Raw genomic sequence first — 72,089 nt, forward strand, 5'->3', positions numbered from 1 at the left:
AGTGGCAGCAGCAATGAAAGTCTCCATGAAGTCTTGAAAGTTGTGCTTCCTGGTATTGGCAACTTGGATGGCGGCCAACTTGGACGCGGACCAGAGACAGAGCGACGTCAGCGCCACATCTAGCAGAAGATTTCTTCCATTCAGCCACTCGACCTGGGACTTCATTCAGTCGAGTCATCAGGGACTCGAGGTCATTCTAAAGCGTCGTCCTAGGCCAGAGCGACGTGTTGATCCATGACATCGCAACCTTCAACCGAGCAAGATAGTCAACAACGCCGGCAACGCGAGATTCCAGTCGGAGCACGTTCATAGCAGCCTCGTCCTTCACTGGAGACTTGATGGGGTCTAAGTCTGTCTCCACTCGACTGGTCTCCTCTTCGAAGTTCTGGCAGAATTCTGTAAACACAATTCAAGGATAAGTCAGTGGCTCTATGCAGATTTGGTAACTGCAAGTCAGTCGGGTCGAAGTAATTACCCTCGAGCATGACGAGCAGCTTCTTGGCGAGTCCACCGAGATAAGCCTCCAGATCGTTCCTCTTCCCCGCCAGTTCACTTGCCTTGTCATTCAGAGCTATATTGCCATTCTTCAGACGGCTGACCTCTCGATTAGCCGCATCGAGAGCAGTTTTCAGCCTGGAGTTTTCCTTTTCAAGAGTACCGACTGAAGCCAATTTTTCTTCAGCAAGCTTCGTTTTGTTTAGGGCCTCCTTCTGCGCTTCGGCAAGGTCTTGATCCTTCTTCTTCAGAGCCTCCTCCATTTTGTCCGCGAAACAGCAAGTGAGATCAACATCGAGGACGGCCAAAAAGAAAGGACAGTCGACAAAAGCTCACCAGCCATACCTTTTACTTCGTCCCTCGCCTTCTGCAAGTTCTCCTGAGCAAGCTTCAAGTCAAGGTTCAGCTGGATCTGCTTGTTCTCCAACTCAGTGTAGCGAGCCACAAGTTCGCAAGATTTCTGCAAAAAATCAGTCGACAGACATCCAAGATAAGTTGCTTCCGAGTAACCAAGAGACAATGATGGCATTTCTAAGACTACAATCGAATTAAAAACATTCGACAGTAGTCTCGGGGACTACACCCAGTGGGTGCACTCAGCGTGCCCCCACTGGTTCGACCAAAAAAAATCGACTGCCCGTAGCCGACCGTGTATAGTTCCATTCGACATGGCCTGACCAGACCGAGTGAAGAAGTTCAGCTAAAGCAACACAATATAAAGACCACATCGACTGCCAGCAGTCCACCGTAGTCTCGGGGACTACACCCAGTGGGTGCACTTAGCGTGCCCCCACTCGTCAAAAAGATTAATAGACACACCCAGTGGGCGTACAGATATAAAGATCTTCGGAAAAGAGATTCTTCAGATAGCATATCCTAACAGAACAAGCGGTGAATCGTCTGACCTGGACGTTGCTCTGAAGAGCTGAGCTCGCGTCATAAGCTGCTTGGCTGGCTTCCCGAACCACCTTCACTTGCTCCATCATGATCCCCGCCTGGCGTATAGCCTCTTTAGCGGCACCCACTTGGTCCTCAGGGACGTGGTGTGTGGCAAAAAGCGAAGGCGGATTTGCAGTCGACGTCGAAGGCCGGACACTTGTCAGAGGTTCAGCGAAGGTCACAGAAACCTGAGTGGTATCACCACCCTCCCGGACTGCAGCCTCAGGCGCCGGAGTAGTTTGTGGGGTCTTGCCAGCCGGCGCCCTCCTGTTCCTTCGCGCCCTCAGCGGCACTTCGTCGTCATCATCAGGGAGGTCAATGACATGAGGAGGAGCTACAAGAAAAATCCAATCGACCAGAATTATAAGAAATCTTCAGTCGACTAAAAGCAGAGCATCAGTAATCGTACCGGGGTTGGAGGTAACAGCGTCTTCCATCTCTTGATCATCGTCCTTGGCGGAGATCTCCGAGGTGGCAGCACTGCAAATTTCGAAAGTCAGTCAGCTTATTCAATGAGTCGGCCAAGAGTCCGTCACGTTCGACAAAGGAAAACAAATTCTACTATTACCCAGAAATGGTGGGGACAGTTATCTTCATCTTGGGCAGAGCCTTGGGCGGCTTGGACGGCGTCGCGCGTGGGTGCTTGGGAGATTTTTCTGTCGGCGCTGGAGATGAGGTCCGAGGGCGCTTCGACGACTACCCAACAGGGACAGTCGCCTTACCACGATCCCGCGTAGGGTCGTGTGTAAGCTTGGATCGCCGTTCCGAGCGGGGAGGTTCGACTTCTTCCTCCTCCTCTTCACTGGAGTCGTTGTCGTCATCCCCCTCTCCTTCGTCTCCACTTTCGCCTCCGCTCGCCTCTCCTTCCTCGCACCGCTCCTGTGCTCCATTGGGTGTCGAGTACATCTCAGTAGTGGCCTAGAGGACAACAAACGAGACAAAAGTCAATCGACTGATCCAAAAAGAACAAATAAAGAAAGCAAGATCACAGTCGGAAACGCAAGGTCAGACCTTGTCCACTTTGTATGTTTGGTCGAGTGGAGGAATCCTCCTAGCTCCTCGGGGGTTGTCCTTGTTCCCTGTGATACTCGACAGCCACCCTTCCAACATCTCGTCAATGACCTCCTCTGGGTGAATCCGAGTCGTGTCTTCGAGACCCGAGTACAGCCACATCGGGTGGTCACGATCCTGAAGCAGTTGGATGCGCCTCCGAAGGAAGACTTCCAACAAGTCCATGCCAGTCACACCCTCGCGGACAAGCTGAACCACTCGACCGGCCAGCACCTTGACTTGCGCCTTTTCCTCCAGCGTCACTTTCAGAGAGGCGGGTTTTTATGCTCGATTCGGAGAAAAAGGGGGAAGCCCAGTCGACTGTCCTGGGGTCACCTGGTCTTTACAGTAAAACCAAGTCGACTGCCACCCACGGACTGACTCGGGAAAAGTGATAGACGGAAAGGAACTTTTTCCCCTCATCTGGATCGCCAAGCCCCAGCACAGCTGGATCACCTGCGTCCGTTTGTCACTCGACTTGGCCTTCTTGACCGACTGAGAGCGGCAAGTGAAGATGTGCTTGAAGAGTCCCCAATGGGGCGGCAACCCAAGAAGTTTTCACACAAGGAAACGAAAGCAGCAAGATACACAATAGAATTGGGAGTAAAGTGATGGAGCTGCGCTCCGAAGAAGTTCAAGAAGCTCCGGAAAAAAGGATGAGGAGGCAGAGAGAATCCACGATCGATATGGGTGGCGAGGAGGACACACTCACCATCAAGAGGCTGGGGTTCGACTTCTTACCCCGGGAGGCGCGTAGATTCATGGGGAATGAATCCCCCCTCGACCAGATCATCGAGATCATCCTGCCGAATCACCGACGGCATCCAGTCGCCCTGGATCCAATCCTTGGGCAGAGCAGTCCTCGAGGAAGATCCGCCACGAGCGGACTTCTTCCCCTTCCCCTGCACCGCCGCCTTCTTCGCGCGCTCCAGAGCCGACGTCTTCTCCTTCACCATCGTCGCCGGCGAAGCTCGAACAGACCTACGGCACCAAGGTGGGAGCGGAGGTGGCGGAGGATCTTGTGAAGGAAGGGGGAAAAGTGAAGGCGCACTGTTCGGGGGTCCCGAGCCGGCAGCTTATAAGAGGTCGCTTCCGAGTGGCTGACTGGTAGGCCCAGGCAATCCCGTCAAATCCCGCAACAGGCGCGTGCGCGGTACGTGGCGAAAAAGGTGGTGCGGGGATCGAGGAGCTTCCGTCCTATCCCATCCGATTACTGCAGTCGCCCCCGTCCCGCGCGCTTCCCGAAATTCAAATCCCGCAAAATCCGCGGGCCGCAGAACAACTCGTCAAACAGAAGATCCCTTTCACACCGTCACTCGGAACTTCACAAGTAAAGAAATTCACTCGACAAGAGGCCAAGAATGGATCAAGGCGACTGAAAGAAGTTGACGACGTCATCCGTGACAATTGATCCAAAACAAGACGTTCATATAACATGAAGAACCAGTCGGAAAGATCCCCAACTCCTTCCCCACTCGAACCTCGATCCATTCGGGGCTAATGATGAAGCTATGTACCTAGGATAGGGGCATGGACCTGTCCTAAGTACCCTACCCAAGGACATCCCTAGAAGAAGTCACCTTTCAATCGACTTGGAGGTATCCCACTCGACAGATTCAAGACACTCGACCACGAAGCAATCACTCGACCAAATTCCAACCACTCGACTGCCAAGAGATCTAAAGTCACCCTGCACGCAAACGGTCGGTCATTAAGTAGCTTTTATGGTCATCATAGCACTTTATTGGGGGCGTTACCAGTAACCCCCAGTCTTAATGTACTTTAAACCTTGCATTACTGAGGGCTGGAGGGGCCTGGCGAACTCTATATAAGCCACCCCTCTCCTCAGTATCAAGGGTTGGCACCCCTGTTATTCATACACACATAATTCAGTCGACCGCCTCCGGGCACCGAGACGTAGGGCTGTTACTTCCTCCGAGAAGGGCCTGAACTCGTAATCCTCGTGTGCTTACAACTCCTCTATAGCTAAGATCTAGCCTCTTCATACATACCCCCTACATCACTGTCAGAGTTAGAACCAGTCGGAAGGCTAAAACCCCTCTAAAGATCAAAGTCTTTCTATGGCAACTCTGCCAAGATCGCCTTCCTACCTCGATCAACCTTGCCAAGTGCAACGGCCCCGCCTCTGGCCCTTGTGCTTTGTGTGGGGTGCCGGAAGATGCGGACCACGCCTTCTTCCGGTGCTCTCTGTCGCGTTTCGCTTGGAGCGCGGTTTGCGAGGCCGCGGGGGTGCATTGGGATACCAGCTCCCGTGCCGCGCTTGTGTCTTCCTTGTCTTTGGTTCAAGGCCCGACATGCCCGGTCATGTGGACGTGTGCGGCGGCCATGTTATGGGCTATCTGGCATATTCGTAACAAGTTTATTATTGAGGGTGTGTTTCCCTCGCACCCTGTTGATGTTATCTTCAAATGCATCGTGTTCTTGCAGCAATGGGCACCACTGGGAAGGCAACAGGACTCTGATCTCCATCGTCATGCTATTAGCCGCCTTCGCTCTGTCTACGCCGAGTCCCGCGCCCCATCGTCTGCGCCGTCTGCATAGTTTCAGCCGAGCCTGCGTGCTCGTTTCGCTAGGCCGGTCGCGCCTTGTAATGTACTTATTTCCGTCTCCGGTTTGTTGCTCCCCAAAACTTGCTCATCTTTAGTATGTTGTCGCGTGTTGTGGTTGTGCTACGCTGCCTATGTTGTGGGCTTTATTAATTTAAAGCCGGACGCCCCTGACGTCTTTGTTCTAAAAAAATGTATGCTCCCTGTCGCAGCTCATCGCTGGTGAGGAGCTTCCAACAAAAACCTTCCGATGTTGGGTCCCAGCATGGCGCATCGTCCCCTCGAAGCCAGCGTGGGCACGTCCAAGTTCTAGCGTAGTGGTTTGGAGCCTGCAAACGATAGCCCGCCGGGTCCGCACCCGCATGGCCCGAGTCAATAGCAGGGGTCTCGATTTTTTCGGCGCGCTGGGAAGGGGCTCGCCACAGTGGTGGCGGAGCTGTCGACGACGGCGAGCTCAGTGGTGCAGCCGTGAATGGAAGGGCAGATGCAAGAGATACAGAGAGGGAACCAGAGGGTTTAGGATGGAAGGAAAACGATGGGGAAGAAGATAAGGTTGGAGGGGCCCTGTGCGCGTGCGTGGCGGTGCAATGTCCTCTCATCTGATGGCTTGCGCGCGTCCGGTCGAAGACTCAGGCGGCCAGCCGGTGGCAAACGTTCCCCCCTTTATATTGAGTAAATAGCATAAAACTACTACTTTACAGGCTAGGGTTTCAAAAAACTACCTGTTTTTAATTTTTCTCAGATACCTACTAAACGAGTGGTCGGCTGTTTCAAAAAACTCAAATCTTCGAGTGATTTAAATTTGATCGCGATTATGACAAGTCGGGCCCGCACCTAAACGAGCTGCCTATTTGACCGTTAGGTTGATCGTTAACTTACAAGTGGGGCCCACATGTCAGTGTCTCTACCTCATATTCAAACAAAAAAATCTTCAATCCCCCGGTTCATTTCCAAATTTACAAATATGTCCCCACCTTTTACAAAACAACCCCTATAAACATTGCTAAAAAAGCAATCGGGTCCCTGCTATTTTTCTGAAAAAGCAATCGGGTCCCTATAGTTTTTCTAAAAAAGCGATCGGGTCCTTGTACATGGCCGCCGCCGCGCCATGCCGTGCTCCATGCCGCCGCCACGCACCTGCAGGACGCCCTCTCCTGCTCCTTGGTCGGAGAGACGGCCACTTCTGCTGCTCCTTGGCAGCCGCCGAGCTGTGGCGGCCTATACTGTTGCTCCTTGGCAGCCCCCGAGCCGTGGCGGCCTCTGCTGCTGCTCCTTGCAGCCGCCGAGCCAGGACCAGGACGACCTCTATTGCTGCTCCTTGCAGCCGCCAAGCCCCGCCTCGCGAGTTGGTGCGGCGCGTGTCCGCCGTTGCCGGTGCCACAACCAAGTTGGTGCGGCATGTGGTGGCTTCCGGCGGCGCCCTGGTCGATCTGGCGCATCCGCCTGGCCGTTGGACCTAGTCGCTTCCGGTGGCGGCTAGCTGGTGGCGTTTGGCGGCGCCGAGTTGGTGGCTTCCGGCGGCGGAGGAGAGAGGGAGGCCGGGGAGGGGTGGTGCCGGCTTGGGAGAGGACAGAGTCGCCAACTCGGGAGGGGGTGCGTATCCTGCTCGTGCTCGAGAGAGAGAGACAGAGGGGAGGGAGAGAAAGAAAAGAGAAGGAAGAGACAGTGACATTTGGGCCCCACTTGTAAGATAACGGTCAACCTAACGGTCAAACAGACAGATCGTTTAGGTGCAGGCCCAACGTGTCATGATCGCGATCAACTTTAAATCACTCGATAATTTGGGTTTTTTGAAACAGCCGACCATTCATTTGGTAGTTATCTGAGAAAAATTAAAAACAGATAGTTTTTTGGAACCCTAGCCTGTAAAGTAGTAGTTTTATGCTATTTACTCCTTTATATTGGCAGAAAAGAGAGAGTTTAACTTCCTCACTACCTTGTGTTAAAAAAAATACCACACTACCTCAGGTGCACAACTGAAGAACATCAGCTAGCCCAGATCATGAGTGAGTATTGTCCTCGCAATTTGACAAGCATCTTAAATAGAGAATCTTGATTTACACTCATTTAAATCTGGGTTCTAGATTCTTCAGAAAATACACATTCAGTTTCTACATCTGATACTTCAGCCCTGTTCGGAACTTCCCCGCTCCGCGGAGTTGGGGAGCTAGGTTTTGGCAGCTCCGTCTAATTAAGCTAAAGTATGGTCCGCTTCGGGAGCCGAGTTAAATTAAAGGAGCCAAGAGAAACCGAACGCAGCCTTCACTTCAGGCTCGTGCTGCTCAGCTATTGGCTGCCTCCTCCAGCGTGTTGTGCTCAATCGAACATTGAACTGCAGGCCACGTCGCGCCCCAGGCTATGTGTTGGTAACCCTTCAGTAGGTTCATGCCTTCTTAACAAGGAAGAATGGTTCTTAGCTCGTGATGTTTGCGCAAGAGAAATTTCTGTTTGACCTGAGGGTGAGTTCGCCAATAAAAAAAGAGATTGAAGGTACTCCCTCCGTTTCATATTACTTGTCGCTGATTTAGTACAACTTTGTACTAAATCAACGACAAGTAATATGGAACGGAGGGAGTAGTATAGTGCTAAGGAAAGTTGTTCTTTTATCTTCGATATGGAATGTGATTTAGAATGTTTTGGATGACTGGTGATGTTTATAGACTGTTGCTAGATTAATAAAGAACCAAAAAAAAATCCTGCACCCATGCAAAACTCAATTTTCGGCAAGATAATTGTAATTCTTTTGTTGAACAGACATGTTTGTGCTCAAATGAAATGTATATGTTTGGTGCCATCTCTCGCTGCACATGAAGCTCATTTTTAATACCAATGCATGTTGTGCAGTGATCATTTTGTATTTAATAGTCAGTCTTAAAAATGATCATCTCAGGTTGTGTATCACCTGATATGCATGCATGTATGTTGACATCAACATTGTGCAGATTTGGAAACGGATGTGATTTAGAGGTCGTTACCGCAAAAGTCATGTATTATATCCATCTGTTAATAGGGTTGTGTTTCGTGAAGTGGGAGCAGATCCCTCTACCAGAATCTGTGCTGCCACTCATCTCCCATCCGACGGCCCAAGTTCATTTATTCTATTTTTTCGCACCTGAAGCTCAGATTCCATACTGGCCGCGCTATTCCGCGAGCTTGGTGCTACCTCTCCAACTGCATATAGACTCTCGAGCTTATCCCTGGTCAGTGCTAACTAGAAGGAGCTGCCCCACGTTCTGGCTTATTAAGGTCGCCCTCTTCGTCTCTTCGTGCATCGAGTATGGCTAAGAAATCATCTGTTTGAACCAAGCCACCGGCAGCCCCTACCAAAGCCCGGTTTGCGGGGCTGCGCTTCGCGTACTGTTCGAGGAAAGGTTCAGCTTCAGTAAGATATGTCGAGGATGACGGTTGCGCGTCCCCACACTCCTGTCTGATGTAGACAGCCCTGCCAACAGGTAAACCGATTGAATTAACAAAACCATTTGTAAGGATACAAATGCTTTGAAAAGAGAGGGAGGGAAATTAGCAATGTACCATTCGTCCAACATTTTGGCAAGCTCTTTTTGCTTACTAGGTGATGTTCCCCAGATCTCCATTTGCCTATAAACCATTTGTATTGATATCAGGGGAAGCGCTTTTTGTGCATTCAATACAAAAGCAGCAACGATCGTGTATGTATAGTAGTCACAATTGACAACTCAGCTACATCAACTGCATACGTCTAGAGTCTTCAAGCATGAAACCATGACTTACCCAAGGGAAATTCCTTGCATTTCAAAGACATTTGTGTGGCCATGTATAGTAGAGAAGCAGTGGAAGAAAACTGAAGCTTGAAAGTTAGGTAAGATTGGCCTACACAACATACCTCAGGTAGTAAGTTCTGTAAGCAGATGGGCCATCTTTGAAGAGGGTGGACAGGCCATTTCGAATTAAAAACGTCCTTATCTCTCAGGTAGAAATATAAGAAGGTAGTTACAAGATACATATTCATCTTCCATGCACAAGAACAGAAAATCTAGTTAAGAAAAGGAAGTCCAAAGAGAAAGTAACCAATCCAGGGTAAAGAGCATAGTATTCATATTTCAAAAAGTGACCACCGAGCAAAGTGCCAAAATAAGCTGAAAACAATGGCAAAGTACCTTATAGGTCAGGAATTTTAGTTTAACCATCAAATTTGAATCTTCATCAACCAGACCATCCTTAGTTGACGATCTTGAATTCGAAACACCATTGACATTTTCTGGTAAAGCGTTAAAACTGTCTTTGGGAAGTTCAGCAGCCTTGAACAAGTTTACATCAACAAAGAAACCTAGCCATGAAACATAGGTCAGTCAAAGGTGCATCAGTACAGGTATTAATTGCAAGAGCTGAGAATTAGTTGTCAAAAGAGGTGAGAGTTTTATGAAACAAAAGGTTCATCTTACCTCTGTACAGTGGCCACAACTCTTGATTTTTCCTAGAAAGAAAAATGCAGGATTCATGAGAATTAATAAATAAATATCAAAAAGAGAAAGCTAATGAGACACTTTCTCTATTTCATATTACAAGGCGGGCGTGGGAACTAAGAAGCCATTAATAGTATAAGAAAATGACCATGGTAGACAGGAACTCGTTGTATAGGGAAACAGAGCAAATAGTTAGTATGCGTATGTAACCATAAATGGCGAAGGGAGATGAGAGATAAACTATGGCAAAATCTTACCTTATCTCTTGCTGATAACGTCTAAAAGCAGAATCCTTGTGCACATGGATAACCATCTTGTAATGGAAAGATGTGGTGGCTCCCGGAAGTCCCGGCACCCTCTTATCTGGCCGTCCAGTCCAGCTGAGATTCGTGTTGGGCCTGACTAGTACGAGACCATTTGCAGCTTTGTCAGCTTATTTAATTCTTGTGATGCGGTAGCTGTAGGCACCTGTTTCCACAGTGGTTCCTGACAAAGGTTGCAGGTCACTGTAGCGCTGACAGGCCCGATGTAGGATCCTGTTCTCACTGCTAGTACATGATAAAACAACGGCACAGATAACTAAATGTACAGCACCTTTTTCCTTTCTCTCTCTTGTATCTCTGACAGAATACCTCTCTCCCTTCTCTCTCATAGCACCTCTCTAATTAAAAAGCGTCCTCTCACAACGTGAAAGAGACTGCTTATGGCAGTGGAAAAAGAAATGCTCTCTCTCTCCTCTCTTTTCTTCATATCTCAAGACTGCTTGTGACGTGAGAAAAAGCTTCACACATCACGGGAGATGGCAATGATGGGATGGGTCCATGTGCAGGCATACAGTGGCACTGCCCCATGCACGTCAGTTGGCAAACACAAGGAATCGCAGCACTGCAAATAAACAATGCCATGGCAGACCGGGGCACCAGATCACGAGGCAAGACAACCATAGAGAACGGGGAAGATAAGAGGGAGCTAAAAAGCCAGTCTCATCTTATAATGCAAGTTATCATTTGAAAAAGAATCAATTTTTTGGTAATTCCAGTAACATTTGAAAGCTGCAGGGAGATTTTTCTTCTTCATCAGACGGATCATCTCCTGTAACAGTCCAGAACAACAAGCTATTGACTTGCTGACGTTGCAGTCAAGAAGAATCTATTGTTGGACAAGAACCAATAACATCTGCTAACCTGCAATTTCTTAGTTGCATAGTCCGTGGGATGTGCTTGCAAAAAATGAGTGACAACTGATCTATCAGCATTTCGAGATTGAGCGTCAAGACCACTGTTTCCAAACCGATCGCAGTGGTCTGAACACAATGATGACCCAGCATTTTCAAGAAGTGCTTTAATTTGCTGTCATGTAAAAATATATGTTACAGCAAGATAGAACCAATACAAAAGTTAAGATAAGTCATGAAGGAGATGGGAATACCACTTCACAACATTAAATAATACCTGCTTCTCATCTGACCTATTAGCAGCGCATATTTCTCGTAAACTTGGTCCTAAATCAGAGTCGCCTGCATATAATAGAAACTTTCTGAATCAGTAGAACATATAAAGTGTTCACAAATTCACAGCTCAGAAGCATCAAACAATCTCGGAACATGTTTAAATGCATCAGAAAATCTTTGTTAGGATAGAATAATAGTGTACTGACATTAAGGTTCCCAGATCTGTGACACCCATTTCCAGGAGTCAATGTTTCCTCTTTTTTGTTAGTTTGAGCTTGAACCACATATGTTAGGCTGAGCTTAATACCACCCGCTGAACATAAGTTCATACTCCATACTTTCATGTTTGCTGGAATCACTTCTTTTGTATTCACTTATGCAGAATTGGTCAAATGTGATCAACCGCTGTGATCTAAAGTTCCAACCATGATATATCAATTGCTATTGATTAAAAATAGTTCCAATACATATAGTTGTGTGGGCACTTTTTTGGAAAATGGTGAATCTCCGTATATGCATCGGACTATCAGGTCAACAATATGTATTGACTATATGCATCAGTGTTTGAAAGTTTACCATGCTCAGAGTCAGAAGCAGACTAAGTGACTAACAGGAAAAGCACTACCATGCGGTATAATATTAAAACAACAAAGGTTGCCTGGTTTTCCTCAGATGAGAGGAAGTTTTACTAGGTGACTTCAAAAAATTAAAGAAAATTAAATTAGAGATGAAAGCTTGGCCAAGGTCATTTATAAATAAACTGAAATCTTCTTAAACAACTCATATATTCACTCAAACAACAAGACAACTTCATTATAGCGGCCTACCTCCGTCTAATGAAGGTTGTCGAAAGTCCCTCAGAACTCCCATTTGAACCGAACTTTCGCAACTGACAATACGGGCAACCAGACCTTCAAGTATCTCACCTTGCACAATTACATGATCCTTTGATCCTAGAACAAATAGTCAGTACTTCAATGATGGGGAGAGATGAAAATATACAGTCTAGTTTAGAGCAGCAGTAAAAGATAAAGAGTGCCAGGCAAAAACAAAAACTTTTTGAGATAGTCATACCTGGCACAGATATATCAGCTATTTTACCAAGGACTTTGCAAACGGGTGTGGCTGTCCCCTCTTCACACAATGTGTCGTAGGCAGTAAAGAATGAAGTGGCAGATTTCCTAATGGAGATGTAAACAGAAAGCATAATAATGTTATGAGCGGACCCAGTGCCAAATGCATATGTACGTTCATCTGAGAGTTATACTTGCATGCCATCAAACAGATGAATGACATGAAAATAGCTGCAAAGTGACATAGACACAAAAAAGAACCTAGCTGTTGAACAATTTCTAGCAATAATACAATACAGACAGTGCATTGAAGAGCTCCAATAGGCTATAATTCAAAGGATACACATCAATGTAAAGAATTCAGTAACATTGGTTGATCATCGTATTCAAGCAACACTTACTGCGGAAACATAATAACACTGCATTTGTTTTCGAAACACTGGTGTTGACACCTGATTTTGGCAAGATACAGATTGCAATGAAGATGGTCTCGAGTGAATGATTTTTCAGCATAAAAATATTCACGTCACCGAGTGGAACCACTTTGATGTTTCGGTTATATTCATTCGACTTTATCTTACGGACCGAAACTATACTCCGAGTGGCATAGTTCAATGTTCCGAGTGGTTTTTGGCCAATCACGTCTTCAAGATGACCTCGGATGAAGGAGCACTCTTAAGGAATTGTCTTCGTCTCGTCGAAGCAATCGATTTTGATATATAAATCATCTCAATCCGAGTTCATATGCAAAAGTTAGAGGCAATATACTGCAGACTGAATCTCAACGGAAATATGGCGCGAGGTGCCAGACACTTGTCTGATAGGTTGCGCGAGTAATTTGGCCATCAATACGGCCTTGAATCGAAAAACCTTCAACATGGAAAAGTTTCGTCTCGTCGAGTCGATCGATTTTCATATATAATTCGTCTCAATCCGATATCATATGAGGCCTGGAGAGACAAATCAAGATCGGGCTATGTTTTCAGTCGGAAATCCGAGTGAAAAGTTTACCATCCGAGTGAAAGTTTACGGTCGAGTGAAAGTTTACGGTCGAGTGAAATTGTACGGTCGAGTGGAAGTTTGCTGGCCGGATGAACTTATTATTATCCGAGTGGAAATATAGTCATCCGAGTGAAAATATGATCATCCAAGTGAAATTGTCGTCCAGGTGAAAATATTCCGAGTGAAAAGATTACCATCGGGACGAAAACTTGCCGGTTGAATAAGATAGTGCCTTCCGAGTGGAAATATAGTCATCCGAGTGGAAATATAGTCATCCGAGTAGAAATATAGTCATCCGAGTGAAAGATTGTCTTCCGAGTGAAAAAGTCCAATCGGACGATCCGTGTGAAAGTATCTAATATCCGAGTGGATGAGCTCAAGTCCGAGTGAAATTGAACATGTGCTCGAAAGTTTATCAAAATGACCTTGGATGAAGAAGTGTTCAATACAGAAGTTGTGCGTATCATCAAGACGGTAAATTTTGATTTTGGAGTCATCATCATCAGAGATAATATATAGCCTATAAATTCACCACGAGACTCGGATAATCCAGTCTACTGCAAAACCGAGTCCGACTGGAAGATAAAGATGACCATGAAAAGTATTCAAGATGGCCTTATTTGAAAAAATGATCAACATGAGAGTTGTTCGTATCGTCGAGGCGCACAAGTTTGATATTTGGGCCGTCTCGGTCGGAGATCATATGCAAGCCCGGCGGCCCGCGCAAGAAGGAAGACAGAGTTTGGGCCAGATTCAGACTGAATCCGAGTTGGAATAGAATTAGGATTTTAGGACGTGAATTGATGTAATTTTTCTTGTAAGGAAAGCCTAGATGAATCCTTTACTTGTACGCGAAGTCCAGCCGCCTCTTATATATGTTGGGGGTGACGGCCGATTGAACAACACACAATCGAACAAATCAATATACTACTTTTTCATCTACGTTTTATCTCTCCGCCGTTTTTCTATCTCGTTCTTCGTTGTTCTTCGTGTTTGGGAGCTGCGAATCCCGAGGCTCTAGGGGCGAGCAAATCGACCTAGGGCAGCCCATAGCCGCCGCACTCCCTGACGGGGTCCCTCCGGGGGTGTGGGGGTTTCAGGTCTGCAAAAGCGCCCGTCGACTGTCTTGCGTATCGCGCTGTCGGTCGGGTCTCCTTCGACGTGAACTACGGTGCATCACCCCGGCGTCGAGGGTACACGTGACGTGTTCGTGTGTCAACACACTTTTTGGCGACTCCGTTGGGAACCGAAGATCAATCGTCATCATCCATCATGTCTGATCTTCCCAAGCCATCTGAGGTAAACGCTGATAACATCATTAAGCCTAGTCTTGATGAGATATCGGCCGATCATCGCCAAGTCTATGAGGAGTGTTCGACGAGATTTTGTCACGCGAAGTATCTATGAGCGCGGAAAGTTTTTTTATAATGTTTTTCCTAACTTTTCTCTTAGAATCACAGGAGAAACAAATACGATAGTGTTTTGTATGTGCACGTGAATGGGAAAGCTTCTCCATGCCTATGTGTATCTAGCTAAAGCTCACAAGATGGCCATTGCTGTTTCACTAACTTTTTTTTCTAGTGTGGACTAAAGAATCAGAAACGGATGCATGCATACATTGCATGTTAACTAGCAGGCTTAATCATGGATATATAATTAAATATTACGGCCAGTGTTTCAACCTGACACGATACTAGTTCAAAAGCCACGCTCTAGCTCACCGCATAGATATAATTTGTACGTGTCTCAGCAGGTCCACCGTATAGTCATAGGCTGATTAGGCACAGATTAGTGGGCTGGTCAATGGTTGGGATAAGCATGCACGAGCAGCCACCGTGGGAAGAGATAAGCACCGCTCCACGCTTCTCGCTAACGAGGCGCTCGCCCAACTGAAAATCGGCGGCGTGCTACCTTGCCGCAGGGATCGCACGCAACCCTAGCCGCCTGCCTATATAAAGGCACAGATCCTTCACGCAGGGAGACCACGGAGAGACGCCACAAGGCCGCCGCCCTTCACAACGCACACACCCATCCATTAGGAGATCCATCCATTCATCACGCACATCCATTCGTCGCCGGTGCTACATCCATCCGTCGCCGGCGCACTCACCAGCCACCAAGCACGCATCCATCCAACTCATCAGCCAGCCATCACGCCCATCCATCCAACACACGGCAAACCCCTCACAAAACACCAGAGGCAAAACGCATCTTGCAGGAACCGCAGCCGCAACGGAGACCGACGGCCATTCGTACAAGGGCGGCAAGGACTTCAGCGACATGAACACCAAGCTCACGTTCCCGAAGGGCGAGATTTTGATCTAATACATCTATTTCCTTCTGTCTCCTCTCTAGCATGCATGCGCTACGCGGAAAATATGTGCCAGTCACCGGAGATGACCCTCGTGTGATCCCATCGCCGCCGTCGGAGATGACGGCTCCGAAACAGCAAACTGCACCGACACCGCCGGAGATCGTCTACGCCAAGCCTTTTATTTTCAGGTGTCATGTTCTTAGCTGGAGATGACTCAGGAGCTGCCGGAGCTCGCCAACTACGCGGCGCAACCGCTAGCTCCGGCGCTCTACCATGGCGGCCTTCATGGCGCTCGGCGAATAGCCCACGGTGTACAGGTCGCGACGCATGGATTGCGACGAACAGGACCACTGTGAACAGGTTCACGGCAAAGGATACACAGGCGTACAAGTTTTGCATCACGTTCTTGGAGGAGACGGCATGGCGGAACCGGAGCTCGCTGACGACGCAGCCCGAGTCTCGCTTTTCCCTTCATGACGCATAGATTGCGATGAACAAGGCCACGGTGGACAGGTTTTGTGTCACACTCTTGCAGGGGACGGTGCGGCGGAACCGGAGCTCGCCGACAACGCAGCCCCCCGCCTTTCCCATCACGACATACAGATACTTGGTGGAACCAATATCCGCAACGACGGGTCTAAGACCGGTTCTTCCTTTAGGGGGCCCGCGTCCCCGACGAACAGGTCAATGGCGTACAGATCCATCACTGAACCAAAGATTGCAACGACGCTGTCCAAGACCGGTCCCTCCTTCGAGAGGCGCACCCACTATGGCGGACAGGTCCTTAGTGTACAGGTCCATGGCATCGCCGGCGCACAGGTCACTCTTTCGCGTAGTACCAGCCCAAGGCGACGCGGCCTTTGCGACACCACTTTCCACGGCCCTGTGAGGCGGTGCCTTTGCCTTGGCAGACCGCCAAATACTTGGCGTCTAGCCAAGATGAGGCGCCAACCACCCCGGCCACGCCAATGTGAGCGCGTGTCAGTTTATTTTTACACTGACGCCGGTCTCCCCAAACCGTTACTCCCGCAAGGCGTAGCCCCTTGAACACCCCGATGAAGCAACAGGTCATCAAGAAGTCTGAGCTGACCGCGACCCATGCTACCCCAACACCAACTACTCCAACGCCGCCAAGACCGACGAGGCACGACGGCGAGGGCGGGCGCGGCCACCGCTAAGGCCACGCCACTTGCGGCGCGTGTACCGACGAGGACGAGAAGCGAAGACGACGAAGACGACCACACAGCTTAATCGGAGGTATCTCGCGAAGCAACCCGCAAGAGTAATTAACCGGGAGCCTTCCGAGGCCCCGGGAACCAGGAGACATCAATCGCCATAGTCAGGCTGGCCGCGCTAGTAGGCCACAGAGCACACTTTTTCTTTACGGGATCTTGTACTTTTGTTTCTCCAATGAGATTAATGAAATCCTTGTTTCCCGCATCCTTTTCATTGTGTACTCAGTACACTGGCACGCCCGCAATTTTTCATTTCCCCTGGCGCATAGAGAGATAATTGTTGGAAATATGCCCTAGAGGCAATAATAAATTGATTATTATTATATTTCCTTGTTCATGATAATCATTTATTATCCATGCTAGAATTGTATTGATAGGAAACTCAGATACATGTGTGGATACATAGACAACACAATGTCCCTAGTAAGCCTCTATTTGACTAGCTCGTTGATCAATAGATGGTTACGGTTTCCTGACCATGGACATTGCATGTCGTTGATAACGGGATCACATCATTAGGAGAATGATGTGATGGACAAGACCCAATCCTAAGCATAGCACTAGATCGTGTAGTTCGTATGCTAAAGCTTTTCTAATGTCAAGTATCATTTCCTTAGACCATGAGATTGTGCAACTCCCGGATACCGTAGGAGTGCTTTGGGTGTGCCAAACGTCACAACGTAACTGGGTGGCTATAAAGGTACACTACGGGTATCTCCGAAAGTGTCTGTTGGGTTGGCACGAATCGAGACTGGGATTTGTCACTCCGTGTAAACGGAGAGGTATCTCTGGGCCCACTCGGTAGGACATCATCATAATGTGCACAATGTGATCAAGGAGTTTATCACGGGATGATGTGTTACAGAACGAGTAAAGAGACTTGCCGGTAACGAGATTGAACAAGGTATCGGGATACCGACGATCGAATCTCGGGCAAGTATCGTACCGCTAGACAAAGGGAATTGTATACGGGATTGATTAAGTCCTTGACATCGTGATTCATCCGATGATATCATCGTGGAACATGTGGGAGCCAACATGGGTATCCAGATCCCGCTGTTGGTTATTGACCGGAGAACGTCTCGGTCATGTCTACATGGTTCCCGAACCCGTAGGGTCTACACACTTAAGGTTCGGTGACGCTAGGGTTATAGAGATATTAGTATGCGGTAACCCGAAAGTTGTTCGGAGTCCCGGATGAGATCCCGGACGTCACGAGGAGTTCCGGAATGGTCCGGAGGTAAAGAATTATATATAGGAAGTGCTATTTCAGCCATCGGGACAAGTTTCGGGATCACCGGTATTGTACCGGGACCACCGAAAGGGTCCCGGGAGTCCACCGGGTGGGGCCACCTGCCCCGGGGCCACATGGGCTGTAGGGGGTGCGCCTTGGCCTATATGGGCCAAGGGCACCAGCCCCTAGAGGCCCATGCGCCAAAGGAACAAGAGGAGGGGAGAGTCCTAAAGGGGGAAGGCACCTCCGAGGTGCCTTGGGGAGGAGGGACTCCTCCCTTGGCCGCACCCTTCCTTGGAGGAAGGGGCAAGGCTGCGCCCTCCCCCTCTCCCTTGGCCCTATATATAGTGGGGGGAAGGGAGGGCAACCATACCTAAGCCCTGGCGCCTCCCTCTCCCTCCCATGACACATCTCCCTCCTCCCACAGCGCTTGGCGAAGCCCTGTTGGATTCCCGCTACTTCCACCACCACGCCGTCGTGCTGCTGGATCTCCATCAACCTCTCCTTCCCCCTTGCTGGATCAAGAAGGAGGAGACGTCGCTGCTCCGTACGTGTGTTGAACGCGGAGGTGCCGTCCGTTCGGCGCTAGGATCATCGGTGATTTGGATCATGACGAGTACGACTCCATCAACCCCGTTCTCTTGAACGCTTCCGCGCGCGATCTACAAGGGTATGTAGATCCAATCCTCCCTCGTTGCTAGATGACTCCATAGATAGATCTTGGTGACACGTAGGAAAATTTTGAATTTATGCTACGTTCCCCAACAGTGGCATCATGAGCTAGGTCTATGCGTAGTTTCTATGCACGAGTAGAACACAAAGTAGTTGTGGGCGTTGATTTTGTTCAATATGCTTACCGTTACTAGTCCAATCTTGATTCGGTGGCATTGTGGGATGAAGCGGCCCGGACCGACCTTACACGTACTCTTACGTGAGACTGGTTCCACCGACTGACATGCACTAGTTGCATAAAGGTGGCTAGCGGGTGTCTGTCTCCCACTTTAGTCGGATCGGATTCGATGAAAAGGGTATGCTATGTGATGTGATATGGCCAAAAGGATGTGATGAATGATATATGTGATGTATGAGATGATCATGTTCTTGTAATAGGAATCACGACTTGCATGTCGATGAGTATGACAACCGGCAGGAGCCATAGGAGTTGTCTTAATTTATTTATGACCTGCGTGTCAACATAAACGTCATGTAATTACTTTACTTTATTGCTAACCGTTAGCTATAGTAGTAGAAGTAATAGTTGACGAGACAACTTCATGAAGACACGATGATAGAGATCATGATGATGGAGATCATGGTGTCATGCCGGTGACAAGATGATCATGGAGCCCCAAGATGGAGATCAAAGGAGCTATATGATATTGGCCATATCATGTCACTATTATTTGATTGCATGTGATGTTTATCATGTTTTTGCATCTTGTTTACTTAGAATGACGGTAGTAAATAAGATGATCCCTCACTAAAATTTCAAGAAGGTGTTCCCCCCTAACTGTGCACCGTTGCGAAAGTTCGTCGTTTCGAAGCACCACGTGATGATCGGGTGTGATAGATTCTTACGTTCACATACAACGGGTGTAAGACAGATTTACACACGCGAAACACTTAGGTTGACTTGACGAGCCTAGCATGTGTACAGACATGGCCTCGGAACACAAGAGACCGAAAGGTCGAGCATGAGTCGTATGGTAGATACGATCAACATGAAGATGTTCACCGATGTTGACTAGTCCGTCTCACGTGATGATCGGACACGGCCTAGTTGACTCGGGTCATGTAATCACTTAGATGACTAGAGGGATGTCTATCTGAGTGGGAGTTCAGAAGATGAACTTAATTATCCTGAACATAGTCAAAAGGTCTTCGCAAATTATGTCGTAGCTCGCGCTTTAGTTCTACTGTTTAGTTATGTTCCTAGAGAAAATTTAGTTGAAAGTTGATAGTAGCAATTATGCGGACTAGGTCCGTAAACTGAGGATTGTCCTCATTGTTTCATAGAAGGCTTATGTCCTTAATGCACCGCTCAGTGTGCTGAACCTCGAACGTCGTCTGTGGATGTTGCGAACATCTGACATACACATTTTGATGACTACATGATAGTTCAGTGCGTAATGCTAAATGGTTTAGAATTGAGGCACCAAAGACGTTTTTGAAACATTGCAGAACATATGAGATGTTCCAAGGACTGAAATTGGGATTTCAGGCTCGTGCCCACGTCAAGAGGTATAAGACCTCCGACGACTTTCTTAGCCTGCAAACTAAGGGAGAAAAGCTCAATTGTTGAACTTGTGCTCAGATTGTCTGAGTACAACAATCGCTTGAATCGAGTGGGAGTTGATCTTCCAGATGAGATAGTGATGTTTCTCCAAAGTCATTACCACCAAGCTGCTTGAGCTTCGTGATGAACTATAATATATCAGGGACATATATGATGATCCTTGAGATATTCGCGATGTTTGACACCACGAAAGTGGAAATCAAGAAGGAGCATCAATTGTTGATGGTTGGTGAAACCACTAGTTTCAAGAAGGGCAAGGGAACAAAGGGATACTTCATGAAACGGCAATTCAGCTGCTGCTCTAGTGAAGAAACCCAAAGTTGAACCCAAACCCGAGACTGAGTGCTTCTGTAATAAGGGGAACAGCCATTGGAGCAAAATTACCCTAGATACTTGGTAGATGAGAAGGCTGGCAAGGTCGATAGAAGTATATTGGATATACATTATGTTAATGTGTACTTTACTAGTACTCCTAGTAGCACCAGGGTATTAGATACCGGTTCGGTTGATAAGTGTTAGTAACTCGAAATAAAAGCTACGGAATAAACGGAGACTAGCTAAAGGTGAGCTGACGATATGTGTTGGAAGTGTTTCCAATGTTGATATGATCAAGCATCGCACACTCCCTCTACCATCGAGATTGGTGTTTGCATTGAGCATAGACATGATTGGATTATGTCTATTGCAATACGGTTATTCATTTAAGGAGAGTAACGGTTACTCTATTTATTTGAATAATACCTTCAATGGTCTTGCACCTAAAATAAATGGTTCATTGAATCTCGATCGTAGTGATACACATGTTCATGCCATAAGATAGTAATGATAGTACCACCTACTTGTGGCACTGCCACGTAAGTCATATCGGTATAAAACGCATGAAGTCCATGTTGATGGATCTTTGGGCTCACTCGTTTTTGAAAAGTTTGAGACATGCGAACCATGTCTATTGGTGTATATGCATGAAGAAACTCCATGCAAATGGACCGTTTGGACTCACTTGATTTTGAATCACTTGATACATGCAAATCATACCACATGGGCAAGATGACTGAAAGCCTCGTTTTCAGTAAAATGGAACTAGAAAGAAACTTGTTGGAAGTAATACATTTTGATGTGTGCAATCCAATGAGTGCTGATGCATGTAGTGGATATCGTTATGTTCTTACTTCACAGATGATTTGAGTAGATGTTGAGTATATTTACTTGATGAATCACGAGTCTGAATTATTGAAAGGTTCAAGTAATTTCAGGGTGAAGTTGAAAGATCGTCGTGACAAGATGATAAAAGATCTATGATATGATCATAGAGATGAATATCTGAATTACGAGTTTGGCACAGAATTAAGACATTGTGGAAATTGTTTCACAACTAATACAGCCTGGAACACCATAGTGTGATGGTGTGTTCGAACATCATAACTGCACCCTATTGGATATGATGCATATCATGATGTCTCTTATCGAATTACCACGATAGTTTATGGGTTAGGCATTAGAGACAAACCGCATTCACTTTAAATAGGGCACCATGTAATTCCGATGAGATGACACCGTATGAACTATGGTTTAGAGAAACCTAAGCTGTCATTTCTTAAAAGTTTGGGGCTGCGACGCTTATGCGAAAAAGTTTCAGGCTGATAAGCTCGAACCCAAAGCGGATAAATGCATCTTCATAGGACACCCAAAACAGTTGGGTATACCTCCTGTCTCAGATTCAAAAGCAATAAGGGATTATTTCTAGAATCGGGTCCTTTCTCGAGGAAAAGTTTCTCTCGAAAGAATTGAGTGGGAGGATGGTGGAGACTTGATGAGGTTATTGAACCGTCTCTTCAACTAGTGTGTGGCAGGGCACAGGAAGTTGTTCCTGTGGCACCTACAACAATTGAAGTGGAAGCTTATGATAGTGATCATGAAACTTCAGATCAAGTCACTACCAAACCTCGTAGGATGACAAGGACGCGTACTACTTCAGAGTGGTACGTAATCCTGTCTTGAAAGTCATGTTGCTAGACAACAATGAACCTACGAGCTATGGAGAAGCGATGGTGGGCCCGGATTCCGATAAATGGCACGAGGCCATAAAATCCGAGAGAGGATCCATGTATGAAAACAAAGTGTAGACTTTGGCGGAACGGCTCGATGGTCGTAAGGCTGTTGAGTACAGATGGATTTTGAAAGGAAGACAGACAATGATGGTAAGTGTCACCATTAAGAAAGCTCGACTTATCGTTAAGATGTTTACCGGCAACTTCAAGGAGTTGACTGCGATGAGACTTTCTCACTCGTAGTGATGCTAAGAGTCTGTTGGAATTATATTAGCAGTCAATGCATTATTTATGAAATCTTGCAGATAGGATGTCAAAACATTGTTTCCTCGACAATTTTCTTGAGGAAAGGTTGTATGTGATACAACCGGAAGGTTTTGTCAATCCTGAAAGATGCTAATAAGTATGCAAAGCTCCAGCAACCCTTCTAAGGACTGGAGTAAGCATCTCGGAGTTGGAATGTATGCTTTGATGAGATGATCAAAGATTTTGGGTGTATACAAAGTTTATGAGAAACTTGTATTTCCAAAGAAGTGAGTGGGAGCACTATAGAATTTCTGCTGAATATATGTTGTTGACATATTGTTGATCAGAAATGACGTAGAATTTCTGGAAAGCATATAGGGTTATTTGGAAAGTGTTTTTCAAATGAAAGCCTGGATTAAGCTACTTGAACATTGAGCATCAAGATCTATAAGGATAGATCAAAACGCTTAATGGTACTTTCAAATGAGCACATACCTTGACATGATCTTGAAGGTGTTCAAGATGGATCAGTCAAAGAAGGAGTTCTTGCCAGAGTGGTAAGGTATGAAGTTAAGACTTAAAGCTCGACACGGCAGAATAGAAAGAAAGGACGAAGGTCGTCCCCTATGCTTAAGACATAGGCCCTACAGTATGCTATGCTGTGTACCGCACCTGAAATGTGCCTTGCCATGAGTCAGTCAAGGGGTACAAGAGTGATCCAAGAATGGATCACAAGACAGCGGTCAAAGTTATCCTTAGTAACTAGTGGACTAAGGAATTTTCTCGATTATGGAGGTGGTAAAAGAGTTCATCATAAAGGGTTACGTCGATGCAAGCTTAACACCTATCCGGATAGCTCTGAGTAGAGATACCGGATACGTATAATGGAGCAAAAATTTAGAATAGCTCCAAGTAGAACAGTTATTTGGAATGGCTCCAAATGTAGCGTAGTAGTTGCATCTAGGAGATGACATAGAGATTTGTAAAGCGCACACGGATCTGAAAGGTTCAGACCCGTTGACTATAACCTCTCTCACAAGCATAACATGATCAAACCCAGAACTCATTGAGTGTTAATCACATGGTAAATGTGAACTAGATTATTGACTCTAGTAAACTCTTTGGGTGTTAGTCACATGGGGATGTGACCTTGAGTGTTAATCACATATCGATGTGAACTAGATTATTGACTCTAGTGCAAGTGGGAGACTGTTGTAAATATGCCCTAGAGGCAATAATAAATTGATTATTATTATATTTCCTTGTTCATGATAATCGTTTATTATCCATGCTAGAATTGTATTGATAGGAAACTCAGATACATGTGTGGATACATAGAAAACACCATGTCCCTAGTAAGCCTCTAGTTGACTAGCTCGTTGATCAATAGATGGTTATGGTTTCCTGACCATGGACATTGGATGTCGTTGATAACGGGATCACATCATTAGGAGAATGATGTGATGGACAAGACCCAATCCTAAGCATAGCACTAGATCGTGTAGTTCGTATGCTAAAGCTTTTCTAATGTCAAGTATCATTTCCTTCGACCATGAGATTGTGCAACTCCCGGATACCGTAGGAGTGCTTTGGGTGTGCCAAACGTCACAACGTAACTGGGTGGCTATAAAGGTACACTACGGGTATCTCCGAAAGTGTCTGTTGGGTTGGCACGAATCGAGACTGGGATTTGTCACTCCGTGTAAACGGAGAGGTATCTCTGGGCCCACTCGGTAGGACATCATCATAATGTGCACAATGTGATCAAGGAGTTTATCATGGGATGATGTGTTACGGAACGAGTAAAGAGACTTGCCGGTAACGAGATTGAACAAGGTATCGGGATACCGACGATCGAATCTCGGGCAAGTGTCGTACCGATAGACAAAGGGAATTGTATACGGGATTGATTAAGTCCTTGACATCGTGGTTCATCCGATGAGATCATCGTGGAACATGTGGGAGCCAACATGGGTATCCAGATCCAGCTGTTGGTTATTGACCGGAGAGTCATCTCGGTCATGTCTGCATGTCTCCTGAACCCGTAGGGTCTACACACTTAAGGTTCGGTGACGCTAGGGTTATAGAGATATTAGTATGCGGTAACCCGAAAGTTGTTCGGAGTCCCGGATGAGATCCCGGACGTCACGAGGAGTTCCGGAATGGTCCGGAGGTAAAGAATTATATATAGGAAGTGCTATTTCGGCCATCGGGACATGGTTCAGGGTCACCGGTATTGTACCGGGACCACCGGAAGGGTCCCGGGGGTCCACCGGGTGGGGCCACCTGCCCCGGGGGGCCACATGGGCTGTAGGGGGTGCGCCTTGGCCTATATGGGCCAAGGGCACCAGCCCCAAGAGGCCCATGCGCCAAGAGAAGGGGAAAAGGAAGAGTCCTAAAGGGGGAAGGCACCTCCGAGGTGCCTTGGGGAGGAGGGACTCCTCCCTTGGCCGCACCCTTCCTTGGAGGAAGGGGCAAGGTTGCGCCCTCCCCCTCTCCCTTGGCCCTATATATAGTGGGGGGAAGGGAGGGCAACCATGCCTAAGCCCTGGCGCCTCCCTCTCCCTCCCATGACACATCTCCCTCGTCCGACAGCGCTTGGCGAAGCCCTGTTGGAATCCCGCTACTTCCACCACCACGCCGTCGTGCTGCTGGATCTCCATCAACCTCTCCTTCCCCCTTGCTGGATCAAGAAGGAGGAGACGTCGCTGCTCCGTACGTGTGTTGAACGCGGAGGTGCCGTCCGTTCGGCGCTAGGATCACCGGTGATTTGGATCACGACGAGTATGACTCCATCAACCCCGTTCTCTTGAACGCTTCCGCGCGCGATCTACAAGGGTATGTAGATCCAATCCTCCCTCGTTGCTAGATGACTCCATAGATAGATCTTGGTGACACGTAGGAAAATTTTGAATTTATGCTATGTTCCCCAACAATAATAACATGATAACCATCGTTGTTTGTTATTATTTTTCATGTCAAACAAAATGGCTCGCCCAGTGGGACGTGGTTCTCCTCCCATCTTTGCTGCGCAACAATGGTCGTCGAATTCATCTTCTGGCTCTTCTCCAACTTACAAGATAGTGTGGATATTTCTCAACTCGGGTTATTCTTCCTGATGCCCTATCTCTTATGGAGGCTTCAATTAACCTATTTGTGATCCAACTCGGGTTGCTATTCTATGGAGAACCGTGGGTGCAATTTCAATATGCCCTGATCACAGGTTTCCTCCAATATTGCGCGGCCATGGCAAGAAGGCGCCGCAATTCGCTTCAAGTACCCAAGATATTGCATTTATCTTGGAGGCATTCTCGATGGTTGAACAAATAATCCATGTATCATCGTTGGCTTTGGCAACCTCGACCTCACGCCCAATGTGCTGGGGGCATTTCTTGAGGTGGCCACTACACCGAAGGCACTTCGTTGAACTTGACTATAAGCTCCAGTCGGCGAAGCCTACATAAAATGAGATGGTCTTTCATATGTAAAGAAGTCTTCCTGAACACACGCTCAATAGTAGCCAACCTGATAGGCCCATATCCTCCAACCGACTGGTGCCTTGATGTGATGGCGAAAAGTTGAGCGGACATCTTCACCGGGCGTAGGTTCAACTTGAAGAGCTATAACAGATATGGCCTTCTCATATTGCATTTCCTTTCAATTTACACCACACCCATCACATTTCATTCACATGTTTGCATGATTGGGGGAAATTTTGAGCATAAATACTGGCTTTCCTCACAAGTCCATGCTAGTGCTCCAGTAATTGGCTACCCGAGGGCTTGTTGACGGGCGGCACAATGTGCCATGTTGCAGGTGAAGCGGCTCCCACACCCATAATGCACCACACGTGCCAAGTGTATGCTTTTGGAGGTAGTAAATAAGACTACTTGGGCACTTCTGTTATCAGACCCCGCGCCCATCATGTTTTCCGGCATGTCTCAGGTTCACAGAAGCTCACGTCCCAGGGAAGACTATAGGAAAAGATCATGGAAGGGCTACCTGACCCAACACAAGTTGGGTTTGGTGTGTAGCCACATGGCAACCCTGGGTCATGCCACCAAAAGCCCCAGATAAAGTGCCAGAGGGTTTTCTTAGTACACATAGGTGAATGGTTGTCTTCCAAGTTCTGAAGGTGGGCCCCCGAGCAAATGTGGAAAGTGATCCCCGAAGAAGTGAAAAAAATAGTCATGAAGTCCAGGGTAATGCAGCCAGCCCATGCAAGCAATCCTCACAATAGAGGAAACCTCAAATTCCAAGAAGCAATCAAAAAGTCCCAAAAGTGCCAAGAAGCAAATCCGGCAATCTTGAGCGGTAGGGGAACCACTGGAAAGAAGGCGGAAGATAGCCATTCACCACCCCTCGTTAATGCATGAAAAAAAATAGCCAAACTGTTATCCCAAAACCATCACCCTTATCAACCTCACCTAAGTCTCTGGGTTCTTGAGGCATTGCGCGGGGGGCATGATCGAGCTGTGGGGTTTCTCGATACCATGATGGGCTAGGGTATGCTTTTCTACTTCCTGTCAGAGGCATCTCTGAAGCACGGTGTCCCCATACACATAAGCTAAAGCTTATTCAGTTCTTAACTTGCAACTGTCATGGTCGTTCGACGGTCCCCAATGATAAGCCCTTTGGTAGTCTTTATTGATGACACATTATAGCTGGTTGATTGTCAGAAGGGCCAACATCTTCATCCAATCTAAGAAATACTTCATTTTTTATGACATTACATTTCATAAATATGCTTGCATGCACTCTTTTGTTCATCATCAGTGCAGCCATCACTAGTTAACGGCGCACACGTTGAGCCTGCGCCGACAGGATGGCTACTTGGACATCAAGAAAACTGCGTCATGATAATGTCGATGACATCCTGACATTTGATTGTCTACCCCAATATACGGCAGACACTGGGGGCAGCGAACCCGTGTGTCCACAATGTCGTCGACAACATACTCCATCAACATTGGGGGCAATTGCATAGTTCATCCACGACGTCGCCGACGGCGTCTTGGCTTCACCAACCAGCTCCATCGACATTGGGGGTTAACACTCATGTGTTCACAGGGTCGTCGACGACATCCCGACATAGAGCTTTCTACACCAACACATCCCATCGGCACTGGGGGCAGCGAACCCATGTGTCCGTGACATCGCCGACGACATCTCAGCATCGAATAATCTACACCAACAAACTTCACCAACACTGGGGGCTGCAACCCCAATGCATCTATTATGTCGCTGATGATTTTCCGGCGTACTTTTGGTCTACATCAACATGTGTTCTTAGCACTGGTAGTAGCAGCACCAGTACTCCTACAACACCGCTGTGGCACTACAGGCACCCTTATCTCCAACAACAACGACGGGAGCCGACGTCTATTCCGGTGCTCTCATTTATGACCACACCGATAGCCTTCTGGTGTAGATTCTGTTTTTCGATATCGACCCAACATCTTGGGTTGCCTCGACAATTACAAGGTGACCCACCAATGGCTTTCTGGTGGCTCATCTACATCAATGCGTCAACTTCACGGGAGCAGTGCAACGCGCCAGTGCGGCCAGCGTGAATCTGTGAAACCCTTCAGTTTAGTCGGCTGGCACCACGGTCTCAGTGGTCGCAACTAGACTGATAAATTTTCTTCAAGGCACAGCATGGTATTTCGCTGTCGAATGGAGATGCAGTAAGGTTTCTTTGTCGGCTGGCACCTTATTAGCAAATGGTCGCAATAAGGAACTTGAATATTTTTAGTCTATGGAATGGACTTTGCTCCGTAGCCTCATATCACTTAGTTGGTGCATATGCTCTTGTCTGGCATCATTTTCAATTTACAGCATGCATTATGTGGCATGGACACTCGCTACAGATGGCCATTAACTATCTGTGGCATGGTTTTGTCGTAGGATACATATTCCCATTGTGGCATGGTTTTGCTGCATTACACCACTATTACCCCGTTTCGGCATGGATCGCCGTAGTGTTCCATTTCTTTTCGCATGGACCTTCGCCACCTTTTGTCTCCCCCCTGTCTTTCCTATACACCCGAGAAAGACTATGCCTTGGTCAAAGGGAGGGCAGCAATTGATATTTGCGCCAAGTTAAAAAAAATGAAAAAAATGAGGTTGTTTGCTAATGCAACAGGATCATGATGATGATTTTACTTTGAAACAGAGGCACCAGTTTGATAGGCATCCGGATTAAAATTTTCACCAAGTCGAGTTCACCCTGCTTCGCAGGCGTACTCCACTTTGTGTGTGTGTGTGTGGGGGGGGGGGGGGGGGGGGGGGGGGGGCATTTGTTCAACGAGATTTTGTCATCATTTATTAATTACATACACATGACAAGCTCAAAGGATAAAAAAATATACAAGGGATATTGTGTAAGTAAGGAGATCAGTACGTGCTTATTTCCACCAAATATTGTGCAAGTCTCCTGGCTTAAATAATTGGGTTGACACTATGCAGCCCAAAGCTTGGCCAGGATGGCCGGATGGTTGGTATTTATTTATTGTATCTAGCACTCCTAAATAGCATGCTTATCCAACCCAAGAGTTAACACGTACATGGTAGCATGCGTGGACTAGCTACTGCATGCGCACGGCTGAGCGGCCTGGTCGTTAGCTGCGTGCATGAGCTAGCTAATGTCATCTTTATCCAACTGATGAGCTAGCTAATGTCATCTTTATCCAACTAAACGGCCTGGTACTTGCAGCTTGACATGCAGCGTGACAAGGCTAACATGCAGGGGCAGCCACGGGAGAGTCGCACCTTCTCCAACTCCTCGCGGCGGCGCTCCGTGGATTTCTCATCTTCTGGCTGCTACCCTAGCTTCCCATTATAAAAGGCCAATGCTTGATTCACTCCTGGGGAGAGGCGGAGACAGATGGGCTGGCTGCCAGGCCGCTCTCACGCACGCAGCCGCAGCCGCAGCCGGCGGGCTACACACCGGAGAGGGGCACAGTTACACACACGGCCGTCAGGCTGCCCACGCACGCGTAGACGCCGCCTCCCTGCACATCCTCGCATGTCCGGAGAGGCAACTCACGCAAACTTTCATCCATCACGCAACACCTCCAGCATCTATCCATCCGTCAACGGCGCACTAGCCGGCCACCAAGCACCACATCCATTCATTCACCAACGCACACATCCATCCATCAATAGATCCATCCATCACGTAGCACACATCCATCCATCAGGAGATCCATCCATTCACGTACGCACGGCCGACGCACACACCCATCCATCCATACACCAACGCACGGCCGGAGAGGCAACTCACGGAGCAGACGGGAGAAGACTAGATCGCATAGGCGGACGAACGTAGCCGGGCGAGATCACCAGCGGCAGCGACATGGACACCAAGCTCACGTGCCCGGAGGGTGAGATTTTGATCTAATACATCTATTTTCTTCTTTCTCCTCAGCATCCAGCATGCATGCGCTACATGGAGAGTACGTGCCGGTCATCGGAGACGACACTCGTGTGATTCCGTCGTCGCCGCGGAGATGACGGCGCCGGAACTGAAAGCTGCACCGACACCATCGAAGCTTGTCTACGCCAAGCCTTTCATTTTCAGGTGTCATGTTCTGGCTAGAGATGACTCAGGAGCTACCGGAGCTCGCCAACGACGCAGCCCAACCGCTAGCCCCGATGCTCTACCATGACGGTCTACATGTCCCTGGCGAACAGGTCACGATGTACAGGTCACAACGAACAGGTCACTGGTGCACAGGTCCATAGCGTTCCGATCGCGGTGCACATGTTTGGTGTCTTGCTTCCCGGATGAGACGGCGAGACGTAACCGGAGCTCACGATGATGCAGCCCAAAACCGTCCCCTCCTCCGAGAGGCGCACCCATCGCGGCGGACAGGTCGCGCCGGACAGGTCTCCGGTGTACAGGTTCATGGCGTCCCGATCGCGGTGAACGGATCTAGCATTTTGCTTCCCAGAGAAGACGACGCAGCCCGAGACTCGCCTTTCCCTTCATGGTGTACAGATTTTCGATGGAACCAGTGTCTGCAACGACGCGGCCAAGGACTGGCTCCTCCTTCATGAGGCGCACGTCCCCGACAGATAGGTCAATAGCAAACAGTTTACAGGCGTACATGCTTTGCACCATGTTTCTTAGAGGAGACGGGGTGGCGGAATCGGAGCTCAGTGACAACTCGGCCCGGGACTCACTTCCCCCTTCATGGCGTACAGATCTTTGGTCGAACCAGAGTTTGCAGTGACACAATACAAGACCGGTCCCTCCTTCTAGAGGTGCACCTACCGTGGCGAACAGGTCCTTGGAGTACAGGTCCACGGCGTCGCCGGCATACAGGTCACCCTTTGGCGTAGCACCAGCCCAAGGCGACGCGGCCTCTAAAATGCCACCTTTTCCACGGCCTTGTGAGGCGGCCCCCTTTGTCTTGACGGACCGCCAAATACTCGACGTCTAGCCGAGACGAGTTGCCAACCATCCCGGCCACGCCCATGTGAGCGTGTGTTAGTTTTTACACTGACGCCGGTCTCCCCAAACCATTACTCCCGCAAGGTGTAGCCCCTTGCACACCCTGATGAAGTAACCGATCGTCAAGAAGGCTAAGCCGAGCGTGACCCATGCCACGCCAACAACAAATATTCCAACGCTGCCAAGACCGACGAGGCACGATGGTCTGAGGTCTACATCGACGAGCTCGCATTTTTGTCATCTTGAAGCAACGCCGCCACCCGGCGACACTCGAATCTACTCCGACTTCTACGTCAACACACTCCCCCAACCCCGTCCAAGCTCCGACGAGGCGAAGTCACTTCACCGACATGTCTCCTTCCGATGAAGCTATCCATATCGTGCCGGGCACCGACGAGGCGAAGGCAAGACACACCGTGTCTGACACTGACGAGGCGGACACCACCAGGCCGGGCACCGACGAGGCGAAGGCCGACCATCTGTCTGAGCTGACGAGGCCAGACATCTTCATCATCGGACATCGACAAGCCGGAGGGATGTGACTAAGCATCGCTGGAGCGACGGACGTACCGCTCCACTCTTCTATTCCACCACTTCATCACCATCACCTACACCGAGCACTTGGAGAAGACGAGACTTGAAGACGACGACCATTGCAGCAGCTTAATCGGAGGTGGTCCGTGACTTTGACTCGTGGATGTAATTAATCGGGAGCCTTCCGAGGCCCCGTGAACCAGAACCTCACATCGCCCAAGTCATATCGGCGGCGCTAGCAGGCCATGGAGCGCTTATGTAATGGAAGCTTGTAATTTTGTTTCTCCAATGAGAGATTAATAAAGTGCAAGTTTACCTATCTTTTATTTGTGTACTTAGTACACTGACACGCCCGCATGTTTATTTCCTTTGGCGCGTAGAGAGATAATAACACGATAACCATCGTAGTTTGTTATTATTTTTCATGTCAAACAAAATGGCACGCCCGGTGGGACATGGTTCTCTCCCATCTCTGCTTCGTTGTGGTCGTCTGAATCGTCTTCGCCCGTCTCCCAATCCACACAGCATGCTGCATGACAAGGCATCGGCGAGGATTTCCGTTGATCGAGATCCCTTTTTCTGCAGGTGGACTCTCACACGGAAGCAACTGGGAGCCATCGGTGCTTCAGTTTAGATCGATGCCAGCAATGATCGTCATCGAGCTCGGTGACAAGGTCTACGTGCATGAAGCTCAAGATCCTGCGCAGTTTCAAACTGTGCAATCGAGGAAGGCGCAAAGGCGGCAGGCCGCCAAGGCGAAGAAGGAGCGTCGCGAGCTAATGCTCGAGGCACGTGCCTTGTTGAAGGAGTCGACAAGGGTGGATATGAAAGGAGACATGGAGGCGGCTCAACGCCTTCGCGCCAAGGCTCCCAACAGGCGGGCAAGAGCGGCGTCCCATCACGCCCCTACCCCATTTCCACACTTGAAGCCTTCACGACCAGCACCCCGACGCACCGAGGTTGAGCTGCTCAAAGGTTTGGAGGCCATCGCCCAGAACTTGCGGAAACTCATGGCGAACGCACATTTGTCAGAAAGCCCGCGCCCTCTTTGGAACTATAGGAGGAAGTATCGGAAGGTACAACGACTCCACCAACAAATTACCTCACGCCTTGCTCAGAGCACGGTGCCTGAGGAGGATTGGTCCCTCGAAGCAAGGGACTTGGCGGACAAGGTATTCACTTACCAGAGCACCCAGGCCCCTCCGTACGACTTGTTCCCTGACGACTGGGCGCACGAGCCAACCAAGATCAAGCAGCTGGTGAGGAGGGCCATTATGAAGGAGTTCTGGGAGCGGCGTTCACGCAAGGAGCCTGTTCTACCAGGCCCTACAGTCTCCATCAACCTTGAAGATACTCGAAGGGGGGCATGGGCGCCATGCCTCCACACCTCCGCGGTTGACGGACGATCTCTCACCAACAACAACAGGTTTTCTGTCCTTCGCCATGAAGCACCAGCGCCACGTGACGAAGACGCGCGGCGAGAATTTCGCCAACTCCTAGAGCAGATGAACAACATCCAGAGGCGGCTACTTGATCCCGCGGCACCAAGTACATCATCAACACAGGGTGCAGGAGGGACCAGATGTCAAGCCCTGAGTCATCGCCCTCAACATGAGTGCCACACGTTGGCACCTCGACGACCACCATCACCAACCTGACACTTTCAACAACGGAGGCATCCCAACATGCCCCCACATTGGAACCGATGGTCAAGACACTAGGAGGAAGAAAGGAACACACAGCCCACTCAGCAATGGCGACCACGGGAGCCTTTGCGACCGACGCTTCCACCACGGCCATCTTCCCCTCCCAGATGGGGAGATCGTCCACAACTACAGGCAACGATGGACAGGACTTCCTCATCTGCGCGACGACCTGCACCACCACTTCTCCCCACGCCACCAGTGCCACTAAGAGTTGGCGCCGTTCCAACGGATAACCAACACAAGCGCGAGAGGCGTCGGAGAAACCGCCAAGTTCTATATAAAGAACTCGAGGACTTAGTCCTTCGACACACCCAGGTACGCCTACGACCAGATGGCGCGGTCGTTCAAGAAAATGACAGAATCAGGTTCCGCATCTCCCCCGACTTAGAACGGCACGAGCGGTATAACTACCTGCTCAGTCGTTTGGCGCCGAAACCGCGCAAGTCCTCCACACGCAGCGCAGAGCAAAGGAGCAAGGAGATGCCTTCTTCATCCCTTCCCCCAAAAGACGGTGAACAGGTGAAGGTGTCCACGACACCACCCCCATTGGAGGACCGGAAGACACCGCCCCCGACGGCCACACCGATGGACGGCATTGAAGTAACCAAGTTTACGACCTCCACCAACAACGAAGCGGCTCCTGATGCTACATCCAATTCCGCTCTCGAACCAGACGCAACACTTCCCACGAATCCTCCTCTTGTTCCTTCTGATAGGTTGGACCAAGATGGGGAGGCTAATAAGCTTCAGCACGAGGCAGACAAAGCGAAGGAGCCAGTTGAGAAGAACCTTGCTTTGTGTGGTACACTAGGAGTGCAACCTAGTCAAGAATCAAGTAATGGATGGTGACCTCCTCGCATCACCCAGGAGTTTGGCTATCCTTCAGATGAAGAGATAGTGCCAAACCCTAAGGCGGACTTCCGGAAGACTTTCTTACCCCGCCTCGGCCATGTGTGTGCATGGTTCAAAGGAGCACAGGGGGGCCCTAAGACAAGCTCTTCGACATCACAAGAAGGTGCAAGATCCAAGGCCCCATGTCTTCCTGTAACTGTAGGCAAAGGATCGCTAGCGGATGGAAGCACTTCACGACATCGAGACATATCACCATGCCGCTACACCGACATTAAGGCTCGTCTTCCTGAAGACCCTAATGAACTTCACCAGGTTGCAAGTCGGCCTGGAGCGAACACGCGACTGAGGTCCATTGCACGTCAGAGTGTAACTGATGGGCCTGTTGGAGATGGAGAGCACCAGGACGACCTCGACGACGAAGAGACCTTCTCCAACTCATCTTCTTCGCCTTCGTTGGAGATGCACCCGAAATCTCCTCCTTACCAAGACCTTTTTCCGTCTGACTTATCAGATTCTGAAGATGGTATGGGAGATCTCCACACTGCGCCAGTTTGCATAGTGAACAGTGGCGGTGCCCCTGAAGATCCCGATGCAGTCGTCCAGGAGCCAGGTGCCGCAAATGCGGTAGCGACGCGTCAAGCTTCCTTAGAAGAACAGGTCAGGGACCAGCGTCAGACAATCAACCAATTGTCGTCAAAGCTTGACCAGTTCATCGAGCTCATGATGAACAACCAAGGCGCTCCATCACGAGGCGTGCCGCAACGGGTGGTGGATCCACAAGAAGAGCTACTTGGTGACACTCATGCAGTGCCACCACTTAATGATGTGCGTCAACGCCAAGACCCTAGCACGCACGCTCGACCATTGGTTAGCCCCGTTGGTTCTGCCAACATGGCGCCAAATGCGAGCATGTTGAAGGACTGCCACGACATCGTTGAAGATATGGTGGCCAAAAAGTTCAAAGCAAATGATGATAGATCAAGCCCCTCGCACCTCAGAGAGTGAGCTGGAGAAGCCTTATGAGGCGTGGCACGACATGGTCGCATACCCCTCAGGGTGGCACCCACCGAAGTTCCGCCAATTCGATGGAACCGGTGATGCAAGGGAGCACTTGGCGTACTTTGAGGCGGCATGCGGCGACACGGCAAACAGCTCGTCACTCCTCTTGCGTCAATTTTCAGGGTCGTTAACAGGACCTGCATTCCATTGGTACAGTCGTTTACCGGTTGGATCCATTGGAAGTTGGGCGGGCATGAAGGAAGTCTTCAACAAGCACTTCGTCGCCATGAAGAAGGACTTCTTCATCGTCGAGCTGGCGCAAGTTCCACAACGACGAGATGAGTCCATCGACGACTACATCATCAGATTCCGCAATAGCTATGTGCGCCTCGCTAGAGAGATGCACCTGCCAGGACTTCCGTGACTTGAATCGAGCCTGCCCCAAAGATGACTTTCCCTTGCCGATCCCGGAGATAGTCGTCGACTCCACCACGGGACACGGCGCACTATCCTTCATGGATGGTTCATCAGACTACAACCAGATCAAGATGGATCCGGATGACGCCATCGACACCGCTTTTAGAACGCCAAAGGGCAACTTCTACTACGTCGTCAAGCCGTTCGGATTGAAGAACGCCGGTGCAACGTACCAGCGTGCCATGACGTACATTCTTGGTGATTTGATCCACTATTCGGTGGAGTGCTACGTCGACGACATGGTGGTCAAGACCAAAGAACGCGAGCATCATCTAGAAGATCTTTGAGTGGTCTTTGAGCGGCTATGACAACATCAACTCAAGATGAACCCGTTGAAGTGTGCCTTCGGTGTTCAGTCGGGCCTCTTCCTTGGCTTTGTCGTTCGTCATCGAGGCATAGAGATCGAGCCTAAGAAGATCAAGGCCATCATCGACATGCCACCACCCCAAGATCTTAAGGAGTTGAGGTCATTGCAAGGGAAGCTAGCGTACATCCGACGCTTCATCTCCAACCTCTCCAGAAGCATCCAACCCTTCTCGAGCCTCATGAAGAAAGGAGCTCCGTTCGTGTGGGATGAGGGATGCCAACGCGGCTTTGATGATATCAAAAGGTACCTCCTTAATCCACCTGTCTTGGCAGCTCCTGTCAAGGGGCGCCCACTCATTCTATACATTGCAGCGCAGCCTACTTCGGTGGGTGCTTTGTTCGCCCAAAACAATGACGAAGGGAAGGAAGTGGCCTGCTACTACTTGAGCCGCACCATGGTGGGGGCCGAGTGAAATTACTCTGCAATAGAGAAATTATGCCTGGCCCTAATCTTCGCGTTAAAGAAGTTGAGGCAGTACACGCTAAAGCACCAAATCCAGCTCTTCGCAAGAGCGTACCCCGTAAGGTACGTGCTAAGTCAGCCCACGCTCATGGGACGACTGGGAAAATGGGCGCTTCTCATGATGGAGTTCGATATCACTTTTGTCCCTCAGAAGGCAATCAAAGGGCAAGCCTTGGCGGAGTTCCTCGCGGCGCACCCGGTGCCACATGATTCCCCTCTCATCACTGATCTTCCTGATGAGGAGGTCTTCACCGTCGACCTCGACGCACCGTGGGAGCTCTACTTCGACGGCGCCTCTCGCATGGAGGCCGATGCTGATGGAGCCCCAAGACGAAGGGCAGGCGCAGGTTTGGTGTTCAAGACGCCGCAAGGAGGGGTGATGTATCACTCATTTTCCCTCCTCAAAGAAGAATGCTCAAATAATGAGGCAGAGTATGAGGCACTCATCTTCGGCCTTCTCCTGGCGCTCACCATGGATGTCCGCTCTTTACGGGCCTTTGGTGACTCCCAGCTCATTGTTTGTCAAGTCAATGACATCTACGAAGTTAGCAAGCCTGAACTGGTGCTGTACTACACTGCGGCCCGGAACCTCATGGAGAAATTTCAACATGTTGAAGTGCTCCATGTCCCACGAAGCAGAAATGCGCTTGCTGATGCCTTGGAAAAACTAGCGGCAGCATTGGTGCTCCCAGATAATAAAACCATGCAGGTAAATATTGAAGAAAGGTGGCTCCTCCCAGCTGTTCTGGATCTTATCCCGGCGGAGTACGAAGTCAACTCCATCATGACGAACACCGTGGAGGAAGACGAGTGGCTGCAACCCTTCCTTGACTATTTCAAGCATGGCAGTCTCCCCGACGACCCCGTCGCGAGACGCCAACTACAACGACGACTCCCCTTTTATCTTTATGAAGCAGGTGTCCTATACAGGCGGTCTCATGGATAGAAGGTTCTACTTCGGTGCGTCAATCAAGGTGAAGCCGAGAAGATCCTCCAGGAGATGCACCATGGAGTCTGTGGCGGGCACCAAGGAGGAGCTAAGATGTATCATAACATACGTCTTGCAGGATACTACTGGCCCGGCGTCATGGCGGACTGCCTTCTGGTGGCCAGGTCATGCCACAACTGTCAAGTACATGGCGACTTCAAGCATCAGCCGCCGGTCCCGCTTCACCCTACAGTTCCCTCTTGGCCATTTGACTCCTGGGGAATCGACGTCATAGGCCTCATTGAGCCCCCGTCATCCGGGGGGTATCGTTTCATTCCTCGCCGCAACAGACTACTTCTCCAAATGGGTGGAAGCCGTCCCACTACGGGAGGTGAAGAGCGACAACGTCATCAAGTTCCTAGAGCGAAATATCATATATCGCTTTGGGATCCCACACCGCATTACCTCCGACAATGCCAAGGCATTCAGGTCCAACAAGATGTACAGGTTCAGGGAGAAGTACAAGATCAAGTGGAACTTCTCCACCGGCTACTACCCTCAAGCCAATGGGGCGATCGAAGCCTTCAACAAGACGTTAGGCAAGATACTCAAGAAGACGGTGACAAGACACAAGAGAGACTGGCATGATCGTCTCTTCGGGTCCTTATGGGCTTACCGCGTTACAGTCCGTACCCCGACACATGCTACTCCATTCTCTCTCATTTCTGGGAGTGAAGCCGTACTGCCATTGGAAGTCCAACTACCCTCTTTACGGGTGGATCTCCAGGAAGGACTCACCCATGATGAACAGGTACAACTTCGTTTCCAGGAGCTTGACGCCCTTGAAGAGGAGCGACTTCATGCCCTGCAAAACCTGGAGCTCTACCGCCAGAACATGGTGAGAGCCCACGACAAGCCCGTCAAGCAGCGCGTATTTCGGAAGGGCAATTTGGTCCTCGTGCTCCATCGACCCATCGTCATCACGCACAAGACGAAGGGGAAGTTCGAGCCAAAGTGGGAAGGACCATATGTCGTCGGACAAGTCTACGACGGGGGTGCATACTAGCTGATTGATTCCCAGGGAGTCCGGCCTATGCCTCCAATCAACGGAAGGTTCCTTAAAAAAATACTTTCCTTAAAATGTTGCCTCTTTTGTTGCCTTTTTCTTTTCTTTTCTGGGGAAGACCCTTTTTCAGTGGGCTATCGGATCCATGATGCACTCTTCGTTGCATGTTGTGGATATTTTCTAGGTCTCCCCAGTTTTAACGGACTCAGTCCAACACCAAAAAAACTGGCTTTCCCCTACCACATCATGTTGTTGATTGAAGTTTCGGCTACCCCAGGACTTGTTGGAGGGTGGCACAATGTGTCAAGTTGCAGGCAGAGCGGCTCCTACACCGACAATGCACGACACGTATTAGGCGTATGCTTTCGGAGGCAGCGGAGACGATTACTTGGGCACTTCTGAGCGCCAAGACCCCGCGCCCTTCATGTTTCCTGTCATGCTTCATGTTCACTGAGGCTCGCATCCCAGGGGAGACTATAGGAAAAGATTCATGGTGGCTACCTGGCCCAATGCAAGTTGGTTCGGTGCCTAGCCACATGACAACCCTGGGATACGCCACCAAAAAGCTCCAGATAAAATGCCAGAGGGTTTTCTTAGTCCACAGAGGTGAACAGGTGCTTTCCAAGTTCTCAAGGTGGGTCTTCAAGAAGTCATGAAAGAAGAATCCCCGAGAAGTGCAAGCAAAATCCTCAAAAAGTTCAAGCAAGTTCATGAAGTCTGCGGCCAATCAATCCGCACAAAAAAAATCCAGAATCTCCACGAAGCAATCAAAAAAAGAAAAATCCCAAGAGTCCAAGAAGCAGTCAAGTTGTCCCAAGCAGTAAGAGACACACTGGAAAGAAGGCGGAAGGTAGATGTTGACCATCCCTCAATCAGGCATGAAGAAAAAACCGCCAAGCTGTTCTCCCAAAACCATCTACCCTAAACCTACCATACCCAAGTCCCTGGGTTCATGAGGCATGTACAAGGGGCATGGCGGGCTGTGGGGCCCCTCCGCACGATGATGGGCTAGAATATGAATCTCTGTTGCCTCTCGGAAGCATCCCGAAACACGGCGTCTTCATACACGTACACCGAGGCTTATGCAGTTGTTGAGTTGTAATCCTCATGGTATTTCGACGATTCCCGATGACAAGTCCTTTGGTAGCCTTCTCGGATGTCACACCTATAGCTGGTGTATAACGGGAAAGCCAACATTAAAAAAAACAACCAAACCTTCCTTTTCGTTTTCTTCCTCCTTGTTCGCTTTGTTTTTTTGGGTATTTCTAGTTGTTGTACTTCCCCAACATCTTTTGCAGGCAATGAATAGGTACTTCTCGGCGTTGCTGATGCCAACACGACGTCAAGTCTCTACACCAACCAACAACACAGGCATCGGGGGCAACCCCGTACGCCTGTGGATGTCGATGATATCCTGACGTCAACCTGCTATGTTGATGGCATCCCGGCAACCAATCATCTGCACCAACATGAACAATGGGTGTAGGAAAGAAGCACCTGAGCTCAGGAGGTGCCGATGTCACTCCGGCACCCTGTCTCCAACAACAATGAAGCTTGGGGGAAATATCATCCCTCGATCATCCATAAGGCTGATGGTGTCCCGGCATACCACCTGGCGATACACTATTCATGGTGAAACAGAGTTGTCGATGGTCTACTGACGCCTCACCTACATCATCACTGGAAGATCACGGAAGCAGTGTAATGCGCCAGTGCGGCTAGCATGAATCTGTGAAACCCTTCGATCTAGTCGGCTGACACCGCAACAGCTAGGCGGTCGCGACTAGGTCGATAAAACTTCTCCAAAATGTAGCATGGTATTGCGCTGCAGAATGGAGGTAAGCTGAGATCGCTTTGTTGATCGGCGCCATAGAAGCTACATGGCCCAACAAGCTGTCTCAGAAAGCGGAAGGATCTACCCGCGTTATCTTTAAATTAAAAAAAAAAACAAGGCTACAAGTAAATTGCGCCCGTCGGTCGAACATTTTCATCAAGTCAAGTTTGATCGCTCCGCGCTCGAACTCAACTTGGCGAGGGGGCATTTGTTCGACGAGATTTTGTCGCGCGAAGTATCTATGAGCGCGGAAAGTTTTTTTATAATGTTTTTCCTAACTTCTCTCTTAGAATCACAGGAGGAACAAATACGATAGTGTTTTGCATGTGCACGTGAATGGGAAAGCTTCTCCATGCCTATGTGTATCTAGCTAAAGCTCACAAGATGGCCATTGCTGTTTCACTAACTTTTTTTTCTAGTGTGGACTAAAGAATCAGAAACGGATGCATGCATACATTGCATGTTAACTAGCAGGCTTAATCATGGATATATAATTAAATATTACGGCCAATGTTTCAACCTGACACGATACTAGTTCAAAAGCCACGCTCTAGCTCACCGCATAGATATAATTTGTACGTGTCTCAGCTGGTCCACCGTATAGTCATAGGCTGATTAGGCACAGATTAGGGGGCTGGTCAATGGTTGGGATAAGCATGCACGAGCTGCCACCGTGGGAAGAGATAAGCACCGCTCCACGCTTCTCGCTAACGAGGCGCTCACCCAACTGAAAATCGGCGGCGTGCTACCTTGCCGCAGGGATCGCAGGCAACCCTAGCCCCCTGCCTATATAAAGGCACAGATCCTTCACGCAGGGAGACCACGGAGAGACGCCACAAGGCCGCCGCCCTTCACAACGCACACACCCATCCATCAGGAGATCCATTCATTCATCACGCACATTCATTCGTCGCCGGTGCTACATCCATCCGTCGCCGGCGCACTCACCAGCCACCAAGCACGCATCCATCCAACTCACCAGCCAGCCATCACGCCCATCCATCCAACACACGGCAAACCCCTTACAAAACACCAGAGGCAAAACGCATTTTGCAGGAACCGCAGCCGCAACGGAGACCGGCGGCCATCCGTACAAGGGCGGCAAGGACTTCGGCGACATGAACACCAAGCTCACGTTCCCGAAGGGTGAGATTTTGATCTAATACATCTATTTCCTTCTGTCTCCTCTCTAGCATGCATGCGCTACGCGGAAAATATGTGCCGGTCACCGGAGATGACCCTCGTGTGATCCCACCGCCGCCGCCGGAGATGACGGCTCCGAAACAGCAAACTGCACCAACACCGCCGGAGATCGTCTATGCCAAGCCTTTTATTTTCAGGTGTCATGTTCTTAGCTGGAGATGACTCGGGAGCTGCTGGAGCTCGCCAACTACGCGGCGCAACTGCTAGCCCCGGCGCTCTACCATGGCGGCCTTCATGGCGCTTGGCGAATAGCCCACGATGTACAGGTCGCGACGCATGGATTGCGACGAACAGGACCACTGTGAACAGGTTCACGGCAAAGGATACACAGGCGTACAGGTTTTGCATCACGTTCTTGGAGGAGACGGCATGGCGGAACCGGAGCTCGCTGACGACGCAGCCCGAGTCTCGCTTTTCCCTTCATGACGCATAGATTGCGATGAACAAGGCCACGGTGGACAGGTTTTGTGTCACACTCTTGGAGGGGACGGTGCGGCGGAACCGGAGCTCGCCGACAACGCAGCCCCCCGCCTTTCCCATCACAACGTACAGATCCTTGGTGGAACCAATATCCGCAACGACGGGTCTAAGACCGGTTCTTCCTTTAGGGGGCCCGCGTCCCCGACGAACAGGTCAATGGCGTACAGATCCATCACTGAACCAAAGATTGCAACGACGCTGTCCAAGACCGGTCCCTCCTTCGAGAGGCGCACCCACTATGGCGGACAGGTCCTTAGTGTACAGGTCCATGGCATCGCCGGCGCACAGGTCACTCTTTCGCGTAGTACCAGCCCAAGGCGACGCGGCCTTTGCGACACCACTTTCCACGGCCCTATGAGGCGGCGCCTTTGCCTTGGCAGACCGCCAAATACTTGGCGTCTAGCCAAGATGAGGCGCCAACCACCCCGACCACGCCAATGTGAGCGCGTGTCAGTTTATTTTTACACTGATGCCGGTCTCCCCAAACCGTTACTCCCGCAAGGCGTAGCCCCTTGAACACCCCGATGAAGCAACAGGTCATCAAGAAGTCTGAGCTGACCGCGACCCATGCTACCCCAACACCAACTACTCCAACACCGCCTAGACCGACGAGGCACGACGGCGAGGGCGGGCGCGGCCACCGCTAAGGCCATGCCACTTGCGGTGCGTGTACCGACGAGGACACGGGCTCTGCCGCTACCCACACACACATCACCATCATCATGCATGGAGGACGAGAAGCGAAGACGACGAAGACGACCACATAGCTTAATCGGAGGTATCTCGCAGAGCAACCCGCAGGAGTAATTAACCGGGAGCCTTCCGAGGCCCCGGGAACCAGGAGACCGCAATCGCCATAGTCAGGCTGGCTGCGCTAGTAGGCCACAGAGCGCACTTTTTCTTTACGGGATCTTGTACTTTTGTTTCTCCAATGAGATTAATGAAATCCTTGTTTCCCGCATCCTTTTCATTGTGTACTCAGTACACTGGCACGCCCGCAATTTTTCATTTCCCCTGGCGCGTAGAGAGATAGTAACACGACAACCATCATTGTTTGTTATTATTTTTCGTGTCAAACAAGGATTACAAGAAGGCGCGCGAGGAGAAGGACCTGCAGGAGTTTCTTGCAAAATTCAAGAAAGATCGCCAAGGCAACATCACTCCGATTGAAGAAATCAAGTTCCCTCCTCTTCAAACTGAACAGGTTAAGCCTTCTGTAAGTACTGCCTTTTCTCCTGAGCAGTGGGCTGCGATTGAAAGTCGTATTGCTGAAGGTAACAATCTAGTCTATCAAAATTTTGTAGAAAATACTAATGCTCAGAAGAATATATCTCAATCGTCTAGTGGTAATAATGGTGTAGCTGCTAGTGTGCAAAACCCTAATCTGACTTTACCTATTGCATCGGCGCCTCTCGTGCCGATGACTTATTATCCTACCAAAACAAATCAGATTGTGGCTACACCCATTAATCCTATTACGAGCATGACAGGTTCGGTGGCAACGCCGAACCAAACTCTACCCACAGCTACAACCACTCGACCACTACCAAATTATGGGTCGAGATACATGCCACAATTCCTACCTACAGCTAGTAACCATACTCTTCCTATATCACTGCCACAAGCTTCATTGTCCACTACGGATGATGGTCTAGCTAATCTTAGAGAGGAGATGGCTAAGATGCTTAGAGAGAATTTTGGAGTTGAGTTACCTCGGAATCGGATTTACCAAAAGCCGTACCCTGAGTACTTTGATGCCATCCAGTGCCCTCCGGGATATAAGATTCCAGATTTTGTTAAGTTCAATGGAGAGGGCACAAAAACCACATGGGAGCATGTTAGTCAATACTTACCACAACTAGGTGAAGCAGGCTCACTAAATGAGTTGAAAGTGCGTTTGTTTCCTTTATCTTTAACTGGTACTGCATTTTCATGGTTTTCTTCTTTACCACATGGTTCCATTCGGGTTTGGTCACAGCTAGAGCAAAAATTTCATGATCACTTTTATAGCGGCAACAATGAACTCAAGTTATCACATCTAACATCGGTTAAACAGAAGCATGATGAATCGGTCTCCGATTACGTCAAGAGATTCAGAGAAACAAAAAACCGGTGTTTTAGTTTGGTGATAACCGAGAGAGACTTGGCAGACCTAGTGCTGAGTGGTTTGAGAACTCCCATTAGAGAAAAGCTAGACGGTTATGAGTTCTTAAATATCAACCAAGTCTTACAAAGGGCTTTGGCTCAGGAAAGCCGAAGCAAAGATCTCAAAGAAGTGCATAGATACAAAGCCGATCGTCCAAAGATGAATATGGTGGAATATGATAGTGATCACTCGGACGATGAGGGTGATGTTTTTGCTACTGAATTTGTTTGGCCATGTAAGTCCAAACCCTTTACTTGCAATGATCTGAAACCGATTCATAAGAATCGTGATGAAGAGATGAAGTTTACTTTTAACATTGCCAAGTGTGATAGAATATTTGATGCTTTGCTGCAGGCTAAGATTATTAGAATATCTCATACTTTACCGCCGTTTGAAGAGCTAAAACGGCGTGCTTATTGCAAGTATCATAATTGTTTTTCTCATGCTACTAATGATTGCAATGTTTTTCGACGACAGATACAATCGGCCATTAATGACGGACGATTGAACTTTTCTGAGATGCAAGTTGATAAACAGCCTTTTCCAATGAATACCATGGATTTGGAGGGGAAGAAGCTACTCATTCGGCCGGAGGTAGCCGAATCTCCTAATAAAGCTAATGTCATTGTTGGTGAGCCCAGGAAAGACAAGGAGGACAACAAGGTCTTGGGGAGACAGGTTGTGCTTGGTAAGCAACCCGATGGCAAGGAAGTGATCAAAATCATCATCAAGAATCCTACACTCGGGGCAACTGCAAGTGCAAGAAAATGCTCATGTGAGATTTGTCAAGCCCAAGAGTCCAGAAATTGGCAAGTGGAAAAGGAATGAAGTTAAAGTACAGCGCAAGCGGATCAAGCCAACTTTTGATATGTTGTTGTCCAAGTACACCAACCAGTCGGCCAGTTCTAGCTTTAATCAGCCGACTCATCTGAAGCGACCAAGGTCACCATCAGCTGATATGTTCAGTCAGTATATGAAACCGAGTGGACCAAGGGTGCCGCTTCCAGAAGAGCATACGCAATCTGTTTGGGATCGACTTAACTATTCATATAGAGGCCGACTGAACATCGGTAACTATCGGTCGGCTGGTCAAAACATGCGACCGGATGGAAATTATCCGAGTGTAAGAATGCACCCAGGTGGAAGCTATCCGAGTGAAAAAATGTGGACGAGTAGATTCCATCCGACTGAATTCCATCCGAGTGATATTCATCCGAGTGGATTCCATCAGAGTAAAAAGGTGCGCCTGAGTGGAAATTTCATGCATCTGAAAAGTCGAAAAGAATGGCGTGTTAAATCACCAAGTGTTGCAGCAGTTGAGCCGGGAAAAGGCAAGGAGAAAATGGATGCCGACTCACTTATCTTGGGCACCGAAACATTCGCCATACAGCAGCCGATTGTGCATAGCAATCCGACTGAGCCGATACTTGCTATCGCGCCAAAGCACTCGGCTAATGACCATGAAGCAAGCACCAGCCGAGGAAAAACGAGAGATCCTAAATACACTCAGCCAAAGTTGTGTCCTCCAGGGCTAACAAAGACACAAAAGAGGAAACTACAGAGGTTAAGGAGTCAAGAGATGGCAGAACAGGAGGCCGAGAAACAAAGGGATAAGTTGTTCAATGACACTCGACCCATGGTTCCACCAAAACAAGTGTGGGGGCCTAAACAAATACAAGATACAGCAGCTTCTACATCTATCACAGCAATACCTACATCACCAAAGGAGGACGATGCAACAGATATGACATCGTCTGCAACACTTCTTACTTATCCATCACTCGGACAAATTTTAGAATCAGTGGATGCACTCGAGGAGGAGGCTGATATGTTGGACTATGAGTCTACGCCGGTTCATGAAGGTATGGATATCAATATGGTGTACTACTTACCTGCTGAGTTTCGTGTTGTAGATGAAGAAGGGGAGGTGGCTCAGCTGGATTTTGGCCCTAAAAACGCAATATTCGAGAAGCCAAAAGAACCAGTAACGCATCTTAAACCATTATATCTCAGAGGTCATATCAATGGGTCACCGCTCACTCGGATGCTTGTTGATGGTGGTGCTGTGGTAAATCTTATGCCCTATTCGGTCTTCAAGAGATTGGGTTTGCCTGATGAAGAATTGATCAAGACCAATATGGTGCTCAATGGATTTGAAGGCAAAGAGAAAACTGAAGCCAAAGGTGTGATGTATGTGGAGCTTACAGTCGGAAGCAAAACTTTGGCTACTGCATTCTTTGTCGCTGAGGTGCAAGGTAACTACAACGTCATACTAGGCTGTGATTGGGTTCATGCAAACCAGTGCGTGCCATCCACTATGCACTAGTTTTTGATTCAATGGGTTGATGATGAAGTGGAAGTTATTCACGCGGATAACTCGGCCTGTGTTGCTTTGACCAATGCATCAGTGGATGGGCAACATCCCAATGCTACTTGCTTGACGGGACGTGACTTATCAGAATTTGATTTTCTCAGCGCAACCAAGAATGGTTTTGTGCCCGTCTCTTTAAAGCCGAGTGAATGCAATCGGCTCCAAGGTATGATATGTTTAAATGGATCCTAATTCCGAGTGGTTACAAAAATGTATTGTAAAGTATCGGTCCAATGAGAACGATATGTATGAGTCTATAGAGGAGTTGGATGAAATGGATAAACTTGGACAAGGTTTTACATCAGCCGATCCGTTAGAAAAGGTAGATATTGGAGATGGTTCAGTCACTCGACCGACATTTATAAACAAAAATTTGAAAGCCGATTGTAAGGCTAAGTTAATCGAGCTACTGAAAGAATATGTTTGTTGCTTTGCATGGGAATATCATGAGATGCCAGGGTTAAGCCGAGAGCTAGTGGAACATCGGTTGCCTATAAAGGCCGGTTTTAGACCTTATAAACAGTCGGCCAGAAAATTTAATCCGAAAACATATGACCGGATCAAGGAAGAGATCGGTCGACTGCTTGAAGCTAATTTCATTCGACCTTGTAGGTATGCCGAGTGGATTTCTAACATTGTCCCAGTAGAGAAGAAAGGATCTGGCAAGTTGAGGGTGTGCATTGATTTCAGAGATTTGAATAGGGCTACACCCAAAGATGAGTATCCTATGCCAATAGCCGATATGCTTATTAATGATGCTTCCGGACATAAGGTTATTAGCTTTCTAGATGGTAATGCCGGATACAATCAAATTTTTATGGCCGAAGAGGACATGTACAAAATGGCTTTCCGATGTCCTGGTTTCCTTGGTTTATTCGAGTGGACAGTGATGACATTCAGATTAAAAAATGCTGGCGCCACGTATCAAAGGGCTATGAATTTGATTTTTCATGATTTACTCGGTGTCATAATTGAAGTTTATATTGATGATATTGTTGTCAAATCGGATGCTTTTGAATCTCACTTGGCCGATTTGCGTTTAGCTTTTGAAAGAATGAAAAAGTATGGATTGAAAATGAATCCTTTGAAGTGTGCTTTCGGCGTGTCAGCTGGCAAGTTTTTGGGTTTCATTATTCATGAAGATGGTATAGAGATTGATCCCAAAAAGATAGAGGCTATACAGAAGGTGGAGGCTCCAACATGCAAGAGAGATATGCAAAAGTTCCTTGGCAAGGTCAATTATTTGAGAAGGTTCATAGCTAATCTATCAGGGAAAGTTGATGCATTTACTCCTATCCTTCGGTTAAAGAATGATGTTGATTTCACTTGGGGGGCAAAACAGCAAGAAGCATTTGATATGATCAAGAATTATTTGTGCACTCCTCCGGTGATGAAAGCACCCAAGCATAGGGAACCCTTCAGACTTTACATTGCAGCAGAGGAAGGAGTTATTGGTGTTGTTCTAACTCAAGAGACCGAAGGAAAAGAGCATGCCATCACTTATTTGAGCCGCCGTTTATTGGACGCAGAGACAAGGTATACATTTATTGAGAAATTATGTCTATGCTTATATTATGCTTGCACAAAACTGAGACATTATTTAATGCCAAGTGTTTGTGTAGTACCTTGTCAAACCGATGTCATTAAATACATGTTGCATAGGCCAATTCTTAGTGGTAGAATTGGCAAGTGGGCTTATGCTTTGATTGAATATGATTTGGCTTATGAATCTCTAAAATCCATGAAAGGCCAAATTGTTGCTAATTTCATTGTTGAACATCGGATTAATAACAAGCATGATGTTGATATGAACCTTGTTTCATTAGTACCATGGAGATTATACTTTGATGGTTCAGTTTGTAGCAATGGCCAAGGTGTTGGTATTGTTTATATATCTCCTCATGGTGCTGTTTTTGAAGCCTCATGCCGCTTAGAATATTTTTGCACAAACAATGAAGCCGAATATGAAGCATTGTTATTCGGCCTAGAGATGTTACTTGCTATAGGTGCTACACATATTGAGGCTTATGGTGATTCGTTACTAGTGGTGCAGCAAATATCCAAAGTCTTTTAGTGTTTGGACGAATCACTTAATGTTTATCTTGATAGATGTCTAGATATAATTTCTACTTTGGATTGCTTTAGCATTGCTCATATATCTAGACATGACAATTGGAAAGCAAATGAATTGGCACAACAAGCATCCGGATATCATGTTGATCATGGCATGTTTCATATCTCTCAAAGACTGATGTCTTGTCTTGCCAATATGGGAGAGGCCGAACCTGAACCCACTGATTCGGCCATTAACAAAAAGTCTAGTGCAGGTGACAATCCTGACTGGAGGAAGCCCATTGTTGATTACTTGTGCAATCCGAGTGAAAGGGTGGACAGGGCTGTTCGGCATATGGCTTTCAAGTATACAATGAGAGATGATGGTCTTTATCGCCGAACCGTCGATGATGTTCTTCTAAAGTGTTTGGACGAGGACCAGGCAAGAGTTGCTATGGGAGAAGTACATGAAGGTATTTGTGGCACTCACCAGTCGGCTCCCAAGATGAAATGGTTATTGCGACGTGTTGGGTTTTATTGGCCGACTATGATTAATGATTGCTTCAGATATTATAAGGGGTGTGAAGCTTGTCAAAAGTTTGGTGATATTCAATTGGCTCCAGCTGCTATGTTACATCCTATTATCAAACCGTGGCCTTTCAGAGGTTGGGGTTTAGATTTGATTGGACAAATCCATCCGTCTTCCTCAAAAGGGCATCGGTTCGTATTGGTGGCAACCGATTATTTCACTAAATGGTCTGAAGCAGTACCTCTCAAGAACATGACGCATACGGAGGTAATTCAATTCATATCCCAGCACATTATTCATAGATTCGGTATTCCTCAAAAGTTAACTACAGATCAAGGTTCATCTTTCATGTCACACCAAGTCAGAGAGTTTGCCGAATCTTATAACATAAAGTTGCTCAATTCCTCTCCATATTATGCCCAAGCTAATGGACAAGCTGAGTCTAGCAATAAAATTTTAATCAAGCTCATCAAGAAGAAGATTGAGGATAATCCAAGGAGATGGCATGACTTGTTGTCTGAGGCATTATGGGCACATAGAATCTAAAGGCATGGTGCTACGAAAGTGACTCCATATGAGCTAGTATATGGTCAGGAGGCTGTTTTACCGATGGAAGTAAATTTGAATGCTTTGAGAATAGCCAAACAAAATGATTTATCAGCAATAGACTTCTATAACTTGATGATGGACAACATTGATGAGGTTGCTGATAAACGTTTGGCTGCTTTGAATGCCATAGAGAGAGATAAGTTGAGGGTGGCAAGGGCTTACAATAAGAAAGTCAAGTTGAAGAATTTTCAAGTTGGTGATCTCGTTTGGAAAGTGATTCTGCCGATTGGTTCAAGAGATAGAAAATTCGGGAAGTGGTCTCCAAGTTGGGAAGGTCCTTTTAGAATTACAAGAGTTGTTCCCGGAAATTCATATTTGGTGGAATCAATACAAGGGGCATTGTTACCTCGAGCTCTCAATGGCAAATATTTGAAGAAGTACCACCCGAGTGTGTGGCAGGAAGCCTAAGTGGGCATTGGCCGATATATGATTATCGCCCTTAGTACAAACATGGCCGATACATAATTATCGCCCTGAGAAAAATAAATGGCCGATGGAGTGTTGATATCGTCCTTAGAACAAACACTATGCATATTATTTTTCGGCGTGCAAGCTTTGCCGAAAAACAGGGGGGCATGTGTTGACACCTGATTTTGGCAAGATACAGATTGCAATGAAGATGGTCTCGAGTGAATGAGTTTTCAGCATAAAAATATTCACGTCACCGAGTGGAGCCACTTTGATGTTTCGGTTATATTCATTCGACTTTATCTTACGGACCGAAACTATACTCCGAGTGGCATAGTTCAATGTTCCGAGTGGTTTTTGGCCAATCACGTCTTCAAGATGACCTCGGATGAAGGAGCACTCTTAAGGAATTGTCTTTGTCTCGTCGAAGCAATCGATTTTGATATATAAATCATCTCAATCCGAGTTCATATGCAAAAGTTAGAGGCAATATACTGCAGACTGAACCTCAACGGAAATATGGCGCGAGGTGCCAGACACTTGTCTGATAGGTTGCGCGAGTAATTCGGCCATCAATACGGCCTTGAATCGAAAAACCTTCAACATGGAAAAGTTTCTTCTCGTTGAGCCGATCGATTTTCATATATAATTCGTCTCAATCCAAGATCATATGAGGCCTAGAGAGACAAATCAAGATCGGGCTATGTTTTCAGTCGGAAATCCGAGTGAAAAGTTTACCATCCGAGTGAAAGTTTACGGTCGAGTGAAAGTTTACGGTCGAGTGAAATTGTACGGTCGAGTGGAAGTTTGCTAACCGGATGAACTTATTATTATCCAAGTGGAAATATAGTCATCCGAGTGAAAATATGATCATCCGAGTGAAATTTTCGTCCAGGTGAAAATATTCCGAGTGAAAAGATTACCATCGGGACGAAAACTTGCCGATTGAATAAGATAGTGCCTTCCGAGTGGAAATATAGTCATCCGAGTGGAAATATAGTCATCCGAGTGAAAGATTGTCTTCCGAGTGAAAAAGTCCAATCGGACGATCCGAGTGAAAGTATCTAATATCGAGTGGATGAGCTCAAGTCCAAGTGAAATTGAACATGTGCTCGAAAGTTTATCAAAATGACCTTGGATGAAGAAGTGTTCAATACAGAAGTTGTGCGTATCATCAAGACGGTAAATTTTGATTTTGGAGTCATCATCACCAGAGATAATATATAGCCTACAAATTCACTACGAGACTCGGATAATCCAGTCTACTGCAAAACCGAGTCCGACTGGAAGATAAAGATGACCTCGAAAAGTATTCAAGATGGCCTTATTTGAAAAAAATGATCAACATGAGAGTTGTTCGTATCGTCGAGGCGCACAAGTTTGATATTTGGGCCGTCTCGATCAGAGATCATATGCAAGCCCGGCGGCCCGCGCAAGACGGAACACAGGGTATGGGCTAGATTCAGACTGAATCCGAGTTGGAATAGAATTAGGACTCTAGGACGTGAATTGATATAATTTTTCTTGTAAGGAAAGCCTAGATGAATCCTTTACTTGTACGGAAAGTCCAGCCGCCTCTTATATATGTTGAGGGTGACGGCCGATTGAACAACACACAATCGAACAAATCAATATACTACTTTTTCATCTACATTTTATCTTTCCACCGTTTTTCTATCTCGTTCTTCGCTGTTCTTCGTGTTTGAGAGCTGCGAATCCCGAGGCTCTAGGGGCGAGCGAATCGACCTAGGGCAGCCCATAGCCGCCGCACTCCCTGACGGGGTCCTTTCCGGGGGTGTGGGGGTTTCGGGTCTGCAAAAGCGCCCGTCGACTGTCTTGCGTATCGCGCTGTCGGTCGGGTCTCCTTCGACGTGAACTGCGGTGAATCACCCCCGGCGTCGAGGGTACACGTGACGTGTTCGTGTGTCAACAACTGGATGATTGCAAAACATGACATGTCAAAATTAAAAAGTGGTTAGGAGGTCTTCTGTATAGTGCAACTACATGAGGTGTCTCCCATTTAAGCAAGTCAGCCACACACTCTGGACGGAAAACTTCCCACATAAAGTTATCAGATGGGCACCTCGTGGAGAATAGCCAGACATGGTTTGTTGGTAGGCGCCATGCCCGACAAAATTTAATCAACTCTGGAGTAGAATAGAACTGAGGCTTGCCATGACCGAATTCCGTCACAGCTGTAATCACAGCTACAAAAGCCAAAATAGAATTGATAATGTGGAAATTGATGAACTGGAACAAATGCAGCAAGTGACTTCATAGTTCAGAAGGAAAATGAAAGGATAATACAACATTTATAGCCTGAATACAATATCAGAGTGAACTAACAATGACAAACAAAGTATACACTGAGCACTATTTAGTCAGGAGAAAAATAGGCATACCATAATAATCCTTAGGCCTTTGCCCATGGTCTCCTAATACAGCCGTGACAAGTTCCATTGAAACGCTTATTCGGTTTTTCTAGAACCACAAAACAGAGGCAAAATCAAAAATCTTAAGAGAACTGCTGACAACAAAAGGCACAAAGGATAAAGTAAGCATATGCTTGTTTGTGCTTAATTCCAACAAACTAGCTCCAACAGTGAACTAAGCACCAAATCGTGTTGTAATTTAATAGCTAGGCTTTAGATTTTATATTTTGCTTATGTGAGTTTGTACTAGTTAAGAAAGATGTCAAATTAAAGAGCCATGCTGACTAAAATACAAGTGCAAAAATATATATAAGAAAATAATATTCCCCTAGTTGCACCCAAACTGTGTGCTAAAGAATTGACGTGTATCAAGTACTGAAAGGCTAACAGACACATGAACATGGAAAACAGAAGTCAACACATGAAATTCTTGACAAAACCTGCATTGGGTGTGGAATACCTCGAGACAATCATTGAATTCCGCTTGCATCTTAGGAGCTTCTCTCCCCCAAGCTTCACGAAACAAGCGACCCAAAACAAAAACGCCCACAGCAGTGTAGCTACAAGCAGAATTTTGCCTTCAGTCAAAACACAAATAGCTCAAGAATAATGCAGATAAAAGAGCAGAACGTACATATGTCCAAAGCTGTTCTTGGAATATGCACCACCATGGTTACCAGCATACATGAACAAAGACCCTGAATGCTTGAGTGTAACCTGAAGAATACAAAATATCTTAAGCAGGATAAACACTTCTTTTTTAGGCAGCAGGGTAAACACATCAAACAATCAGCATAGGCTCTAATTTTAGAACAGTTAATAAGGAAAAAATGACGAATTAGATATACCTCCATGGTAGCTAATCCATGCGACACCATCTCAATCATCCGGGTCCTTGACTGCAATCACACAGGGGAGTCACAGTACAGATTCTAGAGTTAATATCGAATTTACTGAATGGGGATAAGAGACCCCAAATGAGCCAGAACTCGCTGTGTTACTAAAATGGTCTACTGTACAGTCTGTTCATCAATATATTTTTATTAAGGACAATAAATACGTTTGTATTGATCGAACCCATCAAGGTCTCTGCAGCGCTGTTAAAGACTTACAAGGACAAAAAGAAAAAGGGGGGACATCCAATGGCTGAAAAAACAGTGGAGCGCATGCATTACTCAGAAATAAAACTCATATCACCACAGTGCGATGGAAACCAAGAAAGTGAGCAATGTTTACTGATTTAAGGAGTTAAAAAAAGAATCACTGGAAAACAGAATCTATCTATTGATCAGATTTACTGAACACAGTAATAGTAGAATCGTCACACGTTATTTTCCGAACCAACTTAGACAAACTGAGCCCAGTTCAGGTGTACCAGGAGCATTAAGGCAGCCAGTCCCATCAGCACTAGCTAATGTAACTAATTAAAGTTGGGTCGTCAAAGTAATACTTCCTCCATTCTAAAATATAGTGCGCCCGCGCTTTTCGAGATCTAACTTTGACCATTAATTTAACCAACGAGACCGACTGCGACAGGAAAAAAAATTGTATAATTGAAAACTTCTTTCGAATACGAATTCATTAATATAACTTTTGCTCCCGCCGTAATCGGTCTTGGTAGTTAAATTTACGATCAAAGTTGAAGCACGAGGATAGAGAAAGCACTATATTGTGGAATGGAGGGAGTACTGACTAACGGAAACTGTGGAACTGCTAGCAGCAAACGGCCGAGCAATTCCCCACGCCCACGGTTACTCGGGGGGCACTTTGTGCTGTGAAGCAACGAGCTAATGAGCTGTTCAACAAACACCCATATGCTGCGGGGAACCCAACCAACGAAGCACGCACCTCCTGATCGGATTCCTCGTTCTCGAACTTGGGGTAGAAGGTGGCCCGGATCCGCACCTCGGCGAAGGTGCTGCTGCTGTCTAGCGAGAACTCGTTGAGCAGAGCGGAGAGCTCGTCGCCGGCGCCGCCCTGCTCGGCCGCGTTGCGGGGCGCAGCGTCCATCTTCTCGTCGATGCCCCCGGCGGCCGTGGACGAGGGGGCGGGGGTGGGAGCGGCCGTCTGCTGCGCCTGCTTGCCCTGCGAGGAGAGTCGCGGTTAGGTTCGGGGAGCCGGAGAGGAGGAGCAGGGTCGAGAGGCGGCGTACGTGGTCGCGGCGAGGAGGCATTGCGAGGCTCCGCGGCGGAGGTGCAAGTCGAAGGGGGCAGCGGCGCCGCCGGCGCGGCGCACGGCGTGTTCCGGCGGATTTGGCAGTGGAAGGACCTTCAGTTGACTGTTTTTTTTATGGATTTTTATCAGTTTTGCCATCGGCTGTCTAACGCTACTCAGTTTTGCCATTAAATGTTTTCACTAATCAAAAATGCCACTGTTCCGTTAGACACAAACTCGGAAATGCCATTTTTCACCGTTACCGTCTGGTCAATGCACGTTGACTGGAGGTAGATGACAAAAATACCCCTGTCCCCCGTCTCTCTGTGTTGACTTGTGGGACCATTTATAAGGTGTGCATGAAAATAGAATAAAAATTGTCGTCTTGGGGCAACCTCCAGTAAAGAGCGAGCAAACCAACTGAGCTAAGGAGATGTTATGTTGCAGAAGGAGATATATCCATTATATGTTATATGAAATAATATTTCAACACATCAACGTCTCGTATATTTTCCTGTTGCTAAATAGTTGAACTTCGGTTTGAAAGTTACTATAGACAACAGATCCGCACGAGCGGCTGGCCGGCTAGAAGAAACTGTCTGGTACTAGTAGACATAAACAAATGAGGCAGACCGCCACGCCCAAATTTTTTGATGGTCACACACTAATTGACAGAAACAACACATATGACAGCACGATCACATATTATTCTATATTTCTATGAAAATTTCAGCATGGTTGCTGCCCATTTTTCTGAAAATGACACAAACACAAAGTGGTTCACAGCCATAAATAAGGTTCGAAATATCAACTTGTTGTTTTTTCAGCACACACAAATCAGGTTCACAAACATAAATAAGGTTCAATAACATCCACTTGTTGGTCGAAATATAAAGGTCCAAATTCTCAAACATGCATAAGGTTGAAAGGAAACATGTCCAGGTTCACAAGCAAAAGGTCATGATCACACAAACTTCACATATGTAGCTTCTTTTTGCTTCTTGTGTTTTTAGCAGGACTGTCTGGTGGTTCCGCATTTGCAATTCGAATATGCATGGGAGACGAAACAAATCCACTTGCAGGTCCATCGGTTGTGGTACAAACTTCATTTTGTATGTCCTTCCTTTTCCTAGTGTTCTTCACACTTGTTTTCTTCACACTTGTTTTCTTCACACTTTTCTTTAAGCTGTATAGACGTTAGTCATGCTGCAGAAAAGAATAAAAATAGATGTTGAAAATACATATAGAAAAGCACATGTTCTTTTGATGTTACCTAGCAGAACTTGCAACCATTGATAGTTCAGGGTCGCCTTCTCCTGCCACAAAAGGGGCTTCCCTAGCTTGGAGGTCAGCCTGATCTTCTCCAAATGCTGGGTCAACTGGATTTGTGCACAATCTGGCAATGTGCCCAAAGCCTCCGCATCGCTTGCACTTCCTTTTCCTGGCGCCCACGCTAGCACCTTCAGCACTAGATCTAATTCTAGTCTTCCTTGGTCTGCCTTTTGGCCTCCTCAACACTGGAGCATGTAGTTTGAAGCCAGGGTCAACAATGTCCCATTGTTGCTTGCCTACCATTGCAGGTATGTTGTCCGCATACGCAGCCTTAAATTTTGCAACGGAGTAGAACTCATGTACATATGGTTCAATTTCTGATACTGGACCTCGTAGTGAAGTAATAAAGTACAGGGCATGGATACATGGCAAACCCTTGACCTGCCATTTCCTGCAGCTACATGTTTCCTTTGCGATGTCAACAGGGTACCTCCATTCCCTATTCTCTTTGTCCACTGCAGTAATTTCTGCCTCAACATCACTGCATCTAATTACCATCATCCTCAGCCCTGAAAAGAACACAAAACATTAATTATTGAATTGAGTTGTTATGAAATTAATCAATTGAAAGAGTACAAGATATTTACCTTTGGATTTGGCATGCAGTGCCTTTATCACACTTGGTATTATGAGATGGCCAAGCCATTTTTCTAATGCTATCCTCATCCGCAGATCAAACTTCTCCATTATCATCTGCCTAATCTTGTCCAACATGTCGACAATAAGAAGAGACTTAACTTTTCTGACTTTGCTATTAAATGACTCTGCGAGGTTGTTGTTGACGTAGTCAACCTTGCATATTTCATTGAACTTGTTTCTATACCATATCTTTGTGTGGTGTTCAGCCATATATTTTTGGACACTCTTCTTAGCAAGGATCTGTTTCATATGCCAGTTGTGCTTTCTAGAGCTGAAAGTTAAGCTTGCAGCCCAAAGATTATCATCATAGACCTTGCCCTTGAATTTTTTTCGAAAATTTGCAGCAAGATGCCTCATACACTCCCTATGCTCCACTCCAGGCCACACTTGTTCTACTGCTGTCTCTAAACCTTTGCAAGCGTCAGTGTGTATGACTAGTCCTTCAGGATGCCCAATAAGCCCATGCAGATTTTGAAGAAACCAAGCCCAACTTTCAGATGATTCTGTCTCTAGCACCCCATATGCAACTGGGTAAAGCCAATTACGACCATCAATGGCACAAGCAGAAGCTAGTTGCCCTTTGAATCTCCCATTTAGTGCAGTTGAGTCTACGGCCAAGTATGGTCGACATCCATTTAAAAAGCCTTGCCAACATGCCTTGAATGAAACAAACACCCTCCTAAAGCATTTCTCCCTCACTTTTCCTTTGATCTTGTACTGCACTATTTCTTTGTCTGTTTCCACTACACTACCAGGAGAACACTTCTCCACCTCAGCCTTGAAACTATAGAGACGATGGAAGCTATCTTCCCATTTTCCACTAATCATATCCATTGCTTTGTCCTTACCACGAGATACACGCATGTATGGCACCGTGAAGTGGTACTTCTCATGGATCTTCTCTTGAAGAGCAGTAGGGCCAATATCTGGGTTCTTTCTCACCCACTCCAGCACAACATCAGCAACCCACCTGCTCTTTGCCGGCTTGAACTTCTTGTTGGGGAACGTAGTAATTTCAAAAATTTCCTACGCACACGCAAGATCATGGTGATGCATAGCAACGAGAGGGGAGAGTGTGATCTACGTACCCTTGTAGATCGACAACGGAAGCGTTTAGTTAATGTAGTCGTACGTCTCCACGGCCTGACCGATCCAAGCACCGTTACTCCGGCACCTCCGAGTTCTTGGCACACGTTCAGCTCGATGACGATCCCCGGGCTCCGATCCAGCAAAGCATCGGGGAGGAGTTCCGTCAGCACGACGGCGTGGTGACGATCTTGATGTTCTATCGTCGCAGGGCTTCGCCTAAGCACCGCTACAATATGACCGAGGTGGAATATGGTGGAGGGGGGCACCGCACACGGCTAAGGAACGATCACGAAGATCAACTTGTGTTCATGGGGTGCCCCTTGCCTCAGTATATAAAGGATGGAGGAGGAGGAGGCCGGCCAAGGCAATTGGTGCGGCCAGGATGTGGAGTCCTACTAGGACTCCAAGTCCTAGTAGGAGTCCACCAAGAGGGAAGGAAGGGAGAAGGAAGTGGAGGAGAAGGAAAGGTGGCCGGCCCCCTTTTCCCTAGTCCAATTCGGACTAGAGGGGAGGGGGGGCGCATCAGCCCCTTGGCCCTTTATCCTCTTCCCACTAAAGCCCATCAAGGCCCATTGCTTCTCCTGTAACTACCCGGTACTCCGAAAAATACCCGAATCACTCGGAACCTTTCCGATGTCCGAATATAGTCGTCCAATATATCGATCTTTACGTCTCGACCATTTCGAGACTCCTCGTCATGTCCCCGATCTCATCCGGGACTCCGAACTCCTTCGGTACATCAAAACTCATAAACTCATAATATAACTGTCATCGAATCCTTAAGCGTGCGGACCCTACGGTTCGAGAACAATGTAGACATGACCGAGACACGTCTCCGGTCAATAACCAATAGCGGGACCTGGATGCCCATATTGGCTCCTACATATTCTACGAAGATCTTTATCGGTCAGACCGCATAACAACATATGTTGTTTCCTTTGTCATCGGTATGTTACTTGCCCGAGATTCGATCGTCGGTATCTTAATACCTAATTCAATCTCGTTACCGGCAAGTCTCTTTACTCGTTCTGTAATACATCATCCCGCAACTAACTCATTAGTTGCAATGCTTGCAAGGCTTAAGTGATGTGCATTACCGAGAGGGCCCAGAGATACCTCTCCGACAATCGGAGTGACAAATCCTAATCTCGAAATACGTCAACCCAACATGTACCTTTGGAGACACCTGTAGAGCTCCTTTATAATCACCCAGTTACGTTGTGACGTTTGGTAGCACACAAAGTGTTCCTCCGGCAAACGGGAGTTGCATAATCTCATAGTCATAGGAACATGTATAAGTCATGAAGAAAGCAATAGCAACATACTAAACGATCGGGTGCTAAGCTAATGGAATGGGTCATGTCAATCACATCATTCTCCTAATGATGTGATCCCGTTAATCAAATAACAACTCTTTTGTTTATGGTTAGGAAACATAACCATCTTCGATTAACGAGCTAGTCAAGTAGAGGCATACTAGTGACACTTTGTTTGTCTATGTATTCACACAAGTATTATGTTTCCGGTTAATACAATTCTAGCATGAATAATAAACATTTATCATGATATGAGGAAATAAATAATAACTTTATTATTGCCTCTAGGGCATATTTCCTTCAGTCTCCCACTTGCACTAGAGTCAATAATCTAGTTCACATCGCCATGTGATTTAACAGCAATAGTTCACATCACCTTGTGATTAACACCCATAGTTCACATCGATATGTGATCAACACCCAAAAGGGTACTAAGGTGTGATCATGTTTTGCTTGTGAGATAATTTTAGTCAACGGGTCTGTCACATTCAGATCCGTAAGTATTTTGCAAATTTCTATGTCAACAATGCTCTGCACGGAGCTACTCTAGCTTATTGCTCCCACTTTCAATATGTATCTAGATCGAGACTTAGAGTCGTCCAGATCTGTGTCAAAACTTGCATCAACGTAACTTTCTATGACGAACCTTTTTGTCACCTCCATAATTGAGAAATATTTCCTTATTCCACTAAGGATAATTTTGACCACTGTCTAGTGATCTACTCTTAGATCACTATTGTACTCCCTTGCTTAACAGTGTAGGGTATACAATAGATCTGGTACACAGCATGGCATACTTTATAGAACCTATGGCTGAGGCATAGGGAATGACTTTCATTCTATTTCTATCTTCTGCCGTGGTCGGGCTTTGAGTCTTACTCAATTTCACACCTTGCAACACAGGCAAGAACTCTTTCTTTGACTGTTCCATTTTGAACTACTTCAAAATCTTGTCAAGGTATGTACTCATTGAAAAAACTTATCAAGCGTCTTGATCTATCTCTATAGATCTTGATGCTCAATATGTAAGCAGCTTTACCGAGGTCTTTCTTTAAAAAACTCCTTTCAAATATTCCTTTATGCTTTCCAGAAAATTATACATTATTTCCGATCAACAATATGTTGTTCACATATACTTACCAGAAATGTTGTAGTACTCCCACTCACTTTCTTGTAAATACAGGCTTCACCGTAAGTCTGTATAAAACTATATGCTTTGATCAACTTATCAAAGCGTATATTCCAACTCCGAGATGCTTGCACCAGTCCATAGATGGATCGTTGGAGCTTGCATTTTTGTTAACACCTTTAGGATTGACAAAACCTTCTGGTTGCATCATATACAACTCTTCTTTAAGAAATCCATTAAGGAATGTAGTTTTGTTTATCCATTTGCCAGATTTCATAAAATGCGGCAATTGCTAACATGATTCGGACAGACTTAAGCATATATACGAGTGAGAAAATCTCATCGTAGTCAACACCTTGAACTTGTCGAAAACCTTTTGCGACAATTCTAGCTTTGTAGATAGTAACACTACTATCAGCGTCCGTCTTCCTCTTGAAGATCCATTTATTTTCTATGTCTTGCCGATCGGGCAAATCCATCAAAGTCCATACTTTATTCTCATACATGGATCATATCTCAGATTTCATGGCCTCAAACCATTTCGCGGAATCTGGGCTCATCATCGCTTCCTCATAGTTTGCAAGTTCGTCATGGTCTAGTAACATGACTTCCAGAACAGGATTACTGTACCACTCTGGTGCGGATCTCACTCTGGTTTACCTACGAGATTCGGTAGTAACTTGATCTGAAGTTACATGATCATCATCATTAGCTTCCTCACTAATTGGTGTAGTAGTCACAGGAACAGATTTCTGTGATGAACTACTTTCCAATAAGGGAGCAGGTACAGTTACCTCATCAAGTTCTACTTTCCTCCCACTCACTTCTTTTGAGAGAAACTCCTTCTCTAGAAAAACTCCGAATTTAGCAACAAAAGTCTTGCCTTCGGATTTGTGATAGAAGGTGTACCCAACAGTCTCCTTTGGGTATCCTATGAAGACATATTTATCCGATTTGGGTTTGAGCTTATCAGGATGAAACCTTTTCATATAAGCATCACAATCCCAAACTTTAAGAAACGACAACTTTGGTTTCTTGCCAAACCACAGTTCAGATTGTGTCGTCTCAACGGACTTAGATGGTGCCCTTTTAAACGTGAATGCAGCTGTCTTTAATGCATAACCCCCAAAACGATAGTGGCAGATCGGTAAGAGACATCATAGATTGCACTATATCCAATAAAGTACGGTTATGACGTTCGGACATACCATTATGCTGTGGTGTTCCATGTGGCATGAGTTTGAGAAACTATTCCACATTATTTTAATTGAAGACCAAACTTGTAACTCAAATATTTGTCTCCGCGATCAGATCGTAGAAACTTTATTTTCTTGTCACGATGATTTTCCACTTCACTCTGAAATTCTTTGAACTTTTCAAATGTTTCAGACTTATGTTTCATCAAGTAGATATACCCATATCTTCTCAAATCATCTGTGAAGTTCAGAAAATAACGATACTTGCCGTGAGCCTTAACACTCATCGGACCGCATACATCAGTATGTATTATTTCCAATAAGTCAGTTGCTCGCTCCGGAGAATGGAGTCTTAGTCATCTTGCCCATGAGGCATGGTTCGCAAGCATCAAGTGATTCATAATCAAGTGATTCCAAAATCCCATCAGCATGGAGTTTCTTCATACGCTTTACACCAATATGACCTAAACGGTAGTGCTACAAATAAGTTGCACTATCATCATTAACTTTGCATCTTTTGGTTTCAATATTATGATTATGTGTATCACTACGATCGAGATCCAACGAATTATTTTCATTGGGTGTGTAACCATATAAGGTTTTATTCATGTAAACAGAACAACAATTTATTCTCTTACTTAAATGAATAACCGTATTACAATAAACATGATCAAATCATATTCATGCTTAACGCAAACACCAAATAACACTTATTCAGGTTCAACACTAATCCCGAAAGTATAGGGAGTGTGCGATGATGATCATATCAATCTTGGAACCACTTCCAACACACATCGTCACTTCACCCTTAACTAGTCTCTGTTTATTCTGTAACTCCAGTTTTGAGTTACTAATCTTAGCAACTGAACTAGTATCAAATACTGAGGGGTTGCTATAAACACTTGTAAAGTACATATAAATAACATGTATATCAAATATACTTATGTTCACTTTGCCATCCTTCTTATCTGCCAATCACTTGGGGTAGTTCCGCTTCCAGTGACCAGTCCCTTTGCAGTAGAAACACTTAGTCTCAGGCTTAGGACCAGACTTGGGCTTCTTCACTTGAGCAGCAACTTGCTTGATGTTCTTCTTGAAGTTCCCCTTCTTCCTTCTGCCCTTTTCTTGAAACTAGTGGTCTTGTCTACCATCAACACTTGATGTTTTTCTCGATTTCTACCTTCGTCAATTTCCGCATTACGAAGAGCTTGGGAATCGTTTCCGTTATCCCTTGCATATCATAGTTCATCACGAAGTTCTACTAACATGGTGATGGTGACTAGAGAATTCTGTCAATCACTATCTTATCTGGAAGATTAACTCCCACTTGATTCAAGCGATTGTAGTACTCAGACAATCTGGGCACATGCTCACTAGTTGAGCGATTCTCCTCCATCTTTTAGCTATAGAACTTGTTGGAGACTTCATATCTCTCAACTCGGGTATTTGCTTGAAATATTAACTTCAACTCCTGGAACATCTCATATGTTCCATGACGTTCAAAACGTCTTTGAAGTCCCGATTCTAAGCCATTAAGCATGGTGCACTAAACTATCAAGTAGTCATCATATTGAGCTAGCCAAACGTTCATAACGTCTGCATCTGCTCCTGCAATAGGTCCGTCACCTAGCGGTGCATCAAGGACATAATTCTTCTGTGCAGCAATGAGGATAAACCTCAGATCACGGATCCAATCCGCATCATTGCTACTAACATCTTTCAACACAATTTTCTCTAGGAACATATCAAAATAAACACAGGGAAGCAACAATGCGAGCTATTGATCTACAACATAATTTGCAAAATACTACCAGGACTAAGTTCATGATAAATTTAAGTTCAATTAATCATATTACTTAAGAACTCCCACTTAGATAGATATCCCTCTAATCCTCTAAGTGATCACGTGATCCAAATCAACTAAACCATGTCCGATCATCACGTGAGATGGAGCAGTTTCATTGGTGAACATCACTATGTTGATCATATCTACTATATGATTCATGCTCGACCTTTCGGTTTCTGTGTTCCGAGGCCATATCTGTATATGCTTGGCTCGTCAAGTATAACCTGAGTATTCCGCGTGTGCAACTGTTTTGCACCCGTTGTATTTGAACCAGCCTATCACACCCGATCATCACGTGGTGTCTCAGCACGAAGAACTTTCGCAATGGTGCATACTCAGGGAGAACACTTCTTCATAATTAGTGAGAGATCATCTTAAAATGCTACCGTCAAACTAAGCAAAATAAGATGTATAAAAGATAAACATCATATGCAATCAAAATATGTGACATGATATGGCCATCATCATCTTGCGCCTTTGATTTCCATCTCCAAAGTACTGTTATGATCTCTATCGTCACCGGCATGACACCATGATCTCCATCATCTTGATCTATATCAATGTGTCGTCACGTGGTCGTCTCGCCAACAATTGCTCTTGCAACTATTGCTATCGCATAGCGATAAAGTAAAGCAGTTATTGGGCGCTTGCATCTTATGCAATAGAGAGACAACCATAATGCTTTTGCCAGTTGCCGATAACTTCAACAAAACATGATCATCTCATACAAAAACTTATATCTCATCACGTCTTGACCATATCACATCACAACATGCCCTGCAAAAACAAGTTAGACGTCCTCTACTTTGTTGTTGCAAATTTTACGTGGCTGCTATGGGCTTAGCAAGAACCGTTCTTACCTACGCATCAAAACCACAACGATAGTTTGTCAAGTTGGTGCTGTTTTAACCTTCGCAAGCACCGGGCGTAGCCACACTCGGTTCAACTAAAGTTGGAGAAACTGTCACCCGCAAGCCACCTATGTGCAAAGCACGTCGGGAGAACCGGTCTCGCGTAAGCGTACGCGTAATGTCGGTCCGGGCCGCTTCGTCCAACAATACCGCCGAACCAAAGTATGACATGCTGGTAAGCAGTATGACTTATATTGCCCACAACTCACTTGTGTTCTACTCGTGCATATAACATCAACATATAAAACCTAGGCTCGGATGCCACTGTTGGGGAACGTAGTAATTTCAAAAATTTCCTACGCACACGCAAAATCATGGTGATGCATAGCAACGAGAGGGGAGAGTGTGATCTACGTACCCTTGTAGATCGACAACGGAAGCGTTTAGTTAATGTAGTCGTACGTCTCCACGGCCTGACCGATCCAAGCACCGTTACTCCGGCACCTCCGAGTTCTTGGCACACGTTCAGCTCGATGACGATCCCCGGGCTCCGATCCAGCAAAGCGTCGGGGAGGAGTTCCGTCAGCACGATAGCGTGGTGACGATCTTGATGTTCTATCGTCACAGGGCTTCGCCTAAGCACCTCTACAATATGACCGAGGTGGAATATGGTGGAGGGGGGCACCGCACACGGCTAAGGAACGATCACGAAGATCAACTTGTGTTCATGGGGTGCCCCTTGCCTCAGCATATAAAGGATGGAGGAGGAGGAGGCCGGCCAAGGCAATTGGTGCGGCCAGGATGTGGAGTCCTACTAGGACTCCAAGTCCTAGTAGGAGTCCACCAAGAGGGGAGGAAGGGAGAAGGAAGTGGAGGAGAAGGAAAGGTGGCCGGCCCCCTTTTCCCTAGTCCAATTCGGACTAGAGGGGGGGGGGGGGGCGCAGCAGCCCCTTGGCCCTTTCTCCTCTTCCCACTAAAGCCCATCAAGGCCCATTGCTTCTCCCGTAACTACCCGGTACTCCGAAAAATACCCGAATCACTTGGAACCTTTCCGATGTCCGAATATAGTCGTCCAATATATCTATCTTTACGTCTCGATCATTTCGAGACTCCTCGTCATGTCCCCGATCTCATCCGGGACTCTGAACTCCTTCGGTACATCAAAACTCATAAACTCATAATATAACTGTCATCGAATCCTTAAGCATGCGGACCCTACGGTTCGAGAACAATGTATACATGACCGAGACACGTCTCCGGTCAATAACCAATAGCGGGACCTGGATGCCCATATTGGCTCCTACATATTCTACGAAGATCTTTATCGGTCAGACCGCATAACAACATACGTTGTTCCCTTTGTCATCGGTATGTTACTTGCCCGAGATTCGATCGTCGGTATCTTAATACCTAGTTCAATCTCGTTACCGGCAAGTCTCTTTACTCGTTCTGTAATACATCATCCCGCAACTAACTCATTAGTTGCAATGCTTGCAAGGCTTAAGTGATGTGCATTACCGAGAGGGCCCAGAGATACCTCTCCGACAATCGGAGTGACAAATCCTAATCTCGAAATACGTCAACCCAACATGTACCTTTGGAGACACCTGTAGAGCTCCTTTATAATCACCGAGTTACGTTGTGACGTTTGGTAGCACACAAAGTGTTCCTTCGACAAACGGGAGTTGCATAATCTCATAGTCATAGGAACATGTATAAGTCATGAAGAAAGCAATAGCAACATACTAAACGATCGGGTGCTAAGCTAATGGAATGGGTCATGTCAATCACATCATTCTCCTAATGATGTGATCCCGTTAATCAAATAACAACTCTTTTGTTTATGGTTAGGAAGCATAACCATCTTCGATTAACGAGCTAGTCAAGTAGAGGCATACTAGTGACACTTTGTTTGTCTATGTATTCACACAAGTATTATGTTTCCTGTTAATACAATTCTAGCATGAATAATAAACATTTATCATGATATAAGGAAATAAATAATAACTTTATTATTGCCTCTAGGGCATATTTCCTTCACTTCTCACTTCTCAGCTTAGTTGGGCATGTATGAGAGAAAGGACACACCTTGATCTGTAGGAAACAACAAAATCAGTTAGTATTTGCTAGTATGTTAAACTTGCCACATTTGTATAGTTACCAGTTCCACAAAATAAAGGGTACAATAAACAAATCAATTAGATGTTAGCAAGTTATACCTGAAATATTGTGCTATTCCTCATATAAGAGCCATGAATTCTCCACTTACACCTCTTATATGCACAACTTGCTCTCAGCCTCTTAGAATCACTCTTTTCGACTGTATAGTCAAATTCACGTTTAATTGCAAAATTAGAAAGTGCATTCTTGCAGTCCAACAAAGAGGGGAATACCGAGCCTTCTGCAAATAATGGGTTCTCCTTGTTATATACTACAACAGGTCTGTCCTCCTCCTCCTCTTCCTCTTCATCAACTAAACCCATGTCTCTATTCTCTTCTTCCTCTTCAGTGTCAGTGGATTCATATGCTGGAGGATTATCTTCCTCTTCCATATCTGCCAAATCATCTTCTTTGGTAGACTTCTTGACCAAGTCTGGATACTGCCGCTCATCATCATTATCCGAGAGAATAGCATCATCAGGTATAGCATCATCAGTTATGTCTCTATTAGCATCATCAACACTATTAGACTGCTTGACTCCCTATATGTTGACTGTATCAACATCAACTGCCTGACTCCCTGTATGTTGACTCTCACTGTAACAAGGTTGTGTAGGTGGATTATGGCTAGGTGTGCTAGGAGTTTGGGATTTTTGAAGAACCTCAATTTGCATAGATATTTTCTTTGAATCTTGATGTTTTCCAAACATCAAAGCTGCATCATCATCACATACAACAGCAACCCATTTATTCTGCTCCCTGTCATAGTACTTCAACTCAACGTAATCACGCCACCCCCATGGATAGGTATCACACAGTTTGTGCAGCAATGTTTTGTGTGTGATACTAGGTTCTACGAATAGATGAAAATCAAAGCCGCCAACATATCGCTTGAGACCATCGCTATTCTCACGGCTTGTTTCCATCCTAACTGTCAGCATACAAGCAGTATCTGCATCCATCCTGACCATCAGGAACACAAGTACCAAATTGCACACGATTATCAGTAAGGCAAAGTCAGCTACTACAAATTCTATGTACAAATTTCGACCTCTACAAGTTATATTCAACCGCACACGCACACTAAGAATTAGTATACTCACAATGCAGGAATTTCAGAGCATATGTCATGTTGGGGCGTCCTGTGGCCGATGCAAGCCTCCGATTCGGTCCTGCTGTCCGTCGCCATTGCCGTGGAACAATTGCACTTCAAGACTCGGGAGGAGCCGCGGAGTCAGCCGGGAGAAGCGCCGGAGCTGCCTGCCTCCGGTGGCGGTGCCGGGCGGGAGGAAGAGCCGAAGCTGGGATGGGTGGCGGCACTCGGCGGGAGGTGCCGCAGTTGCGGCGAGTGGGGGCGCGCCGGAGCTGGGCGGGCAGCCCGGCAACCGGCGGTGCCAGGTGAGGATTTTGGCAGGCGGCGGCGATGACTGGGGATATTGGTTCCGGCTGGGGAAAGGGAAACTTCCACGAACAGATCGGGTCAAGGATTAGATAAGATTTTGTTTAGTTACGTTCAGACATCTGTATATAAGATCTGTATCTCCTCACAAAACAAGTTTTTTCCATGGTTCATTTGGTTAGCTCGTGCGCCTGTGTAGCCCGTGGTCTTGGGTTCGAACCCCCAGCTTCCCAATATTTCTTCTCTTTTTCTCATGCGGCCCTTACAAATGGGATAGGGGTAATTTCGTCATCTAACTTCAGTCAACGTGTATTGACCAAACGGTAACGCTGAAAAATGGTCTTTTTGAGTTTGATTTAACAGAACAGTGGCATTTTTGAGTAGTGAAAATGTTTAGTGGCAAATTTGAGTAGCGCTAGACAGCCGATGGCAAAACTGATAAAAACCCTTTTTTTTCACGCAAAAAGGGGCGGGCACAGATCGACGGGCTCCGAGAGAATCGGGTTGGGTTTGGGCTGTTGACAATAAGGCCTATTTCTGGGCACATCTACTACGGTAGTGTACCAGTCCGTGTGTGTGGCCTCAGATTGCTTGGAAGTAGTGACGAGTATACAAGCTGAAGTTCCTTGTCGGTATTATTCCATCGTGCAAGACATCAAACACCAGAAGAGGCTATTTCAGGATATCAAGTTCATTTATAAAAATAGGAAGTATAACGGGGAGGCCCATGCCTTAGCAAAGGCAACTGCTTCTCTTAGTCCCGGGCGCCACGTGTGGCTTAGCTGTTTGTCCTATATAATATGTATCCCAATGTGTTTGAACGCTTAATAAAGGATGTAATTTGTTAAAAAAATATACATTATACAGACCACATACATAATATATAGTTTTTGCGTCCTGACTTCTCGAAACTGATAATGCCTCCGAAAACAAAATTAAAACTATTGCATATAGATTATTGATGATTGTCATTAATAAGCTGTTCCATCATCATCTTTTTTTTCAAAGACGATTTACTGGTTCCTGTGAAAAGGACTCCAACAAAACCAACAAAAAATATATATGATGATAACGATGAGCGGTTGAACTTCATCAATAGAAAAAAATCACAGCATTGTTCTTTATTTCGAAATTGCGCATCAGCTGGCGCATTAGCATGATCACTTGGAACACGATAAAATTGATCAGGGTGTATGGGACGGCAAAGGAGGACGGGCCGGCGTCGCCGATGCGCCTGGAGAAGAATATGTTCTTTTGCACGCATCCATACATTCGTCCACTGAAATATAGCAGAAGTCGTTTAGTAAACAGCAGTCTAGACCATTCTTATGCACGCACAGTCCATGTGGTAAATGAATCTTCTTGTTGACTTGGTCATCCATGATTCGGCCTATGGGACAAAAAATATATATCAACCGTTAATATCCACAAGCTAGCATTATTTGTAAAGACAAATATGCACGAGTAGGGCATACTAGTTTGCAGAGACGAGGGTTAAACTCGTTTTCATTTCTATCATTTTGATGCGATTATAATATTAGCTAAAGATTTCGTTATAGTGAGGAGGGGAAATACTAGTAACTCAGGACGTGACTTACAATGTACATGGATAGAAAAGTACATCAGAAGCAGCAGCGAGAGCAGTGTTGGTGCATTAGCAAGGCCGGTGCGCTTGTCCATCAAGATGATGCAATTAAAATTGCAAATTCTTCCTTGGGGAGTGTGTATGTATGTTTTCTGATCGAAGTACACTACAATATGCTTGTTCTATCTACACATTGTTTCCATATATATACACACACACACGAGAGAGAGTGTGTGTGAGAGAGAAAGAAGCAGAGAGAGAGAGAGGAAAAAATCAATTCAGGGATACAATACCATACCCAACAGATATGTTTACCAATATACTATATGATTACTTAGAATACATTAATTGTAACCAATGTATATCCTTAGAATACATTAATTGTAACCAATGTATATCCTTAGAATTCAGGCTGCAGGTGAGACTGACCGTGGGCTCCCACCACAGTCCACTCAGTTCCACCAAGATTTGGTGGGTGATAGCCAACATCCCAGTACGATTTAGGTAGATTAGATGGGCATAAGTGGGATCCCACTTCCCTGAGTACTTAGCACTACTGGCTAGCTACTCAATCACACTTGCCCACTTCGCCTCTGTGAATCACTGGAAGTTTACTGCCATGCTTGATGCAGAAAGAACTCTAACTACCGCATATGGTGGTCGTCGTGCTCGTGCTTCATCAGTGGCTTACCTGCTGGAGGTTGCTTGACTAACAGTAAGAGCGCGACGAGCGCAACAGCCTCGCGCCACAGTGATGACGGCCATTCAAGTACATGCTCGTCCAGGTGCTCGTGGATGAGCGCGGCGGCTCCATCTACGCCGTCGTCCTCGCATGCATGGGACAACCAGGCTGCGCTGCCCGACTACATCCCGCTCCGCCCCACCTGTGCGCCCCACATGCGGGGAACCAACCAAGCAAGCACGCACCTCCTGGTCGGATTCCTCGTTCTCGAACTTGGGGTAGAAGGTGGCCCGGATCCGCGCCTCGCCGAAGGTGCTGCCGAGAACTTCTTGAGCAGAGCGGAGAGCTCGTCGCCGGCGCCGCCCAGCCCGGCCGCGACCCCTGTAGCGTCCGCGTTGGGATCTGCAGGGTCCATCTTCTCCTCGATGCCCCCGGCGGCCATGGACGAGGGGGCGGGGGTGGGAGCGGCCCTGTGCTGCGCCTGCTTGCCCTGCGAGGAGAGACGCGGTTAGGGTTCGGGGAGCCAGAGAGGAGGAGCAGGGTCGAGAGGCGGCGTACGTGGTCGCGGCGAGGAGGCATTGCGAGGGGCGGAGGCGGAGATGGAAGTCGGCGGGGAAAGGGGCGCCGCCGGCTCGGCGCACGGCGTGTTCCGGTGGAAGGACCTTCGGTTGACTGGGTTATTTTTTCAGGCAAGCGGGCGGGCACGGATCGACAGGCTGCGAATAAGCTTGGGTTGGGCCCGGTTGCCTTGCCCATAGCGAATAAGGTCCAGGGCACATCTTCGATCCATATTACATATTAATTATCGTTCATATATGCCTCGAAAAAAAATTAATTGCCGTTTTCAAATGCATTATCAGTTTCGGGAGCTCAGGGCGTTTTTTTAAAATTAAAACCATTACATGTAGACTCTTGTTGATTGTCATTAATAAGTGGTTCTAGCATCATCTTTTTTTGTTTGTTTCGAGACGATTTACTGGTTCCAGTGAAAAGAACTTCAACAAAACCAGCACAATTATATATTATGTAACGATGAGCGGTTGAACTTCATCAGTAAAATGATCACACCATTGTTCTTTATTTCGAAATTGTGCATCAGCTGGCGCATTAGCATGATCACTTGGAACACCATAAAATTTATTAGGATGTATGGGATGGCAAAGGAGGATGGGCCGACGCCGCTGATGCGCCGGAAGAAGAATATGTATTTTTGCACCAATCCATGCATTGGTCCATTGAAACATAGCAGAGGTTGTTTGTTAAACAACACTCGCAATGAGATGCACCTGCGCAGTCTATACCACTCTTATGCACGCACAATCCATGTGGTAAATTAATCTTCTTGTTGACTTTGCCATCCATGATTCGGCCTATGGGACAAAAAATATAAATCAACCATTAATATCCATAAGACCCCGTTGGTTACCAAATCGAATGACGACTATGGATCTAGCAGGGCGAATACACACACCTAAATCGCAACAGGAATAAACTACAGACAACCTTTGTGGTAGTGCACGATCAACTAGAGAACAAGCTAGCATTATTTCTAAAGACAAATGTGCACGACTAGGGCATACTAATTTGCAGAGATGAGGGTTTAACTCTTTTTCAGTTCTATCATTTTTATGCGATTACAATATTAGCAAAAGATTGTGTTACGGCGAGAAGGGAAAATATTAGTAACTCAGGACGTGACTTACAATGTACATGGATAGGAAAGCACACCAGAAGCAGCAACGAGAGCAGTGTTGGTGCATGGGCAAGGCCGGTGCGCTTGGCCATCAAGACCACGATGCAATTGAAATTGCAAATACTTCCTTCGGGAGTGAGTATGTATGTTTTCTGATCGAACTACCCACAATATGGTCGCTCTATCTACACATTGTTTGCATATATATACGAGAGAGAGAGAGAGAGAGAGAGAGAGAGAGAGAGAGAGGAGGATATCGATTTAGGGATAGAATACCCCACCTCTAAAAATATGTCTACCAATATAAATGATTACTTAGTATACATTAATTGTAACCAATATATATCCTTAGAATACATTATATCCTTATAATACATTAATTATATATATTCTTAGACTACATTAATTATATATATATATATATATATATAGGACAAATGTTTCCTACCACTGTTAGTTACGCTCATGTGAGTCTTTTATGTTGTATGTCTCTGTCAAAAATGAGAGTATGTACGTGCAGTATATGTCGTATTAAGAATATTTGGGTAATATATATCCAACTTTTTAGGCAGTATGCACTACTTCTTTGGTATATTGTTTTATACGTACAAATATGAAGGTATTTCAAAAAATATATATGAAAAACTGTGGGCTCACACGAATATTTTTCGTGTAGTTTGCTTTGAAATATCTTATATATAGTACATGCACATA

The 72,089-nt window shown here is 46.7% G+C and overlaps 1 protein-coding gene across 1 annotated transcript; it reads right to left on the reverse strand.

Annotated features, from left to right (window-relative positions):
• Nucleotides 1–8,258: 8,258 nt before the first annotated feature.
• On the reverse strand, nt 8,259–54,314 carry LOC125516447 (tRNA ligase 1-like). Its single transcript, XM_048681885.1, has 17 exons — nt 54,153–54,314; nt 53,153–53,203; nt 52,939–53,021; nt 52,765–52,864; nt 52,275–52,353; nt 51,956–52,079; nt 12,018–12,124; nt 11,771–11,896; nt 10,945–11,009; nt 10,678–10,842; nt 10,472–10,585; nt 9,751–9,806; nt 9,473–9,504; nt 9,188–9,357; nt 8,914–8,993; nt 8,583–8,648; nt 8,259–8,493 (listed from the first exon to the last, which is right to left on the reverse strand). The coding sequence occupies exons 1-17, from the start codon at nt 54,312–54,314 to the stop codon at nt 8,259–8,261; spliced, it is 1,815 nt and encodes a 604-aa protein (XP_048537842.1).
• Between the last annotated feature and the right edge of the window lie 17,775 nt (nt 54,315–72,089).

Source organism: Triticum urartu, chromosome 6 (genome assembly GCF_003073215.2).
Source record: "Triticum urartu cultivar G1812 chromosome 6, Tu2.1, whole genome shotgun sequence".
NCBI lineage: Eukaryota > Viridiplantae > Streptophyta > Magnoliopsida > Poales > Poaceae > Triticum > Triticum urartu.

Bases quoted from the DNA above. Each gene is read 5' to 3' on its own strand.
- LOC125516447 (XM_048681885.1), bottom strand. From the start codon at position 54,314: ATGGACGCTGCGCCCCGCAACGCGGCCGAGCAGGGCGGCGCCGGCGAC. The intron at 11,010-11,770 runs GTAGGCCGCTAT...TATTATATGCAG, and splicing joins ACAACCTTCATTAGACGGAG to GCGACTCTGATTTAGGACCA. The intron at 9,807-10,471 runs GCTTTTTAGCTC...TTCCATTACAAG, and splicing joins TGCATTATAAGATGAGACTG to ATGGTTATCCATGTGCACAA.